Below are 72,089 nucleotides of genomic sequence, written 5' to 3' on the forward strand. Positions count from 1 at the left end.
ATTATTATTATTTTTTTCTCTTTTAAAGTTTCTTTTCAAAAAATCTTACAGTCATACCATTTAGCTTTGACTATATTCACAATATAAAATGGCATTGTACATGTCATCTAAATAAATTTGCAATCCATGTGAATTTGGGGGGAAAACACTATGAATAATTATGAAATGTATTATTGATTATGAAAGTTAAATTTAAAACAAGTTAGGTAAAAAGTAATCTAAAAAAGTACTCAGAATACATAACCTAAAGTGAGTATCCTTGATTACAATTTGTAAGTAATCTACCCAGTACTGCATATGCATATGATTTATATATATATATGCATATTTGTTTCCTTTTAAATAAGATGCTCTTTTGAAATCCAATTCAATCCAGTTAAAGCCTTGCAAATCAGACGTACAAGAAATATTACCTTTTTTTTGGAAAATTTGTCTTTGCAAAAAACACTGCCAATGATGCTAAATGGTTGCTAGGGTCTTCTAGATGGTTGCTAGGGTGTTCTTAAGTGAAAATGATATCATCTGGTCTCTATGTGGCTCAAGTTGGATTTTTGTTGCTCACATTCAACTTCACTATACTTGGCACTGGAGGTTTGATCACATGACTATCAGCACTAGCACTAGTGAGGACTGACTTGGTAAACACCTCTAATAATTGATTCTCAAGGGGGTTTCGTGCACTTGAAGTGAGCAAACTGACGTTTGTATCATTGATTTGTTCCCACAGCTGCTGAATCGATCGTCTTCAGTTACAGGACGAATCAAAAACATGTCCAAAACATCTTGTTTACAGGAAGTGGCTGCTTAAAAGCGCATTCAAAGAATACAGTTACACCACCTCATCAACAGATTTAGTGGTTGGGGATTTGAACAAACTCTTTCAGCATTTAACTCCTTATCTTGGAACTGAAAGTGGATTTTTGACATTTGGGTGAATATGCAACTGCATATCAACTCACTAAAACAACTACTCAAAACATCTGCCTTCATTCGAATTAAATGACCATTTCTGCACAGGTGTTTTTCATAAATGTGCAGTACTGTATCTCTGTATTCGAGTTGCACAAATTTCTCCCAGATATGTTCCGGCCTGTGCTGTAACAGGTCAAAGAGCCACCGCTGAAAATGGAGCAGGATTGTGTAATTCCTGCTTTTGACTTCAGAAGTCAATCAATAAGCCTTCATCACGTACTGTACGGAGAGAGAAAGAAGCACTAAACATGCATGGATCACTAGATGTGACTCTAATAACCAGTTACAGACCAATGACAAATAAGACGGATGAGGGTCACAACGAGGCCAGAAGACTGTGAAAATGTGTTGCTGTGAAGCCTAAAGAGCTGCTAATGGCTGAAAAATGACCCTATTCTGACCAATTAACGGAAGCACCAGTCGTGTTTTGCACAAAAGTCAGCATTGAGCCTATCTTATGTTGATTTGAATATCTGATAAAGGGTTAATGCAGGATTAAACAGTGCGCTCACCTTAACTAAACTGTAATTTTGTTTCCTTTTTAATCTAGTCAAAGTGATTGATGTGCTGCCCAGATTGCTTTATATAACACAAGAGCATCTTTCTGTTTAACCCCTTGTGCAATTAATTGAACTGAGTGTTTGTAGTTGTAGGTTGTTTATTTACCATTACGGTGATGTATTCTACACTTATGGTACATCATTTGTTATAAAAATGATCTAGTGATGCTAAAAGTTTCCAGAGCATGTATGTACATTACTAAACAATGCATTTACATGGATATTTGCACATACCTGAGCATTGACACAGGTTCCTCTAACATAAGAATCCTGATTAAATTGGTTAACAGGTTTAGTTGAAATTCATGCAAGCTTTTAGAGTTGTTATTTTAAAAGCTTGTCCCCATCCCAGCCCAAAAAACAAAAACAAAAAAACGAATGGCTGTTCGAATCAAGGCATTGAGCGCAATGGACAGTCGCTTCGGATGAGTGTTTCCTATACACATGTTTTACGCTCCCCATATATCAACTGCAAGGAGATGCCGAGTATTAAGGCGAAACAAAACAGGTTATATATGAAGGGTTAAACACTATCAGAGCCTCTGCTATATAGGCTATGCGTCGGCCTCGTCCCGGCCTGTGAACGTTTCCAACGAGCAGCAACGTTTCCAAGTCTCAAACTTAGGTCTTAGGTCTTTCTGTGCCTGTTATTTGAGTGAGTTTGTGTCAAGTCGTCCTCAAGCGACGCTGCGCGCTCGTTCCAGCGCGTCTCCGGTTGCGCGTCTCCAGTCTGCTCCTTCTTGGAGGACTGTGTTTTCTCTGCAGTCTGGCTGTCTGAGATGTCGCTGGGCATGTATGTGTAGAGATCCGCGAGTTCGGAGTGCGCACTTTTGGAGAGGGACCTGGCTGTCCGATCCAGAGACGCGTTGGTGCCGGTGGCGTTGATGTGGATCGGAGGCGCCAGCGTGCTGTTGTTCTCCGTTCCGTTGCCGCTGTCGGTGGTGGGGATGGCGGTGGGGATGGCGGTGGAGGTGTTGTTGGACTTGTTTGGTGACCAAAAGAAGCTGTAGTAGATGGCCAGGATGATCGCGGCCAGAGACACGGATAAAACATAGGCGAACACGGTGGCCAGTCTTACCCACTTCTTATTGGTCTTTGCAGCCATCTTTGCCTTCTTGTCGCCTGTGTAGGTGGCTGGTTTGCCCCTTTCCATGTTGGGCATGAAGTCTCGGTCCCGATTGGCCCGGGTTTTCCCTCGATGCTCAACGACTCCGTCCGTTTTGAAAGATGTTGCGGCTCTTTTACGCGCAGGTTAAATCGAGTCGCGTTCATCCATGGCGCTTGAGCCGACTCAGAAATCCGTCAGGATCATGCTGCGGCTCGGTGTGGTGCTGCTGATGCTTCTGGTGTTTTCCAGCTTCCAGCATCCGGCGCAGCTTTTTTTTTCCCCGAGGGCTGAGATGTTTCTGATCCAAATATCATGGGATGGATTAGAGAGGGTTGAGAATGATGAGGCGGATCATCATACTGTACACACATCTGTGTGTGTGTGTGTGTGTGTGTTATTCAACTGAAGAAGAGGCTTCATCAGCTAAAAATACAGGAGAGGAGGAGGAGGCTCTTAAAGGACCAGCGGAGACTGAAGAGAGAAAACACACCAACATCATGATCCTCGTCACTTCACTCGTGGTCTGGAAACACTTTATAATAACTTTAATCAAAATGCATTTGGAAAATATTATAAAATGCTGTTCTGTATGATGTGCATTCAGATATAAGAACGTATTTTATTAATCAAATATATATAATTAATAAAAAATAAAACTGAAACAACTATTCAAAAACATCTTAGCGTCTGCATTGCACATTCGAATTACATTTTTGCACAGGTGTTTTCCTAACAAAAACTGAAATAGTAAATACTTTATTTAAAAAGCAAAAACTACTAAAAATGACAAAATCACACAACAAAATTATTAAAACTTAAACTAAAATTTTAATAAATACGGAAAATAATAAAACTGATTCAAAATATTAATAAAAACTATAATGGTCTCTCAGTGATAACACTGGTAACATCTCAGATAACTGTTTAAAAATATAAACTTGAATGCAATAATTTTAATAACAGTCAAGAATATAGTCATAAAAATTATATATATAATGTTTTTTTAATGGAATGAAATAGACCTACCTTTATATTCATAAATAATAAGAATATTATTAAATAAATGAATTATAAATAAAAAATATTCTCAATTTGGATAAACCATCTTATAAACCATTAACTGTAAATATGTAAATCAAAGTGTCAGAAATGATATTCCTATTTGAATGTACATATATTAATGATCTGTTATGACTCATAATGTGTGTTAAATACCTTTATTATAGATGACCAGATTTTGCTTCGGATGAATCCATCAGAACTCAACACCTGATGGACAAATGTGATCTGTCAATCAAACAATATCCCACTGCCCAAATACCTTAAAAATCATATCATTTTATTCAAAATAACATGCGGAATAATATTATTTTAAATAAAGGTTAATAACATAGGTCTAATATATATTATGTTTTAATTCATTCTAATAAGAAAGCACTGTGTGTTTATAACATATATGATATCCACATCATACTGTCTTATAGAAATCCTTCCACTAGCGCTTTTGATAAATAATAAATCATTTCTAAATGTGCAATGAATATTTGATATGAAATGAGGAAGGCGTCTGACGCTATTTTTAGTTACATAATTTATAGATCCTTTAAAATAAATGATCTACTACATTATGCATGTAGTGTATGTTTGGTTCTATGATAAATCATTTGTTTCCCTCATTTTGGATAAAAGAAAAATTATTTAACATTTGCAGTGAATGTAAATGTTTGTTTAATTGAACATGAAGTTGCATAAAGATGCATTTCCCTTAAGCATCCTCACTGATGGGCTAAACATGCATAATCATTTGTTATTGATAATAGCCAGCCATATTGACTTCTTTAACACCGAGACCCCTCCCATCAGTAATTAAGTGGTTAATTGTGACATTCGAACAGATGATTCTCCTGCAGAGGCTGCTGGATGTTCGCCTGACTGTCCTCTGATGCCACAGGACCTGATTGAGACCACATCACCTGGAAGTGCTGCTGCTGCAGGAGCCAATCAGATTTAGAGTTTGGAATCCTGCACCATGATGTCCTGCTCTGATTGGCCGGCCGGTAGGAGCCAATCACTGCTGTCCAGCACTGATGGTCTGGTTCACCTCACTGAGCCGCTGTGAGACACTCTCAACCTCGTTCTAAAGGTGTATGATTATACCAAACCAAACATATGTTGCTTTATTACAGTATTTATGATTATCAGTTATTAGTTAACATTTTGCCAGTGAGCTTTATTTTATAAATCTGTGTTTGTATTTATGTAGCTAAAGCTTACTACTAAAGCCACAAAATAGAAATTATTATTTTATTGATTTTATTATTATTATGTTATTTTAGTAAACTTTCTTGTTGAAGATTTAGGTTTTGTGTGTGTGTGTGTGTTTGTGTGTGTGTGTGTGTGTGTGTGTGTGTGTGTGTGTGTGTGTGTGTGTGTGTGAGAGAGTGTGAGTGTGTGTGTGTGTGTGTGTGTGAGAGTGTGAGTGTGTGTGTGTGTGTGTGTGTGAGAGTGTGAGTGTGTGTGTGTGTGTGTGTGTGTGCGTGTGTGTATGCGTGCGTGTGTGTGTGTGTGTGTGTGTGTGTGTGTGTATAATATAACGTGTATTTATATTTTTATTTGTGCTGTCAAATGATTAATCACGATTTTGATATATACAAATTTTGTTTACATAATATATGTGTGTGTATATTTATTATGTATATTTAAACACACACATGCATGTATTTAAAAGAAATGTTACATTTGTATATTCAATATATTTACATATAAATGATATAAATATATACATGTAAACACATGTAAATATTTTCATAATATACTGTATGTGTGTGTATTTCTATATACATAATAAATATACACAGTACACACACATATATTGTGCAAACAATTTTTTATTTTGGATGCGATTAATCGCGATGGATCGTTTGACAGCACTAATTTATATATATATAAATGACATAAATAAATACTAAAATACATATAATAAAAAAGAATAACGTTATGTAAATAACTAAATATAATAAAAATGTTAAAAGTTTCTTTGTAGGGGTATAAAATTTAGTAAACCAAGTATTTTTTTTATCTTTTAGGATTGGATTATACACACACACACACATAGTGAAATATTATATACATAAAAATAATAATAAAAACACAAAATTAATAATAATTTTAAAAAATAATTTTTTTTATTACATTTTATTTAAAACAAAGCTTTATTTTAACAGTTCAGCTCTGTCACATCCATATTTGGCTAGATAAATGTGTTTCTGTGGGACACTATCAGTTCATAAACTGTCTCTAACATCGGCCACATAAAAGTACAATATTAATGAACACAACATCCTATTTAATAAAATGTGTACTTGACTCTTCTGATGTATTCTTGTTAAGTGAATGTGTGTAGTTTAGAGAACAGCCTCATGTTAATGTGCTCCGTGATGATTTCCATGTGTCAGCTCATATTTGACTATTAGCCAAACGACATGAACATTGTTCTGAACCACAGTCCTATCCAGATTCATCTCTAAACACTGATTTTACTCAAACTGAGCAGCTGAATGAACTCAAAGTATGAATTAATGAATCTATTTAACGTCAATCTGTGTGTCAAACCCATCAACGAGAGCCATGCTAATATTTACATATTCTAATCTTACATCATTAATATTGTCAAACCTTGTTCACTCTATGTTTGTCAATTAAAAATCAATTATAAACATTTTCAGAACATTCTGGCAAAGTTATGAACAAACATTCCAGTAAATATTCGCTCAGACACAATGTTACAGCAGAAATATTACTTACACGTTCTTTAAATGTAACTAATTGTTTCAGAACGTTCCGAGAACATTAAATAGTAACATTCCTATAATGCTTAGAAAGTTATAAAATGGAATGTTCCTTTAATATTCACATAATCACAACAAACATTTTAAACTAGTTAGCGAAATAATGCTTTCATAACCTGATTGTAACATTACCAAAATGTTAGAACAGCTCACTTATATTTATGCCTTGATTTAATATTTATGTATTTGAATTATATGCATATTTTGTAAGTCATATGAAACAGGTCAGATTTCTGTAATAGTAGATTTATATATTTATCATCAATTTGTTTCAATCTAACTACCTGAAAATAGCTTATTCCATATTTTAATTAAGTTCATACTTTTTAATTGAGCACATTAATTTAATTTTACAATGAACTGATTTATGTTGATTATTTAAATAAAATCAAATACATGTAAATAGTTAATAAATTATAATGTGAAATCTGACCTGTTTCATTTATATATGACTGACAAATATGCATCACAAATGTATTAGTTTGTTTAGTTAAAAGTGTGTAATCCAAATGCATGGAAATTGATGTTAAATTCATATACACAAATCTTAAATTCAGGCCTGAATCTATACATACACTAGTATGCTATGCTTGACATGCTAGCACAGATAAATGGTGTAAACGTGAGCAGGGTGGGTCCGGGCCGCTCTCGGCGCTCATTTGCAATGCATATTGAAGGCTGGACGTCCTGCCAGCTCATTTTAGCCGAGTGTCCCCAAACTCCTTCATTCTCACCGGGGACAATGAGTTCAGGACTGAAGCTTTAGACCACATTAGTGTGGTGATCCGTCCAAAATGAACCGAAACCGCTACTCTCTTCAGGAGCCTGATGTCAAAGAGTATCTGGTGAAGGGAGACAGGTTCACAAAATGGAAAGAAGTAAGTGGACGGGATCAGAATTAGGATTCATATAAACATATGAGATTCTAGTCAATATTGGGTAATGGATTCATATTTGACTGCGCAACAGGCTCAAAATGATCCAGTGTTTTGGATAAAAACACATCATTATTATGGGACACAACTGTTTTTATATGTATTTGTGTTTAATGAAAATGGGCCTCTTGAACAGTCAGATTTGTGTTTATGGTCCATTTCTGTGGTGTATGTTTTTCATTTGTATTATGTTCAGATATATTTTATAGTTTTATAATAAAAACTCTTGACAGGACTCCAAGAAAACCATACCGGTCACCATGAAGATGGATCCGAAAGGATTTTACCTGTACTGGATCAATCAGAGCAAGGTAAAATAGGAATTCAACTTCGTTTTTCTGCTGCTTCTACGAAACAAATGATAATAATATAATCTTTATTCAATATATTCTGTAAGACATTTATTTGTCAGCTGAACCTTTATAAAAACTGATGTGTTTGATTTAATAGTTTGTTAAGAATGTCATCTGTTCACTTCTTACATTTAGGCATTTTTGTTTTATATTTATTAGTTTATGAGGTACAGTGCTGGTAATACCACAGTATTTTGACATTTACTATGATACAGCATGATTACCATATTCATGCACCACAGTATTTACATGGTACTTCAAAGAGCACATCATACTGCCGTGGTACATGTCCAGAAACCACAGTATTACCATAGTAGAGTGTCCAACATGGCATGATAGGATTGTCTAATGTTTTGCCCTTTAAATACAAATGATACATTTATTTAATTTGACATTTTTACTTAAAAATAATATTTAATTTAATTTATTTTATATTTAAAATATAGCTTCCTTTTTTTATTTTGGTGTTTTTGGGATTTATATTAGATTTTTTAAAAACATAATTTTTTATTTCAGTTTTATTTTAGTTTTTATTTATTAGTTAATTAAAAAAAATATATTATTTATTTTCTTTTAGTTTTCTTTAAGTTTTAGTTTGTTATTTTAGTATTTTAAGTTAAACTAAATGATCATTTTGGCAACTATAGCTGAAATAAAATAAATGTTTTGTTTTATTTTATTTTATTTAACCTTTATTTTATTTCAAGTATCAAGATTCTATGTTTTATGGTTGTAGTTTTAGTGAATTATAATACACTGGCATTCACAATCACAAAAGCACAACCAATATCTGCTGTTCCTTTATGAATTCCAGTCGGAAGTGACTTGCTCTAATAGCTGAAAATATCACAATTTGATAATGTAATGATTATGTATGTATTTTACATTTTAAATATTAGATTCATTTTGCAATGCCCTGCCTGTTGTGAGAGTCACATCATCCAAACATAATATTCGTAAGAGCTGCAGGCCTCTTGTGTGTGTGTGTGTGTGTGTGTGCGTGTGTGTGTGTGTGTGTGTGCGTGCGTGCGTGCGTGTGTGTGTGTGTGTGTGTGTGTGCGTGTGTGTGTGTGCGCGCGTGTGTGTGTGTGTGCGCGCGTGTGTGTGTGTGTGCGCGCGTGTGTGTGTGTGTGTGTGTGTGTGTGTGTGTGTGTGTGAGAATATTGATTTGTGCTGATGAAGGTTTGCAGTGTGTCAGATCTTCTTCTGTGGGCAGAGAAACATTCTGGGCTGCTGGATATAATCATGCACAGATCTGACAGCATATGTACATTCAAATGCATCGAGCTCATAATCATCAACTTTATGTTTTTATCAATGTTATGTGGATATAAAGATTCAGTTCACTTGGGTTTATATGATCCCTTCTTTACCTGAAACAAAAAGCATATTTGGGGGTCAATACACATCCAGGCCCAAAATCAGATTTTATTGTATGTATTACTAAAATACTACCAGAATACTAAAATTAAGTAAAACTGAAATAAAAATAAATTAAAGCTAAATAAATATTCAAAAATACACAACAAAATTATAATAATATATATATATATATATATATATATGTGTGTGTGTGTGTGTGTTATTTTAGTATTATATAAATGTGTGTGTGTATACTACATATATATATTTAAATTTTAATTTGAAGTATTTACAAGTGTGTTTGTTATGTGCTTTTGTCATATTTATTTATTAATTAAATATTTATATTTTGGTTTTTTATTTTGGTTTTAGTTTTAGTAATTTTAATTTTATTTCAACCTAAACCTAGGCAACATTTCTAAGTTCCAATTTTTACTTTTTAAGGTGTATTTATTATTATTTTTTAATGTAATATTTTAGCTTCATTTCAATTAACAAAATCGATTTGTAATAGTTTTAGTTTTACATTTTAGTTTTAGTTAACTTTAAGACAACTTTACACAACATAATGTGATTTGTAAGGTCTTGTTTGCAATTAGTGAAATAATATCAGATTTTTTTGAGAATATTTGCCCTAATCTTTATTAATTTTCTGTCTCCTCATCCCTTACATTTATGCTTTAAGCAGATGCTTTTCTTAAAACATGAAATTATATATTTGATCAGTTCACGTGTTCTCTAGAAATCGAACCCATGACCTGGCGTTGCTAACATCACGCTCTACTGTTAGAACAACAGAAATTCTGTATCCTGTTCTGTGCATTATCTGTGATGTCACATCCTGTGTCTCTCCGTCCCGCAGGAAACTGAGTTTTTGGATATCGCCACCATCAGGGACACAAGAGCAGGAAAATATGCCAAACTCCCTAAAGTATGTGCCCTATCCATGTTATGTAATGTGTTTGTTGTTGCATGACTCAGAACTTTCTTTACGACTAAACAGACCTGCCGGCCTTCAGACGGAGTCTCAGTGTTTGACTTCTCTGTTGCATTGAGCATTTGTGTGAATTTGCCTTGCAAACAGCAGCGTTCAGCAGAAACATCCACTTACACAGCAACCACAGCAGACTCATGTTCACATCGAAGAACTACAGCAACTACTGACATACAGCATTAACATTCAAAAATCATTTCATCTCACAAAGTTGTTGGCTTTTACATTTAGATGTATGCATTAGCAGACGCATTATCCAAAGCATCTTGCATCAGAGGAGCATTTTTGGCATGCACATTTTAAAATACTATTAGATAGGATGTTATTGAGATGTTATATTTGATATATGAATTTTTCTATATAAATGAAATGGTGTTTTTTGTCTCTCCACACACACACAGCTGTTGACCTCGCATTTCTCCCTTCACACATTTGCATGAAGCCGGATTTGTTTGCCAGTCTGGGTTGTTCTTGTTGATAGGTCATGTATGGAAAGCAGACGTCATGGAAGAAATGTTTAGAGTTTCTAGAGCTTTCCCTTCTAAACGTCACTTGCTTTAATATTTTGATGTTTGATGGAGTGACTTTCAGAAATCTGAAGTGCTGTTTTAGTGTTCAGGTACTTTTTAGACAACGTTTCATATTCTCAAGCAATGTCGTATGATTGTCTTCCTCTTTCAGCATCCAAAGGTTCGTAACGTCTTCAACATGGACTTCCCTGACAGCCATCATCTGGCCAAAGCGCTGACCATCGTGACGGGACCAGACACAGTCAACCTCACCTATCACAACTTCTTCGCTGCTAAAGAAGTGTCTCAGGTAGCATACTTCATAAATGTGTTTCATATTAACCATAATCACATACTTCAATACGATAGATAGATAGATAGATAGATAGATAGATAGATAGATAGATAGATAGATAGATAGATAGATAGATAGATAGATAGATAGATAGATAGATAGATAGATAGATAGATAGATAGATAGATAGATAGATAGATAGATGAATGACTGCAGCCACATGTTTATCAGGACTAATGTTCCAATCAAAGCAGCCGCTGGTCTTTGTGGTTTGGAAATGGGGCTTATGAGTTTATGATTTTCATATCCTGCCACTAATAAGCTGCAGAGCAGATCAATTGTGTAATTTCTGTGTGCCTCGAAGCACTGAGGTTTATCATACGCCCTCTGGTGGGTGAATGCATTATAAACACATCTGACTGAACTGAACGCAGGCTGGGTTTGTTATTAGTGCTGTTTGTTCAGTCAAGCAGCACTATTGTTATTGATTTGAACAAACAAAGTATTAAAGGAATAGTTCACTCAAAAATGAAAATTTGCTGAGATTTTACTCACTCTATAAGGCCTTCCAAGAGTTTGTTTCTTCATCAGATTTGGATGAATGTAGCATTGCATCAGTGTCTCAGCAATGGATGCTCTGCAGTGAATGGGTGCCGTCAGAATGAGAGTCCAAACAGCTGATAAAAACATCACAATAATCCACAAGTAATCCAAACAACTCCAGTCCATCAGATAACATCTGGAGAAGAAAAAAGAAACAAATCCATCATTAAAACTTTTTTAACTAAAATCTGAGTCCATAATCCATAATAATGCTTCCTCCAGTGAAAAAGTGTTCTGGTCTGAATCAGGAGAGAAATCTGCAGATCAAGCAGCGTTTACAAGACAAAGCAGCTCTAAACAAATATGTGGCTGGATTTTGACATGAGAGACAACAGGAGATGCACTTTTTCACTGGAGGAAGCATTATTATATATTATGGACTCATATTTTAGACGGAAGCGATGGTTTAAAGTTAAAACATCTTGATGGATTTGTTTCTTACTGGAGTGGTGTGGTTTATTGTGATGTTTTATCAGCTGTTTGCACTGTCATTCTGACGGCACCCATTCACTGCAGAGGACCATTTTCAGATGATCATGTTTTTCTAATTTAAGTTTCTTTGTGGCACAGACATGGGCAGATGACATCCTGGCTATAGCATATAACACAATGAGAGCAAACGCCTGCAGACAGGTCTTCCTGGAGAAAGTGTGAGGATCAATTTCAGACTAATCATGACATGACGAATATTCCCGATAGGCTTCTGATAATTATTACATTGACGTTTTTCTTGTTTCTGTCTTCTTTATAGGTATGTCCGCCTTTCATTGCAGACCAACAAAGATGGAAAAATCCCTGTTAAAAAGTACGAGAAACATTGATAATAATCAGAAATCTTGAGGAAAATGTGCTAATGGGTTTATTGTCGCACATTAAAATGATACTTGTCATATCAGGTTAATATTTTATGAGAGATCTTCTCATAATGATCTTAATCTTTCATCTCAGCATCTTAAAGATGTTTCCAGCAGACAAGAAAAGAGTGGAAGCTGCTCTGGCTGCAGCAAATCTCCCAAAAGGAAAGGTGTGTGTGTGTGTGTGTGTGTGTGTGTGTGTGTTATGTTTGTATATGAGTGTGTTTATACAGTGTTTAACCATCAGTCGTCTTGTGTTGTTAGTTTGACACCATTAAGGCTGATGTGTTCACTGAAGCGGCGTTCAAGACCTTCATACTGAATCTCTGTCCCAGACCTGAAATCAATGAAATCTTCACATCCTTGTGAGTGAATGCACTCCATATGTTCATTTGACATAGGCACGATTTCATCAATTCTCATGAATCAGTGTTTGATTGTGACCTCCGTAGCACCAAAGGAAAGGGTTTCATGACGAAGGAGATGATGACCAAGTTTCTGAACGAGAAACAGCGAGATTCCCGTCTCAATGAGGAGCTGTTTCCACTCGTCAGAATCGAGCAGGTGAAGAATCTCATAGACAAATATGAACCGAGCTCGTCCAACGCCAGCCGCGGTGAGTTCAGTTTAATTATTCATTTTTTACAATAAAAAAAAATATCTAAACATGCAAGATGCAGTGTTATTTTAGTATTGTTGATTTAATTAATCATCCATTTTCAATTAACTAATTTAAGATTTGGAGTTTTTTTATTTTTATTTTATGTGCTTTTGTCAGTTTTTTTAATATAGCTTTAATTTTAATTGTGTAATTTTTAACTTTAAACTTCAACATATTTTTATGTTTTTAATGTGTCTTTCATTAACATTATTATTCTTACATTTATAGTATTCTTACATTTATGGATTTATGATCCACTGGCAAAAGTTGTATTCATAAAATAAAATTAAATACAATTAAATAAAAATTGAATAAAATTAAATAAAATTAAATAAAATTAAATAAAATTAAATAAAATAAAATAAAATTAAATAAAATTAAATTAAATAAAATTAAATTAAAATCTTATTCCAAAATAAAAAATGTAAAATCTAAATATACTGTAAGAACTCAAAATATTAATAAAAATGCTAATATAGTATAATATAATAATAATAATATAAAATGAATAAAAACTATATATACATTTAAAGAACATAACTAATAAAAATATAATTTAATTTGATTGTATGCAAAAATACACAATAAAATTAATAAAGCTTTAATCTAAAATTAAAATAAAAGCTATAATAATATAATATAATATAATATAATATAATATAATATTTAAAAAAACTGTATAATAGATCCGTGAATGATCAGCCTGTAAGCCAGTCAGCTCAGATCAGCTCAGTGAATAACAAAACAGTGTTTCTGAGCCTGGTTGAACAAGAGGCTGTGTGACTGTATATTTGTAAAGATTCATTCACGTTGTTGCTGCTGCTGCAGGTCAGATTTCTCCAGAGGGTTTGATGTTTTACCTGATGGGATCTGAGACATCAGTGGTGAAACTGGACAAACTGGCCCAGAGTCATGATATGACCCAACCAATCCCACATTACTTCGTCAAATCCTCCCACAACACCTATCTCACAGGTGAGGAAAAAACGAAACACTGAGGATTTTACAGACATTGACTTGAAAGTGATTGCTTTTAACTTGAGATGTATTAATTTCACAATACTCGGGTATGTCCATTTATGATAACAGCAATAACTAATACCCAACTAATATAAAGTTCAAACATTAAAGACAAGTACACAGTTAATAATGAGAACAAATAAACTTATTACAAGCACTAATGCCAATCCTGCTGTAATTATAAATAAATAAAGAAATGTACAAATGCAAAATAAATATATAAATAAATATACAAAGAAAAGTAAAAAATCAAAAATAAATCATTATTTATAATTTTATTTTTTCCACATTTTTCCTTTTTTCTTTATACATTTATTTATTTCCACTTTATTTTCATATTTATGTATTTATTAACGTATTTATCTCACATTTCTTTGTGAGATATATGGTAATGAGGAGGGCGTGTTTTACCTCAGGAATAGCAATGGAGTCAGAGTAGGCCACAGTGACACCGTGTGGTGCCCAAACGAAGTACAAGAAGTGTAGCCTACATGACGCACCTGTTGATAGTGTGGGATGAATGGCAATATGGCCAAAATATCATGGGTTATTATTTCAGTTTCACGTGGGGGGTTGCGTGCAATCAGTGATCGTGTGTATTTGCTGATGCTAATGCTATTTTTTAAATAGCACATTAGGCCCACATATAATTATCACAGAAACAAATCCACAGCTGAACCGCGGCAACAAGTAGCCTAGTGGTGTTTTAGTAATCAGCGTAACATATTTGAAGGAATCAGTTGAATGGATTGAACTCACTCGTTAAGACAGTGACTTGACGCCACCTAGTGTCTGTTTTAGTTTCTTATTAAAGGTATCATTTAATTGACATATTTCTGCCTTCAAAATTTAAAACATTAATTTAATAACATTTTATGCATTTATAGGCTAATTGCAGTGTAAATGCATTCAGTAATGATGGCTTTTGTTGACACTAGTAACAGGCCTTTATTATTTTAACTGAATTTATTGATTGGAATTAAGAACGTGGCATATTCCATATTCATGATGCATGCATTTAATACGGTTTAAAACAATGCCCCGGACATCAGTTTACGTGTTTGTTTCTGATGCTGTCAATGTTGTTTTTGGTTAAATTAAAAAAATGCAGTTAGCTCAAAGAGTTGAGGGCACACGACAGGCGCTGTTTGGATGAGCATGATGTATGATCAATGCATGGCGTGTGTGTTTCATTTGTTTGGCCTAATGGATGTTTCCAGTCTAAATAAATAAAAGTGGAAATAAATAAATGTATCAATAAAAAAATAAATAAATGTGGGAAAAAAAGAAAAAATACATAAATAATTATTTATTTTTGCTTTTTTACATTTCTTTGTACATTTATTTATTTATTTATAATTATGGCAGGTTTGGCATTCCATACTGACACAAATAAATACAATAAACAAAGTACACAGTAAATAAACAATGCTTGTGAAAACTGTATTACTGTATGATGAACATATACACAGATACCTATTAAAGCTACATAAGACCAGAGAGAGATTCTTCCTTTTCTTTTATTGTTTGATTAACTTTATTAACACAGAAAACAGAAGGAGGCTATTGTCTGAATGCACGGACCTATTATATTGACACATTTTCTGAACTGTTTACGTTCACTTAAGGCATTACCGACTGTGTTTACATGGGTACTCGTCGAGAAGTGCATTTTCACTCAATTTTGTCTTTGCACAAAAAGACGTAAAAGAGACCTCGTCTCATTACGTGAGCGCACAGAAATAGTTGAGCCCTCTTCTGTGCCATCTTGCACTTGAATGGTTTAAAATCACTATAAAAATCACCTTTATATTTAAATTGAAGACTTAAAAACACCATTGGGGGGTGACGCATTACAAGTAACGTGATTTACGTAATCAGATTACTTTTTTTAAAGTAACTAGTAAAGTAATGCATTTTAATTTAGAAGGAAATATCTGAGTTACTTTTTCAAATAAGTAACAGCAGTTCCTTTGTTTCTCATGTATTGACGGACAGCTCTTGTGTTGCCATGTTGAGAGAAATCAGGAGTAAGTGCAGAGTGTTGTGTGTGAACATGATCTTACTGTAGTTCTAGACTAAATATATCAACATGATCTTACTGTAGTTCTAGACTAAATATCTACATGATCTTACTGTAGTTCTAGACTAAATATCAACATGATCTTACTGTAGTTCAACACTAAATATCAACATGATCTTACTGTAGTTCAACACTAAATATATCAACATGATCTTACTGTAGTTCTAGACTAAATATCAACATGATCTTACTGTAGTTCTAGACTAAATATCTACATGATCTTACTGTAGTTCTAGACTAAATATATCAACATGATCTTACTGTAGTTCTAGACTAAATATATCAACATGATCTTACTGTAGTTCTAGACTAAATATCTACATGATCTTACTGTAGTTCTAGACTAAATATATCAACATGATCTTACTGTAGTTCTAGACTAAATATCTACATGATCTTACTGTAGTTCTAGACTAAATATCTACATGATCTTACTGTAGTTCTAGACTAAATATCAACATGATCTTACTGTAGTTCTAGACTAAATATCAACATGATCTTACTGTAGTTCTAGACTAAATATCTACATGATCTTACTGTAGTTCTAGACTAAATATCAACATGATCTTACTGTAGTTCTAGACTAAATATCAACATGATCTTACTGTAGTTCTACACTAAATATCAACATGATCTTACTGTAGTTCTAGACTAAATATCAACATGATCTTACTGTAGTTCTAGACTAAATATCAACATGATCTTACTGTAGTTCTAGACTAAATATCAACATGATCTTACTGTAGTTCTAGACTAAATATCAACATGATCTTACTGTAGTTCTAGACTAAATATCAACATGATCTTACTGTAGTTCTAGACTAAATATCAACATGATCTTACTGTAGTTCTACACTAAATATCAACATGATCTTACTGTAGTTCTAGACTAAATATCAACATGATCTTACTGTAGTTCTACACTAAATATCAACATGATCTTACTGTAGTTCTAGACTAAATATCAACATGATCTTACTGTAGTTCTACACTAAATATCAACATGATCTTACTGTAGTTCTAGACTAAATATCAACATGATCTTACTGTAGTTCTTCACTAAATATCAACATGATCTTACTGTAGTTCTAGACTAAATATCAACATGATCTTACTGTAGTTCTACACTAAATATCAACATGATCTTACTGTAGTTCTACACTAAATATCAACATGATCTTACTGTAGTTCTAGACTAAATATCAACATGATCTTACTGTAGTTCTAGACTAAATATCAACATGATCTTACTGTAGTTCTAGACTAAATATCAACATGATCTTACTGTAGTTCTACACTAAATATCAACATGATCTTACTGTAGTTCTACACTAAATATCAACATGATCTTACTGTAGTTCTAGACTAAATATCAACATGATCTTACTGTAGTTCTAGACTAAATATATCAACATGATCTTACTGTAGTTCAACACTAAATATATCAACATGATCTTACTGTAGTTCAACACTAAATATATCAACATGATCTTACTGTAGTTCTAGACTAAACATGTATTTACTCATCTCACCTGCACTAAAACAAAAAGAAAAAATGTACTGACCACAAACTTTTGAATTGAAGTTTATATTGTAAAAAAAATCTATTTTGAATAAATACCTTTTTGTTTTTTACTTTTTATTTATCAAAGAATCCTAAAAGAAGTATCACAGGTCCCAAAAAGATATTAAGCAGCACAAATGTTTCCAACATTGATGATAAATCAGTATATTATTAGGATTTCTGAAGGATCGTGTGACACTGAAGACTGGAGTAATGATGCTGAAAATACAGCTGCAGATCACAGAAATAAATAATATTTTAAGTATAATAAAATAGAAAACCTTTATTTTAAATTGCAATAATTTTTCACAAAATTACAGTTTTTTGATCAAATAGATGCAGCCTTGATGAGCATAAAAAGCTTCTTTAAAACACATTAAAAATCTCACTGATCCTAAACTTGTGAACAGCAGTGTACCTCTGGCCCTGGCTTTAACACTTCTTCAGCAGGTACTGTTAGTTGAGTTTTCTTGGTAAATAAATAGATCAAACCCAGTAAAGTGTGTGTTGTGTGCAGCGGGGCAGCTGACGGGCGTCTCGTCTCCGGAGATGTACCGCCAGTGTCTCCTCGCCGGGTGCCGCTGTCTGGAGCTCGACTGCTGGAAGGGCAAACCGCCGGATGAAGAGCCAATCATCACCCACGGCTTCACCATGACAACCGAAATCCTCTTCAAGGTCGGTTCCTCCAATCAGAGCTCTCGTGCTCAGTCTCGCTGTGATTATGGGATGTGCAGTGGAGGCTCATTATAATCAGTACAAGCTACATTTGACAGAAATCAAGATTATTAATCAGATTACAGCAGATTATTAATCGCTTTGATTTACTGAATCAAAACCTAAATATGTATAAATAACCTCAGGAAGAAGTTAGCATACTTTTAAAAAGAGTACTTATTATAGAAATAATATCATTTAAAGGAATATACTTCAGTGCAAAATTAGTGTTTTCGGGTGTTTAATTTACATGTTAGTCGTAATTAAAATTAGTGTAAATTTAATGCAATAAATGAACTAAAGTTTTCTGCCCAATGTATTGACAAGCATTTATGGTAACTATAATATACTTTAATGTAATTTCTATTGCAACTTTTCTGTATTTAAATATATATTTGTATAATGATGTTGCAATTCTACGGAAGCGTATTGCATTCACTTGAGGAAAAAAAATCTACTCTGTTTTTCTGAATTAATGAGTTAATTATTTCAGAATTACGAGATAATTTTTAATGAAAAAAAAATTTTTGCTCTGTTTTTCTGAATTAATGACTTAATTATCTCGTAATTCTGAGATAATTAAGTCATTAATTCAGAAAAACAGAGCAAAAACTTTTTTCTCTCTTTAAAAATTATCTCGTAATTCTGAGATAATTAAGTCGTTAATTCAGAAAAACAGAGAAAAATTTTTTTCTCTCTTTAAAAATTATCTCGTAATTCTGAGATAATTAAGTCGTTAATTCAGAAAAACAGAGAAAAATTTTTTCTCTCTTTAAAAATTATCTCGTAATTCTGAGATAATTAAGTCGTTAATTCAGAAAAACAGAGAAAATTTTTTTCTCTCTTTAAAAATTATCTCGTAATTCTGAGATAATTAAGTCGTTAATTCAGAAAAACAGAGCAAAAAGGTTTTTTTCATGAAAAATTATCTCGTAATTCTGAGATAATTAACTCGTTAATTCAGAAAAACAGAGTAGATTTCTTTTTCCTCAAGTGAATGCAATACGCTTCCGTACAATTCAGTGCGTTTAACTTAAATGTAATATTGAATAACACACTACAGTTAAATTATGATCAAGTATGTTAGTCAACACTTCAAGTCGACTTCTTGCCTGACAAATATATTCCAACATAATGATTTAAAATGTACTTAAAAAAAGCACATTTGACATATTACAAAGTGTGGTTTTATTACAATATTCCATATACAGAATCATGAAAGTCATAGTCACTCAACTGGCCTTTTATTTCATCAATATTATATTATCTACAGTTTTCTTGTTTAATATACTTTAAGATTTGATACACTCCAAGTGCACATTCAATATGACTAAGCACACTTTTTTTCACAATGATGAGGAAGGAAAGTTAATTCAAATGCTCTTATTTTATGACTTTAGGATGTGATTGAAGCGATCGCTGAGAGTGCCTTCAAAACATCCAAGTATCCTGTTGTCCTTTCGTTTGAGAACCACGTTGATTCGTAAGACACGTTTTCCTCCTCGTACTGCAGGTTTGATGCTGTGATATTTCTGATATGATATAAATGAGATCACGTGTTTGTTTCAGAGTGAAGCAGCAGGAGAAGATGGCCAGCTACTGCAGGACGATCTTTGGAGACGCTCTGCTCGTTGATATACTGGACAAATATCCTGTGAGTTCAGATGTGGAGACCGTTTTGTTAGATTCAGACTATAAAAGTTTTTATTTACATAGTAAATGTGTGTGTACTGTATTTATTATGTACACATGCATGTATATATTTAAGAAAAATGTTACGTTTATATATTAAATATATTTATATATAATATAAATTATATGAATAGAAATATATACATGTAAATATTTTCAAAATATATACTGTATGGGTGTGTATTTATATATACATAATAACTATACACAGTAAACACAGATATATTATGTAAACAGAAACTGCGATTAATCGTTGTAATCGACGTATTGACAAGAGTTGCCAAAAAATGTGATTAAAAATTATAAATAAAATTAACAGTTTACATTAAGATTCTGTTTGGTTAACTATAATAGTTAATATGAACTAATAATAAAACATTTATAAAGCATTTAAAATGGACTAGTGGGAAAGAAAATGTGAATAAAAATGATAAATTAAATAAAATACAATAATAAAATAAAATATAAAATGCAATAAAAGGTGATCAGTTAGATCAAATAAAGCAAAATAAACCAGTAACACTTATTATATATTAGTTAACATGAACTGTCAATGGATGATGCTTATAAAGCATTCATTAATCTTCCTTGTTGTCAAATTAAACATTCACTAAAACATCCTTTTCAACAGAATGAATGGTTGTGCTTTTATTAATTAATGTCACAATAATGAACATTAACTAATGGGACCTTATTGTAAAGTGTTACCAATAATCTTATATTACATGCTGTTAGTAGTAATTCTGCTTAATATCTCGTTTAATCTTCTGTGGTTTGTTGTTCAGCTGAAGGCCGGTCATCCGGTGCCGAGTCCATCTGAGCTGATGGGTAAAATACTGATCAAGAACAAGAAAAGCAGCGCACCGCCCAGCAAACCAGAACAGGCCAAGAAAGTGTCCGGTCCAGAACAAGCACACGGGCCTGCGGACGATTCTGAGTCCAACCAACCCGCCGATCCAAACCAACCCGCTCCAGCTAACCCAGAGGCCAGCGACACACATCATGCAACCGGTCAGTTCATCCATTAACCAGTCCTCTGACTAGTTTCAGTGTCAGTGAACTGCTTCTATGAAGCGTCCAAATACTTTTGGTGCTTGCTGTGTTTGTGAAGATGATTCAGTGTCACCAAAAATAAAAAGGGCAGAAAATAAGAGTATTTTGTGTCTAACCGATCTAACAGATGACCATCATGAAGAGCATGATGACCACGATGATCATGACGAAGAGAAGATGAAGAACTCCGATGAGGTGAAGTAGATAACTTCAGGCCTCTTTTGAGGAACTTTTGAGGCTGATCATTGAAAGACTGAAGGTTCAAATGCCAGAAATTCAGAAATGCACATTTTAAAACCTAATGAAGTCTCGTCTGCTCACCAAGGATGCATTTATTTGACCAAAATAAAAACTGTGAAAATTTGTGAAATATTATTACAATTTAAAATAACCTTTTCCATGTGAATACGTGTTAAACTGTAATTTATTTCTGTGATCAAAGCTGTATTTTCAGCATGCTTCAGTGTCACATGATCCTTCAGAAATCATTCTAATATACAGAATACTGCACAATATTTTTGTGAAACCTGTGATGCATTTTATTTTTCAAGATTTTTTGATGAATAGAAAGTTCAAAAGAACAGCAATTATTTTTTCTTTTATTATGCAACTTATTATGTATTTACTGGCACTCTGATGATTTTAATGCATCCTTGCGGAATAAAATTATTAATTTATTTTTAAAAAAGAGTAGTGTATGCTGCAGTGAAACTGTCCATGTAGTAAAGACACTCCAGTTTGCTTTTAATAAGTAATTGTTTGCTAAAAGTACAATGACTTCTCTTTTTTTAATCAACATCTATTGAGTCTGCATTATTTGTCATTTCCTCTCAGGGAACCGCTGGACAGGAAGTGACCGCGTACGAGGAGATGTCCGCTCTGGTCAACTACGTACAGCCCAACAAATTCATCTCTTTTGAGAACGCAGCCAGTGAGTTCACGCTCATATGTGTGTGATGAATACATAATAAATGCACCTGAAACCTTCTCTTAGGCCATATTACACAATAAATATAATAAGCTTTTTTGGCAAATTATTCCCCTTTGAGCTATAAATATGCAAAATCAAATGTATAAACCATTAAAATGTAGTGAAATGATAACATTTATGATAACAAGTAACATTTTCCAATAGTTTTGTTTGTTAACATTTGTGATTACATTACATGAGCAATATAATTAAAATATGATTCTTCATTGTTCATGTCAGCTGACAGTGCATTAATTGATGTTAACATGATTTTTATTTATATTTTTATCTGACTTTATTGATTTTTGTATTTATATTGTATACATTTATCAGTTCAAGCATTCAAGAATTATTCAGGTTTTAAGGGCTGCAGATTTCCATCAAAATACAAGTTTGATGGTTCATTGTTTGAAAATGAAGAAATTAAATCAAACGTAATTTTACAAGTAATGTCAAATTATTATTATTATATAATTTTTCTTAAATGCTCATTTTTATAATCCAGTGAAATATTACAGTTGTTTGTATTTATTTTTTACATTGTTATTTAATAATAATACTTCACCCAGAAAAAATTAAATTAAAACGTTTGATGGTTTAATGTTTAAAATAAATACATTAAGACAGCCATATCTATTAATACTGCAATTTTAAAGTGAAATACAATTACTATTATTATTATTAGCTTTAGTATTACATTTATAATTTTATAATGAAATATTCCAATAATAATATTGATTATTATTAATATTTATTTTTGTAAATTTATGTACTATTAAAAGTACATTTTTACTAATTTAGTAAAAAAAAAATGTTTTTACTTTTATTATAAGACATGAAAATGTGCTGCATAGTAGGACTGGATCTGTACAATGCTGACAAATCTCTAAAGTTGTAAAAAAGTGTTTCATATTGACGTGTTTTCACCATCTGATTCTGTCCCGATTTAGAAAAAAACAAGAGTTTTGTCATCTCTTCCTTCGTGGAAACCAAAGGGGAGAGTCTGATCGCTAAGAACGCTGTGGACTGGGTGGAGTATCCTTTTCTCTCAGTTCGACTCAGATTCAGTGTTTTCTGGTGTTTGGATGTCAGTGCTTTCCTATACTGATGACTGTAGATATAATAAGAGGCAGATGAGCCGTATCTACCCTAAAGGAACCCGTGTGGACTCTTCAAACTACAGTCCTCAGCCCTTCTGGACCGCCGGCTGCCAGTTTGTGGCGCTCAACTACCAGACCATGGGTGAGACGAGCCAAATCACCGCTTGTGTCCATAAATAATGTCCTTACATTAGCACGGGGTTTCCCAAAACGGGAGTTCTTGAGTTGATGAAAAGCAATATTTACTAATATTTAACTTTAATATAACTAATATTTAGTTAAATCATAAAAATGTAGAACAATACATTATTTAAAATAACTACCACAATTGTAAAAAAATAAATAAAACCCTTCCTAAAAAAGAAACATATATATTTAAAATGTATTTTTTATTTGTTCACCTGAAAGTCATGTTGACATCAGAGAACTGTGAACATACATATGTGTTATTAAATTATTGAAATATTAAATTTCAGGGATATTTCAAGTAAATGTTTTATTGATAGAGCTGACAGAAAAGTTTGAAAATCCCTGCAAATCTTTTCTCTTTGTTAACCTTCACTTATCTTTATCTTTTATATTTTAATATGATGAGTAAAATGTATAATATGTAATTTTGTGCATTTAAAGCTGTCCACCAAGCACATAAGACTGATGTGTCTGTGGGTTTAATGGTGTGATCTGAATCTGTGCTATAGATTTCCCCATGCAGCTCAACATGGCTCTGTTTGAGTTTAACGGCAGGACGGGTTACATCCTCAAACATGACGTGATCCGTCGCAACGACAAGAAGTTCGATCCCTTCTGTGACAGGATTGACACCATTATCGCCAGCACTCTCACCATTAAGGTAATGCAGGAGAATGCATTGGGACTTATATAGAAGAACGGTTCTATAACAATGCATTATATGCATATATATATATATATATTAAGAACTAAAAATTTCCAATTTAATATGTGCAGTCTTTTCGCTATCAGTGAATATCTTCACGTCTAATTTGATCTCATCTTTCTTGACTTGTTCATGTAAATGTGATTGTGAACTGTAACCTGTGTTCAGATTTACTCCGGTCAGTTCCTGTCGGATAAGAACGTGAAAACCGGAGTGGAGGTCGAGCTCATCGGTTTGCCCAAAGACCCCAAACGCAAATACCGCACCAAATGGAGCACGACGCCCAACGCCATCAACCCCGAGTGGAACGAGGAGCCTTTCGTCTTCGAGAAGGTCAGATCCCACAGCTCTCATATCGTTCATGACTCAGGTGTGTTTGAGCTGCCCAGAGACTGAAGTCTGTGTGATGTTGAGCAGGTCTTGCTGCCAGAGATGGCCTACCTCAGATTCGTGGTTCAGGAGGAGGGCGGCAAGTTCTTGGGTCACCGAATCATCCCTCTGGACGCTCTGCAGACAGGTGAGACCAGCAGTCATCAGTAGCACAGGTATATTTGTAGCAATAGACAACAATATGGGTCAAAATTATCAATTTTTCTTTTATGCCAAAAATCATAAGGATATTAAGTAAAGATCATGTTCCATGAAGATATTTTGTAAATTTATTACCATAAATATATCAAAACTTAATTTTTGATTAGTAATATGCATTGCCAGGAACTTCATTTGAACAACTTTAAAGGCGATTTTCTCAATATTTAATTTTTTTTGCACCCTCAGATTCCAGATTTTCAAATAGTTGTATCTCAGCCACATATTGTTATTTATTCAGCTTTCAGATGATGTATACATCTCAATTTAAAAAAACAAATTACCCTTATGACAGGTTTTGTGGTCCAGAGTCGCATATGAGGATTTTTTGGTGGAACAAAACAAGTTTGTCAAATGCTGTGATGGTTTGCAGGTTTCCAGCACATCTGTCTGCGCAGCGAGAGCAACATGCCGCTCACGCTGCCGTCTCTGTTCGTTCACATCGAGGTGAAGGACTACATCCCCGCTGCGTTCGCCGGTACTGACCTACAGACCTACAGTAGCATGCTTTTATTGAACGCGACATCAAATAACCTCTCAATGATTGTGTTTCTGCTAGATTTCTCGGATGCACTTTTCAATCCCGTGAAGACTTCAAAGCCACCGAAGACTGAGGTAGAATTAAATGCACAGATAGTAATAGATGCATGTTCAAGTGCTCTCCAAAGGCATTAGTGCACTATTGAGTCAAGCAGTTTCTTTGGGTTGACCTATAAAAACCTGAATATAAATTAACTGCTGCATTTTATGTGTGGATGTAACAACCAGGATTATTATAGTTAACTAAAACTAAAACCATAAGAAAAAAAAGTAAAAGTCAACTGAAAATACATTTATTTTTATTTTAGCTTGATGCCAAGGTAACATTTCTATTTCATGTAGTTTAACTTGATGTACTAAATCACAAAAAACACAAAAAAATGACCAAAAATTTTAATAAATTTAAAGTGAAAAAAGAAAATTATAAAATAAAAACGAATTCAAAATAATAGTATAAGATCTCAACGATACCGAAATAACATGGCTAACTACCACGGTTATTATAGTTAACTAAAATTAAAACAAACAAAAAACCTTTTTAATAAACATTAGCTGAAATAAAATTAAATAAAAGTATTTTATGTCAGCTAGTTGCCAAGGCAACATTTCTCATTTTTATTTATTTTAAGTTTAAAATAACTAAAACTAAAATGGAAATGAAATGTATAAAAAATATGTAGACATATAAAAATAATTAATACAAATTATAAAAACATACAAAAAAATACTAAACTAATTTAAAGTAATAAGAACTATAATAAGATCTTATGATACCAAAAATAACACAGATTACAACCAGGGTTATTATAGTTTAAAAAAATATAAGACTATAACTTATTTTATTTTAACTAGTTGCAGCATTTCTTTTAGTTTAACTTTATAAAATATTAAAATAACTAAAACTAAAAATGAATAAATTATGTAAAAATAAAAATTTATAAAAAATGTTTAGACATTTAAAGAAAAAGTAATAAAAAATGATAAAACGCAATATTAATACACTATAATTGTACCTCAGCGATATTAAAATAATATTGATAACAACCTTTAAACTAACTATTAAATAATTCAAATCTAATATTTCATGAACATGGATGAACTTATTTAAGAAGCCATATAAAAAGTGTGATGGTGTACAATCATTCAGTCATTACTGAAAAACACACTCATCCTGTGCTTATTGTCAGGCTCCAGATCACTCTGTCTATCTCTGCACTGTCTCTGGCTTAACCATGTAATCTTCAGCTGTTGTAAATGCTAAAAGATGGAAAAGCACGTCTCACACAGATCTCACTGTACTCTCGTCTTCAGAGTTTAACATACGTGTGTGAATATGAGCTACCTGTCGCTGACGGAGCTCAGACGCCGGCCGCTCCTGCAGCTGCCGCAGGTGATTAACACACACGTGATGACATCATCTCTTACACAAACACTGACAGGCTGTGGTTTCTAACAAATCCATCATAGTACTCTATGAAATACCTGACTCTACTAATAAATATAAACTTATTAACATTTGACTGGACTCGTGTGAGTGGGGGAGAACATAACTTTTAATTCATATATATATATATATATATTATAAATGTAAATATTTTATCAATATAAATATTTCTGTATTTTTCATTTTTATGTTTTCTGTTTTGATTTTAATTTTAATTTATTTTTAAATGTTAGTCATTTTAATTTTTGTGTTGTGTTTTGTCAGTTTTAGTATTTTTTAATATGTCTAAGTACTTTTAATTACATTTTTTATTTTATATTTTGAATTAGCTTTAATTTTATATTTGCAGTTTTCAGTTTTAATTTGTAATAATTTGATCTGATTTTTTATTTTTAGAATTGTTTATGTGCTTTTGTCATTTGTATTATTATTATTATTATTATTTATTTTTATTGAGCTAAATAACAACACTATTGTTTTCTGTAGAACTACACCTAAAACTAAAGACATTCGAATTCGCTGAATTTGTTTCATAATTTATGCATTTTACTCCATTAACAATTTGACTGCTTTGAAAAAATCTGAGTTATATAAAGCGCTGTATCATGGTAATTGTATCTGATACCATCACTGTACTGATTTCTCATATTTATTGAAGTGAAATGGATGATCATTTATACTTGTCTATCTGTCTATGACTCTATCATATAATAAGAACCGAAGGCCGCAGAAGCAGCTCCAGCATCATCAGAGGAATCTGAATCTGCAGAGACTCCAGCAGAGGGCGACGCTGCACCTCCGGCTGAACCAAAACCAGAGGAAAACCCAGAACCTGAACCCAAACCAGAGGAAAAACCAGAACCTGAACCCAAACCAGAGGAAAACCCAGAACCTGAGCCCAAACCAGAGGAAAAACCAGAACCTGAACCCAAACCAGAGGAAAACCCAGAACCTGAGCCCGAAGCCAAACCAGAGGAAAAAACAGAACCTGAGCCCGAAGCCAAACCAGAGGAAAAACCAGAACCTGAGCCCGAAGCCAAACCAGAGGAAAAACCAGAACCTGAGCCCGAAGCCAAACCAGAGGAAAAACCAGAACCTGAGCCCGAAGCCAAACCAGAGGAAAACCCAGAACCTGAACCCGAAGCCAAACCAGAGGAAAAACCAGAACCAGACCCTGAACCAAAATCAGAAGAAAACACAGAAGCTGCTGCAGATGCTGTCGTCACGGAGACCAAAGAATCCAGTGAGGAAACCTCATCTGATCTATCAGGTGATCTGCATCTGTCACATGACTCATTACATGATACATTATAACATCATCACACTGACTCGCCAAGTTAGTTGTTACCTTAGTTTGAATAGGTACCACCAAAACTCATCCACAACTATCATCAAAACATTACAAAATATTAATTTCAATATAAATTGTAGCCTAATGTCCAGCGCTCTCTCCACCCTCAATACCACGACTGAGGTGCCCTTGAGCAAGGCACCGAACCCCCAATTGCTCCCCGGGCGCCGCAGCATAAATGCTGCCCACTGCTCCGGGTGTGTGTTCACTGCTGTATGTGTGTGTGTGTGTGTGTGTATTCACTGCTGTGTGTGTGTGTGTTCCCTGCTGTGTGTGTGTGTGTGTGTGTGTGTGTTCCCTGCTGTGTGTGTGCACGTTGGATGGGTTAAATGCAGAGCACGAATTCCAAGTATGGGTCACCATACTTGGCTGAATGTCACTTCACTTCACTTCACTTCACTAATTTTATAGTAGTAAAAAATTACTTTATAATTTGTAATATTTCTATTCCTTTAAGACAATTGCTTTATTATGTTAATACTCTTAAAAAGGTTTAAAAAATAATTAATAAATAAAATAAAAATAAATATACTTTTAACAATTTATTTCTCAAATACACATATTTACACACACACACACACACACACATATGTACAGTTTGCATTTTAGAAACATTAAACTAATAAGTATTGTTTTTTTGTTTGTTATGAAAATAGAAACTCCCGTGGTGTTAACAAACAAACAAGCTCTGCAGTAAAGAGAATTCAGTCTGATTGATGGGGTTGTTTTTCAGATATCACCTCTGTGACCTGTGAAGAACTGCAGCAGCACAAGAACTTCCTGAAAGTCACCAAGAAACAGGAGAAAGACCTGAAAGACACGGAGAAGAAGTTTCAGAAGAAACGAGAAGAACTGATTCGGAAATACAGCGACCAGTTCAAAGCCTTGAAGAAGAAGAACGCGGGCAAGAAGTAAATACAGAATGAACTTGCTTGCTTATAGGCGGCGTTATTTTATACGATTGGAGTATTTTGAATTAGCTTTTATTTGTATACATTCCAACTTTCATATATTTTTCAAATTTAGTTACATTTTTAGGAATTATGTTATTTGCTTTTGTCATTTTTATTTTTAAAGTACTATTTAGTTTTTACTTTAGAATAGGGAACACTTATTCACTATTAACTACGACTTTTCCCTCAATTCCTAATTTGCTGCGTATTAATAGTTAGTTGTTAAGTTTAGGTATTGGTAGGATTAGGGATGTAGAATAAGGTCATGTAGAAGAAGGCATTAATATGTCCTTTATTAGAACTAATAAATGGCTAATATTCTAGTAATATGCATGCTAATAAGAAATTAGTTAAGAGACCCTAAAATAAAGTGTTACCACTTTTTCAGATCATATATCTTGCATTAACATCATTTCTCTATTTTAGTTCAAGTTTTAGTAATTTTGTTATGTATGTTTGTCATTTTATTTGTTTAGTTATTTTTTTTCTCATAAAATTAAATTTATTTTATTTAATTTAGTTGCCACGGCAGCATTTCTCATTTTCTTTTAAGTTTACGTTTTTCATCTAATATTTACTTTCCATTTCAGCTTTATTTCAATTAAAGAAAAGTATTTAGGTTTAGTTAACAGTATGCATCCTGATGATCGGCTGGTTCTGTCCTAGATCAGTTGACCTGGGATGTCTTATTGGTTAAACTAGCAAAGAAGTCCAGTGTGCCTCTACTTTTGAGCTCTTTTGAGCCGGGAAACATGTCTGTTGAACTTTACTGTTTCATGTTTATGTCCCTGAGATGTGTGTTGTGTGTTGATCTCTGGTTAAGTGTTTGTTTCCATGTGATTGTCCAGGTCTGGAGATGATCCAGGTGACCAGATTAATGAACTCAAGCAGAAGGTGAAGTCAGAGCTCAGGGCTCTGCTGGTGGAGCAGCACGATCAAATCAAGAAGAAGAAAGAACAACACAACACTGAGGTACAGACACAGATATTATGACTGTACAGTGTAGCTAATGATTGACAATCTTGATGAGGTGTTTTAAGAGTCACACTGTGGCCTAAATTACAGTGTCAGAACTTCATCACAAAGACCATTCATCAGCCATCAGAGAGTGTGCTTCTGTTGTATATTCAAGTAAATCTGCAGATTTTGTTTCAGAAATCATTATAAAATCATCCACATAGTACACAGCGTGTAAATCTGCTAGTAAACATTTTGAAAAAGCACATGCATCTCTCTAATCAAAACATGATTGGCATGAAGGGTTGTGCTGGCTTATGCCAAACAAATAAAATAATCACACAGTGATCAAAGTTTTTGTTTTACATAATATAATACAAACAACAATAATAATAGTAATCATTATTATTATTGTTTTATGAATTCTTATTTGATTTCAGCCATACTGAGCATTTTAATTAGCCAATTATTATTATTAATTTCGTTTCAAATTATTATTATTATTATTATGATTTTTACTGCAGCCATACTGAGTGTTTGAATTAGCCAAATACTATTATTCTTTTATTTTAATTTAATGAATATTTGTACTAACAGTTTAAATTTATTATTATTATTATCATTATTATATGAATTATATGAATTGAGCATTTAAATTGTTCAATTACTATTATTATCATTTTTTTATTATTATTGATTTCAGCAGTAATGAGCATTTTATTTTATTCTTTAAATTATTTATTTTTTTTTTTAACAAATTTTAGTTTGATTTTGGCCATACTGAGCATTTCAATGAGCCAAATAGTCCTCTAATGAGCTGACAGTCCTACACTGTTCCTGCTGGTCGTGAGCCAGGACTCTCTCAGGTATTGATTAATTAGCCATCAGCACTCTGCTGCTCTGTGTAGTCAGTTGATCTGCATAGATCAGGGGGTCAATCATGTCCCGTACTGGGAGAGAAAACCTGACCGGACCCACGACACCCTCTTACACTCATATCGACCACAGTCATCTCTGAACGGATCTGTGCTCCGCTCCGAGGAAAAACAAAAGCCTACTGCTTATATTTAAAGTCATGATCTGGTACTAGTGCTCCTGTGATATGATGAAACACTAAGTATAAAAGTTCAGTGTGTGCATCACCCAGCAGCGTTTGTACTCCAGACATAAGATTTCTCAAATCATGTGTCCTTTTAGGGAGACACCCTAGCAACCACATATCAACACTCTAAAACACATCAGAACAACCTAAAAACCACATAGTAACACTCTAAAATACTAATAACAACCTAGCAACCACATAGCAACACTCAAAAAATAGCAACAGCACAGTAATGTTCTAAAACACTCAAAGTAACCTAGCAACTGCATAGCAACACTCTAAAACACTCAGAACGGCACAAAAACTGCATAGCAACTATTTAAAACGCTCAAAATATCCTAGCAACCGCATAAAAACACTCTAAAACACTCAATACAACACGGAAACTGACTAGCAACACATCAAAACTACCAGAATAACCTAGCAACCGCATAGCAACACTCGGAACAACATAGCAACCGCATTGCAACACTCTAAAACACTTGGAACAACACAAAAACTAAATGGCAACTCTAGAACACTCTAAAATACTAATAACAACCTAGCAACCCCATAGCAACACTCAAAAAAACACTCAGAAAATAGCAACAGCACAGTAATGTTCTAAAACACTCAAAGGAGCCTAGCAACTGCGTAGCAACACTCTAAAACACTCAGAGCAACACAGCAACTGACTAGCAACACTGTAAAACACTCAAAGTAACCTAGCAACCGCATAGCAACACTCTAAAACATGCAATACAACACAGAAACTGACTATCAACACATCAAAACACCCAGAATAACCTAGCAACCGCATAGCAACACTCAGAACAACATAGAAATCACATAGCAACACTCAGAGCAACAAAGAAACCACATCACAGCACTCAGAATATCCTAGCTACCGCATAGCCACACTTTAAAACCACTCAACCCCATAGCAACACTCAAAACAACAAAAATCAAAAAAATCAAAACAACATACCAACAGTATAGTAAAACTCGAAAACCCTCTGAACAACCTAACAACCGTATGGCAACACTCATAACTTTCTACTGCTTAGCAACACTCAGAACAACAAAGAGACCGCATCACAGCACTCGAAAGTAGTCAGAATATCCTAGCAACCACATAGGAACACTTTAAAACACTCAGAACAACACAGAAACAGCATAGCAACACTTTAAAACACTCTGAATAACCTTACAACTGCATAGCAACACTAATACACTCAGAACAATACAGAAAATGCATAGCAACACTGGGAAAAATCTGGCAACTGCATAGCAATATTCTAAAACTCTCAGACCAACGTAGGAACCACATACTAACACTCTACGAGACTCAGAACAAGTTATTAAGATTCTGAAATGTTTAGAACATCATAGAACAATGTTGAAACTGCAAAGCAGCACTTTAAACCACTCAGAATGACCTAGCAACCACATAGCAACAGTCTAAAAACATGAGTGATATTTTCCTAAGTGATCAGATGCACCATTTTCACCTGCTGGAGCAGAAAGCAGGTGCTAGAGAAGTATTTCTTGGAAGTGACAGGAAGTGCTTGTATTCATTTCCTCTTTGTGGCAGCGTAGCAGATCTCAGAGCGGCTCAGAGCGAGGGCCAGCTGGTGCGTTCTGTTCTGATATGTGTAAGTGACACTTCCTGTGTTCTCTCCTGTATTTCCTGTGTGACAGCGTTTGACCAAACTCCTGGAAATGGCCACAGAGAAGCACTGCAGTGAGACCAAGGCACTCAACAGGTGTGTGTGTGTGTGTGTGTGTGTGTGTCTGTGCTCTTGACCTTTGAAATGAGAGAAATACAAAACAAAATGCAAGAAGGAGCGAGCGTAAGATGAATCATTGAGCGCTGCGAGCTTAGAGTGTTTTAATTCAGCTAATGCATCAGAGATCTGCAGTGCGTGAGTGTGTTTGCCTTGGGATTCATAACGAGTTTCACGTCTAACCAAACCAGAGGCCGGTGACCTTTTCTACATGGAGCGCAGTTTGTTTGTTAGCAGCACAGATCACATCTGTTTACCTACACAAACCACCGACAGAAACAAACCAAACAAATCTGCGGCTCAGTATCTGGATCTTTAGTAGCTTCGTCGCACTTTTAGCTTCTCAAAATGAAATAAAACAGCTCATATGAGGAATGACTGTTGTATGAGATCATTTGACTTGATGTGATGTAAATATTGCTAATATAAACAACTAAATTAAATAAAATGCATGTAATATTCATGATATCGCTCATCCTTACGATCTGTTTTTTCTTTTTCAGTGAGCCCAAGAAGAAAGACAAGTAAGTTATTTTTTTATGTTTTTGGATTTTACATAAAATGTACAATTAAAATAAATAAATAAATTATATTATTAAATTACATTACATACAGTCATGGCCAAAAATATCGGCACCCTTGGTAAATATGATCAAAGAAGGCTGTGAAAATTAATCTGTTAATCCTTTTGATCTTTTATTTAAAAGATTCACAAAAATCGAATCTTTCATTGGATAATAAGAATTTAAAACGGGGGGAAATATCATTATGAAATAAATGTTTTTCTCTAATACACATTAGCCACAATTAACGGCACTCTTTTATTCAATACTTTCTGAAACCTCCATTTGCCAGTTTAACAGCTCTAAATGTTCTCCTATAATGCCTGATGAGGGTACTGACACATGGGGTACTTTTTATCCCTGTGTTCACCAAACCCATCTTGAGTGTTTGCTGCTTAAAAGTTCATATTTTAGTTTCATCTGACCATAGAAGTCAGTCCCATTTGAAGTGCCAGTCCTGTCTGATAACTGAATATGCTGGAGTTTGTTTTTGGATGAGCTTGGAGAATTTTTCTTGAAACCCTCCCAAACAACATGTGGTGATGTAGGGGCTGTTTGACAATTTTTTTAAAAAGGTTTTCTGACCCCGAGACTCAACTATTTTCTGCAATTCCCAAGCTGTGATCCTTGAAGAGTCTTTAGCCACTCAAACTCTCCTTCTCGCCGTGCATTAGGACGATATAGACACACGTCCTCTTCCAGGCAGATTCATAACATTTTCTGTTGATTGGAAATTCTTAATTATTGCCCTGATGGTGGAAATGGGGATTTTCACTGCTCTAGCTCTTTTCTTAAAGCCACTTCACTAATTTGTGAAGCTCAATTATCTTTTGCTGCTCATCAGAAATATATTCTTTGGTTTTTCTCATTGTGATGGATGATTAAGGGAATTTGGGCTTTGTTTTCCCTCCTATTTATATTTCTGTGAAACAGGAAGCTGTATATATATATACAGTATATATATATGTGTGTTTTAATGTTTTTGAAAGAAGTATCTTATGTTCACCAGGGCTGCATTTATTTGTTTATAAAAAGGTTAAATTAATGTAAAATAAAAATAAAAATGTAAATTTAAAATAATAGATTTTTAATCCAAATAAAACACTTATTAGTAATGATTTAAATCATAAAAATGTAAAAAGTAACAAAAAATAATATATTTTTAATGGTTTTGAACGACATCCCTTTTGCTCACCAACAATCCATTTATTTAATCATAAAAAATTGAAAATGAATGTAAAATTAAAATAAGTAAAACACTTACTAATAATTATTACATCAATTTTTGAAAGATGTATCTTTAGCTCACAAAGGCTACATTTGTCAAATGAATGGAAAATGGAAAATACAAATATAAAAATGACCCTTATTAATAATTCATTAAATAATGAAAATGGAAACTTAAAACAAATATTTATTTATTTGTTTTAAGTTTCCATTTTCATTATTTAATGAATTTATAAAAGTCTCACCAAGAAGTCTCACAGAGACTGCATTAATTTGATTGAAACTACAATAAAAACAGGAATATTGTGAAATATTATTACAATTTAAAATAATTGTTTACTATGTGGATATAGTGTACAATGTAATTTATTGCAGTGATCAAAGCTGAATTTTCAGCATCCAGTCTTCAGTGTCTCATGATCCTTCAGAAATATGCTGTAAAAGTATTCATTAAAACTGACCCTATACTTCTGGAATAATGTATAGAATGTATAACTTTTAAGAGTACAATAGCATTTTAGCTTTACTAGACCTAGTTTGTGTTACATTAAACATGATTATTATTGTTTAATGCACAAATCTTCATGTTTCTCTATTTCAGAATGAAGAAATGCAAAAGTACGGAGCAGCTTGACAATGATAGCGCTCAGGTAAAACACCACATGAACACAGATCGAGTGATCGAGCATGTCGAACACACAAGGAAAAATAGACGAGCAGCAACTAAATGAGAAGCGCAACTGAGAGGAGAGCCGTAACCATGGCGACGGTCGGACACAAAGCCGTGGTTTAGGTTGAGTTTTAACAAACGCAGACTAACATGTGCTCTCTCTCTCTCTCATGATGTTTACAGCAGGTGAACGATGGAAATGTGCTCCTCCAAATTCATTCACTCTTCTTTTTATTTCTTTCACCGCTCCATTAATTGCACATCTCCACTGCCAGAACAGAATGTCATTAGAGTTTGAGATGTAAAGATCACAGAAAATATGTTTAAAGATGTATTTATAAAGCCAGTGAGTATATGTGAGCGCAAACTCGGCTTCATGCGTCATTGCGTTCCTAAATGTGGAGAATTGTTGAATACAATTAAAAACTCTTATACTCAATAGTTTATGCTTTTTAGAGTATTGTGTCATCAGTTGACCAATATACTAATATCAACCTCTACAACATGCATTAATTAAAAAATTAAAAATTTAAATAATTTTAAAACAAAAAGACTTTTAAATCATAAAAATGTAAAACTAAAATAAATATATAACTTTAAAATAAAAACAAAACCTGTCCAAATGGAGCGGTTAATTAAATCATAAAAAAAATTAAAGTTAATATAAATTATTTTAAAATAAATAATCAATTTAAAACACCTACTAATAATTAATTAATTCTTAAAAATAAAAAAATAAACACATTTTTAAAAATTATCAAAATAAAACACTTACTGATAACTAATTCAATCATTTTAAAATAAAAACAATCTATATAAAATGCTTATTAAAAAGATGAAATAAGTTTGATGAAACGTTTTATTTTTAACCTGCATGTTGTGAACATTAACCAAAATCAGAGAACCATAAACTTGCAAATTTATTAAGTTATTGAAATACGAACTATATTGAAATGAATTAACATTAAATCTCAGGGGGTCTTCAAATTTATATTTTAGCTCAAAGAGGTTTGTCTGATAAAGTTTTGTTCCTGATCTGTAAGAACCAATTGTGAGTTGAGTCTCATGAGTCTTTATGGTTTTGCAGCAGATTGATAGTCTAGGAATGAACTTTAAACTCAATTTAAAGTGAAAGGTCACAGAAGTTGATCTTTTCCACTATAATTGAGCTTCAGAACTGAATCATAAAGTCTCCTCAGATGTTCAGCAGCTGTATGGAGAGTGTCAGCTCAACGTGATGTGCAAATAATAGATGCACATGGACTCTGTTTTCTCTTCTGTCTCACTGACACACACACACGTTCATGCACATGCAACACGCCTGTCGAACACTGGATATTAACATGCATATGTGCTGCACAAATATGTAAGCGCACATGACGTCAAGGTGTGCTCAGTTGTGTGAGCATGTGATGCTGGTTTGAACACGTGTGTGTGCTGATAAGGCATGTAATGTCACACTCTTTCAGTCGGCAGATAACAGCAGCGCTGATGGTTCACCGCAGGAACAGGGTCTGAAGAAGAAACAGGCCGCCACGCTGGCCAGCATCAGAGAACTGATTAGTCAGGTAAATACTGACCCTGTTTTCTGTCCTGCATCATGGTCCTGACTGAATCTGAATGTGCACATTACACACAGCCGTTTAAAAGTTTGGGGTCAAAGATTTTTTTCATAAAAAATCAGTCATTTTATTCAGCAAAGGTGCATTAAATTGATCAAAAGTGACCAAAAACAAAATTTCTAATGTTACAAAATATTTTTATTTAAATTTCATTGACTTGAAGAGAAGGTAGCAATGAATTAAATCATAAAAATGTCAAATTAAAATAAATTAATAATTTTAAATAAATCATAATAAACCAATTACTGATAATTAATTATATCCTAAAAATGTCAAATTAAAATAATCGGTTTAAAAAATATACGTATTAATTGTATTCAGAAAGGATGCATTAAATTGATCAAAAGTGAAAAAGATTGTTACAAAAATGTTACTATTTCCATTTCAGTGACTTGAAAAGGTAATAATTAATTTTTTTAATTTTAATTTTATTATTTATTTCGAACAAAACACAATATATATAATAAAAAAAGATATATATACATTGTATATACACACACATACATGCACATATATCCATATAACAACAAATTATTACCAAATTAAGAAAAAAACACGTCCCAAAGACGTTATACATGAAATGAATGAAATTATAAAAATGCAAAATCAATGAATAATAAAAAAAACAAAATAAAACAATCAAAATAAAACACATAATTGATTCTAAATGAAATGTCAAATTAAAGAAATATTTTTAATTATGTTTTTTTTATTTTATGCAGCGATGATGCATGAAATTGCTCAAAAGTGTCAGTAAAGACATTTATAATATTGGAAAGGATTTATATTTCAAATAAATGCTGTTCTTTAGAACTTTCCATTTATCTGTGAAAAATAAAATGCATCACGGTTTCCACAAAAATATATATTTTTTTTCAGCATTGATGATAATCAGAAATGTTTCTTGAGCAGCAGATCAGCATAGTAGAATGATTTCTGAAGACTGGAGTAATTCTGAAAATTCAGTTTTGATCACAGCAATAAATTACATTTTAACAGATATTCACACAGAAAACAGCTGTTTTAAATTGTAATAATATTTCACAATATTACTGTTTTTCTATCAAATAGATTCAGCCTTGATGAGCAGAAGAGTCTTCATTAAAAACCAAACTTTTGGGGACTTTTATTATAATTACATAAAGGGGATTTTATTTTAACCAGACTTTATTAAAATAACTTTCTCTGCCTATTCCCACTGAATATTGGTTTTCTCTCAGAAATGCATCAGATTATGAAACTTAAATGCATTAACCATGCCGTTTCATTAAGTCAGATTTGGCCTATTCTTTTTTCAGGAAAGAGATTTCTGAATTTAATAATGCTGTAATAACTGGAAGAGAAGCCAATGACTAATTGAGCACCTGAATCACTTTTACTGACGTCTTTATCAGTGAATCTTCCTGTTGATGTTGTTACAGGAACAGATGTGCTGGAAGTGGTAGTAACACCTGGATTGTGAATGGAGTTTTTCTCATGCAGATGTGTTTTAGTTTGGCATGTTTTGGTCTCAGACTCTTGCTGACGTGAGGCAACAGACGAGGGTTTTTAAATCTCTCAGGATTTATAGATCTGGAGCTGCTTGTGACACTTCAGATGAACCATCTGTCTTCAGAGCGCTTTAAGCCCGCTGTCCTCAGCCCTCCACAGTTTTTTTTGTGATCATTTCAAAATTTTAACAAGAAGTATTTACGACTTTAAGGATGGCCCTAGCAACCACATAGCAACACCCTAGCAACTCCATAGCAGTACACTAAAACCACTTAGGACCACTTTGCAACTGTAGATATTAATAATATTATTTAGCAAAGATGCATTAATTTGATCAAAATATAAAAATGTATAATGTTGCAAAAGATTTCCATTTCATTTAGTTGATAAAAAAGCTAATAAATAAATAATAAAAATTTAAAATAAAAATAAATGAATATTTAAAAAATAAAAACAATATAAAAAAAAGTTCAAACATGAAATAAATTAAGTAAATAAATTACTAATTATTAATCAAATCATAAAAAATGTCAAATTAAACATTTTAAAGCAAAGGCTATTAAAATAAAAAAGTTTGTAATAATGAATTCAATCATAAAAACATAGTTAAAAGAAATAAATAATAAACAATCCAAAATAAAACACTAAAATAAATAATTAAATGTTTCTAAATATTTTTATTTCATTGAGTTCAAAGTCAAAAGTTAGTTTATTTATAAAGAAAAAAGCAAGTGTTTATCAAAGTACAGTACTCACATAAAATAATTAAAAATATTGATGACGCAAACAGTCACCAACACAAGGGAAGACAATAAAACAGTAAAAAAGAAAGCAGCTATATATATATATATATAAATGTTACAAAAGATTTCTGATTTCAAATAAATGTTTTTCTTGTAAACATTTTTATACAAATTTAGGTATTAAGGAATATTTTGTTGCTTTACTAAGTGATCAGACTTTGGGACAGTTTACCCAAAACTGAAAATTCTCTCATCATTTACTCACCCTCAAGTTACCCGAGTGAGTTTCCTTTTTATGTTGAACACAAAAGAAGATATGAAACAAACAGTTGCATGTAGCCATTGACTTACATAGTAAAGAAAAAATACTATGGAAGTCAATGGGTACCGTCAACTGTTTAGTTACCAACATTCTTCAAAACATCTTCTGATGTGTTCAACAGAAGAAAGAAACTCATACGGGTTTGGAACAACTTTGAAGTAGAGTAAATGGTGAACTATCTCTTTATTCCTCCTGTGAGGTTCGTCTTTAGATCACGTTGATGTTCACTGCTGTGACCGACTGCTGGTCTCATTTCTTGACCTCTGTGTGCAGCTGAATAAAGACACCGTGGCCGAACACGCGAAGAAGATGTGGTCTCTGCCCGGTGACCTGTCCGAGGCCGTCAACTCCTGCGTCCAGCCGCATTTCCCAGAGCATGTGGAGAAGGTCAGCGAGAGCCGCTCGGAAAACACCGGACAGTGCAACCCTGTGTTCGTAGGATGAGCTCCATCATAACAGGAGTTCAAATGAACTCAACATTATTATTTATCATTTTAATTTATTTGACACTTGTTTATATTTTAGTATATATTTTGTTCTTTTCATTAGTTACGACAAAGCTAAGGACATGTTTGCTTTAATGCAAATTAGCATTAACCTCGCAGAAAAATCAGGAGAAAATTAATTTATTAAATGAAACGTCTCATGAGATCACATCAGGGCCATATTTCACTTCAAAATAAAGAGGAAAAAATAGGAAATTTTGCATTAAGAAAATTACGGGAGTTTTAGGATCATAACAATTTTCTTGCATTGTGGCTGATTTAAGATTTTTTTTCCACCAAAATCTCATTAATATAATAGAAAAATAAATGTATTTAATGCATCATCTATGTGATATGTTTTATATATATTCTTTTTCTTACTTTATTTTATTAGATGAAATTATGCCTGTTTTAGGACCATTGATATTTCTTGCATTGTGATTCATGTTTTAGTTAAATTAAATTAACCCTGTTTTAAGATTGCTTTTAGATTTTAAGTAAAGTTTAATAATAAATAAATAAGTTAATTATTTATTTATTTATTTTAACTATGAGGTGAAATATGATTTTAAAATCATTTAAGCTTTTGCTTTTTTTCTTTTTTCTTTTTTTTTTAAAGGACAATCACGATTTTTTTTGCATTTTGACATTTCCTCATTTTGCCCACAAATTGTACTGTAATGCATATACACACACACACACACACACACTTATATTTTATACTCATATGTAATATACATGAGCTTAAGTCTAAGAGATTGGTATAATGAAATTTAAGGCTGTATGTCATTGAGATTTATTTAAGCAATCAAATTCACATAAACAAATATACTTTTCTGACAGATGCACTTTGGTTTGTAGGAGTTTTGTCCTGGTGGAGGTGATAGATAACTGTAAAAACACATGGGCATTGACAGCAAGCACATTCACTCTGGTGTGGTACAGTAGGATCTGCTTTTAGTGGCAAGACTTCAAGTAAAATGAATGATGTTCAGGTAGTTTGATTGAACCATCCACTGTGTGTTTTCACTCAGAAAATGATAAGGAGAGGACAGAGAATGACAGTGAGTCAGTCCGTCCATCAGTGATCGGCCCACTCGCTATTATTCAGATGATTTGGTTGAGTCTGTGTCCTAAATAACACTTACAGTTCACAGTCGGACAGTCAATATCACTAAATAAACCCAGACCACCGCTGACTGTATCTTGCTTTTACACACATACTGACCCAATAAATAAATATGAAATACCGATGTGAGTGAAAATGGTTTTATTATGCAAGTATAGAGCATGTGGAGTGATGCTTTCCGCCTCTAATTTTACAGCTGTGAAGATTTCAATGAGGGTCTTAAAATAGCTGAATGGATTCTGGATGGTGGGTGTTTATTTTTGGCAGAGACAGGGTTATTATAGTTAACTCAAACTAAAACTAAAACCATAAAAACTATTTTGAAAAACTTTTCTTAAACTGAAATAAAAAAAATTAATTCAGCTAGTTGCCGAGGCAACATTTCTTTTTCATTTTGTCATTTTGTTTAACCTGATGTCCCAACATAAGTAAAACTATATAATGATTTTTTCCTCTTCTTGAAATAAAATAACTGATTTTTTTTTTTTTTACTTATTTTATCTCAGCCAAGGCAACATTTCTCATTTTCATTTAGTTTAACTGTGTACTAAGATGAATACTAATAAAAAATAAATAAATATTAAAACAAAAAGATGCCATAAATAAAACTGAAATATAAATTAATAAAAACTATATAGACATAGAAAATGAAAAAAGTAGATAAAAAAGATAAAAACAAAAAATATATATTAAAAAAGTATAATAGTATCTCTATGATACTTTAATAGTTTTATTTTATCTCATGAAGACTGTCAAGATCACATCCATGTGTGCTTTGTGACATATTTCAATGATAATAAAATGCCCCTGGTCTGAACTAACCTATCAGATATAAGAGCAATAGCTAGTTCTCCTTTGTGATGAAGTGTTTGTGAACTCTGACACACGGATGTGTGATTGAATGTCCTCACACACTCACACTCACACTGAGATCTTCACTGACTCATGATGGGTTCTCCTGCCCGCTGTTAGATAAAATACTCATCTAGTCTGGTGCATGTGTGAGCGAGAACGAGATAGTACAGAGGAGAACGGCTTTAACCACATGAACTCTGCTTATAACTGGATCATATTTGATACATGAATTTCTAAGGCCTCTAAACGATCAAACTTTGCTGTTAAATGTTTCACACACAATCTCCTCCATGCCTTCAGTCGTCAGTTTTATCCAATAAAAGCTCTTTTAGTGCAAACGTCCAGCTTCAGCTGCTGCTTCATGTATTTTTATCAAATAAACGTCAGGGTAACACTAGAATACTGTTTCTTACTTACTGCATAACTAATAAGGAATTATTGAAGAACTAACAGGTAATTATTCATTAACACTTAATTTACTACTGTTAAGGAAAAGTGTTAACTAATCAGTATATAATACAATTTTATGATTGTGTTAAGTAACAGTTAGCTAATCAATAACTAATGTATTCTGTCATACCTCCTGAAGAACTACTATTAATTATCCACTAGTTAAGGTTCAAGAAAAATAACTACTAATGAACAGTTATACGCAAATAATGACTATAATAATCAGGTTGTGGCCCACAAATCAAGTGCTTGAGTAAAAGGACAAGTACAAAGTACTATAATGGTAATGAAATATGCATTTTGTTTGCTGCACACCCAAAAGGACTCATTACTATAATTGTACATAACGAGGGGTGAGAACCAGAAGGATGTAAGTGACATTTTGGGTGAAATGGATATGTAAAATTTTAAGTTGGCTCAACTTTTTTTTTTTTTTACAGTGTACTGTTATAAAGAGCTCATTGATTTACATTACAAGCATCTGAGTTTCATCATATACATATCAGCATCTGTAGCAAATTGCATATTTTTGCTTTGAGTAACGCATATAATAATAAACACACAAATACTGTGTGTGTGTGTGTGTGTTGAAGTCAGTGATAGTCTGTTTTGTGCTGGAATGTGTGTGTTATCAGTCGGTCCGTTGGCTCTGGGCTTCACATGTTAATATTCACATGCACAGAGGGGTGAAATGTGTAATGAACTAATTAGCATGTCCGTCTGATCGCTCTGCCCACACACACACAGAGATCTCCCATCTGCCCTTGACTCATGTCTCCTCTCACAGGACGTTCTTCATGTTCTCAATGAGCAATCACTTCATTATGTGCCACAATTTCTCATTCTGAATGCACATTTGCGAGATTTGCTAAAAACACTGCGACTGAACTAGAAGTAGCACATTTTTAAGTCTCACTATCATTTGAAGCGCTAATCGTCCACAGGACTGGAGTTGATTTTCATGTTCAGTTTTTTTTATGCATAGAAATTAATATTCTGTTTTAAATGTGTCCAGTTGTATCCGTATGTTCAGTTTTATATTTAAGAGTTCACTTATTTTTGAAAAACTAATAGGCTGTTATTGCATTACTGAAAATAATGAAAATATCTGATATAATTGAAAATACTACTGTTGTAACCTTTTAAACAAAATAGCCTAATAATGTTGTATTACTTTTTTTAATATTCTGTTATTTAATGTTTCCATTTAATACATAGTTTCACATCATTATCGGGTGCTTTAATTATATAATTGGGTATGTGACACCATTGCATGTTTGCATAAATGAGCTAGTGAACTGAATCGGTTCACAGAAACGAACGGTTTTAAAGAATCAGTTCACTGAAAAGAATCAGATTCCCCGTTTGTCTGAGGCTCTGGATTACAGGTAATAATGCTGTAAATAATGTTCAGTTTCTTGCACAGACCAATCATTTAATTTCATAAGACATCAATATATCATCAGGAGTCACGGGTATTAATGCTTTTTTATTCTCAATAACAGGCAGCCACTGACTTATATTTTATGAATCACCTAGGAGCACAGTTTCAGCTAAACATCTTCTACTGATGAATAAAGTCATCTACATCTTGGATGACCTGAGGGTGAGTAAATTAACAGCAGATTTCAACTTTTAGGTGAACTGTCCCTTTAAATGATCAGAAACGGCCAGGTTTGAAATAACATGTTCCCTTTAAGAGTTAAGCATATCCATTAACATTTGTATTTTATGCTACCATCAGCCCTCTCTAATATATCCATTAACATGTGTAATGCCTGATGAGAATCTGATATGATGTCTATCCGAGAACTGACCTAAAAATTCTTCCTCTTTTTGTTTATAGGCCTGAAATAATGGGAATCTGTGCAAATAACTGCATGTACCGCGGTGCCATCCAAGCCATTAGAGTAAATCTGAGTATTTTCTGGGAAATAAGCATGTAATTTGCGAAGCGAGGCGGCACTGAGTCACCGGCCTCAGTTTCCCTGTAAACATGTACGATCTGCTCCCTGATGCTCCTCCAGACCTCCAGCCACCTGCTCTGATCCTCCCGCCTCCTCCAGTGGAGCCTCTTCTTGCTCCGCTTCCCCGCGTTGTCTCCCGGGACTCTAATGCAGGGTTTCTGCCAGATTGGCGCATGTCGAAAGGGTTTGCCTCTTCTATTAGAGCGGCCGCCCCAGCACCATCTGCTCCCGCTGATGCCTCCCAAATTATTTCACATTTCACTCCATCTCTGAGGCAGGGACACATTAAACACTAAAATTGCATCAGTTTAATTTTCAGAGAGATGCTGCATGATTTCCAACAAGAGGTCATGTTAGATATTAAGTGAGGTGATTCCTGTTTTACATGCTTATGCGATATTAATATGTTTGTCAGGTTGCAGTAAGTCAAGCATCTTTTAGAGTTAAAGTAGGCCTATAAAACTTTAGTATGCAACTAGTTAAAATCAAATTGTATGAAGAAGTTTTAAAAACACCGTAGCAACCACAGAGCAACATCCTGGCAACCACCCACAACAACCTAAGAACTGTATCATTGCATTAAGGACCACTAAAGTTACCTTAATAAATGCACATCAGTGCTGTGAGGTCGGTATAAGATTATTTATTTATTTATTTTGAATCACTTTTTTATGCATTAAAAGCCGGTTTCCACCACAGAATTTTTAAAAGTAAATTTTTACCTCTCAATTCTGATTTCTTTCTCGCAATTCTGAAATAATGTCAGAAAAAAAATAAAAAATTAAATAGGTAATTGCAACCTTTTTATCTCACTTTTCTGACTCATTTTCTCATAATTGGATATTTATATCTCACAATTCAAACTCAGAACTGTGAAGCAAAACTCGCAATTTCCTTTTTTTTTAATCCCTCTGCTCAGCAAGGGTGCGTTTATTTATTCAAATATACATAGAAAATGTGAAATATTATTAAATTTTTAAAGAACTGTTTTCTATGCAAATATGCTGTAAAATATAATTTACTTCTGTGATCAAAACTGTATTTTCAGCATCATTGCTCAGTCTTCGGTGTCGCATGATCCTTCAGAAATCATTCTAATATACTGATTTGCTGCTTAAGAAACATTTCTGATTATCATCAATGTTGAAAACAGTTGAAAGGGTTATTTTTGTTTTATATCTCATCATTTTGACTTTTTTATCTCGTAATTGTGGCAGAGTATATAACATTTTTTGGCTTATTATACCATCATTTCAACTTTTTATTTCATAATTATGACTTAGTATATCAGAGATTTCATATCAGAATTATTTACTGTTTGTCTCATAATTATGATTTAGTATCTCATAATTTCGACTTTATCTTATAATTATGACTTAGAAATCTTTAGCAACATTATAAATGACTTTACAGTCACATGAATAACATGGTTTGTAATAAATTGTTAAGAATAGTGAATTTTACGGCACTGAAGTCCCATCCCAGTGTCCGTCTGTGAGTCAGCGCTTTTGATCACAAAGCCAGAACATTCTTAGAAGCAGAGAATGAACCCTACAATCCTTCAGAAAGTAACTTCAGTCATCTGTGACCTGAATTGTTCAATAATTGTGTCCTTCAGAGAAGCTGAAGCTGAAGATGTGTGAAATAACAGGGTCTGCAGAAATAAAAGCTATTTTGCTCGGACGAGCTTTTAATTCTTTGTTCAAGGTTCTGTCAGACTGTGAAAGTGAGCACTTCTGCTATAAAAAGCAACTTGCTTTTGTGTCCGAACTGCTTGAGTGGCTCTCTGGCGAAATAACCACAGCATCTGTTCTCAGCGAGGGTCCTGACGAGCCAAAAATACATCCACCGAGAAAAACATCATATTCACCATGACAACATACCAAGTATTCTGCTGGACTGATCTGAAAATGGGAATTCATGTTTTTCTTCTGTCGATCAAGGTTTCAACACCAGCCTTTAAAAGAAGAAGCTCACCGACTTCACAGCCACATGCAGCACAGTAAAAAACAACAAAGTAACAGTTAAGACATACTAAGTCACAATTGGGAGATAAAAAATTAAAAACATGACATACCAAGTCATAATCATGACATAAATTGAAATTATGACACAAAGTTGAAATCCTGTCATATTCTGAAATCATAATTATGACACAAATTGAAATTGTGATATAAAAAGCTAGAATTGTGACATGCTACGTCAATTATGAGTTTTTATGAGAAAGACGAAATTGACATTAGATAAAAATTTGCTATCATGGCATTAAGTCATAATTATGAGATAAAGTTGACAGTCATAATTGTGACATAAATCAAAGTTCTGACATAGAAAGTCATAATTATGAGATAGAATGTCGAAATTATGATACAATTTTATATTTATGACATACTACGTCATATTTGAGATAAAAAGTCAAATAAAAAGTAGAAATTTTGACATACCAGGTTATAATGAGATAGAAAAAAAGTGTAAATGGCTATATAAAAAAATTAAGTAATAATTATGAGATAAAAATTCAAAATCAAGACATACTATGTCTTTATTCTGACATAATGAAATGAAATGCCTTTAACTGAAAACTGAGTGTTTAATCTTGTCATTATTGACACACTATTTTCCTATTCTGATATTGGAAAGTTGCTTTGATACAATCTGTATTGTTAAAAGCGCTATATAAATAAAGGTGACTTGACTTGACATAAAAAGTTATAATAATGACATTAGGTCATAATTATGAGATAAAAATCTAAATTGTGAGATAAAATGCTATAATTATGACATAAGTCATGATTATGAAATATAATGTCAAAATTCTGACACTGAGATAAAGTTGAAATTATGATAAAACGTTACAGTTGTTACATTGTGGTAATTATGAGATAAAAAGCTGAAATTATAACATACAAAGTGATAATTAAAATATAAAAAAAAATGAAATTATGATATATAATGTTATAATTATGGCATAAAAAGTTATAATTATGAAATACTAAATATAATAATTATTATTATAACAAAGTTAATATTATGATATGGTGAATCCTAATTATGAGATAAAAAGGCACAATTACATACTAAGCCATAATTATGAGATTAAATTAGAACTTTTTTGTTATAATATTTGCTTTTTATCTCATAATTATGACTTAATGTGCCACAATTCTTTAATGTCATAATTATGATTCACCAAAGCATGTTTTTTTTTTTTTTAATGTGGCGGCAATAGGCCACCATAACCTTGTAATATATTGAATAACACTCAGAATCCAGATGCCCAACTTCAAAACTAATGTGGACGGACCTATAATATCAGAAGAAATGTATGCTACATCCCTGCCCTTGTTTGCTTTACCCAGAATTCCACCTGTTTTTAATAGCTAAATAAGATGGCTCTATTACTTTGTTCTTTTGGACGCACCTGTTGATCTTTGGCTCTGCGCGGGAGTCCTCATCCCTTAAGTGTTCATTTCCAGTTGCATCACCCGGCTTTTTCCTTAAAAACAATTTAGTGTCCCCAATGGCTTCACAGAACAAAACAAAGCACTGAGCCGTAACAGCGCTCTGTTGCTTTATGGCCAATTATAGTTAATTTTTGCATCTATAAACAGTGAGTGTTACATGAGTTCAAATGCAGAGAAACGTGAGGCCTGGAAGTGTGTTGCAGGGAAATGTCAGTCATGTGACTCGTTCACCGTGCAATAGGGGTTCACACATCTCGCATTTTGTTCAAGTTTTAAACAGAATTATTTTGCCTTCTTAAAAAAATTTAATTTATTTTTGTAAGTCATGATTATGAGATAAAAGTTAAAATGATTACATATTAAGCCATAATTATGAGATAAAATGTTGAAATCATGACAAACTAAGTCATAATGAGATTAAAAAATAGTTATGAATGAGTTCTAGTTCGAATGGAGAAAGCTGCTTTCGTCTAAGCTCCACTAATCCTCTGAATAATTTCGTAATAAATGAATCTGAAAGTTAAGGTTTAACCTTTAAAGTTGTTCGGAAGGAAGTCAAGAAGTTAATAAAACCACAACAATGCCAAAACATTTGAAAAAAGACGGCAAATTACACGAAGAGGCTGACGATCAGGGCAAAGCCTCAAGCAACGCTACAGGAGAGCCGAGGCAAATCGGCACTAACGCCAGTGTTGCCAATTTAGCTATTTTGTAGCTAGATTTAGCGACTTCCCCACCCCTTTTGAGACTTTTTTCAAACGTTTAGGGACAAATATAGCAACTTCTTGGACAAACCTAATCTAAGTTCTTATCTTGCCCACTGATCTCTATTCATCTTTATATAGGTCAGTGAATTTGGCATTATGATGTCATCTAGTGACATATAGCTACCAGTTTTAGCTACCTTCAATTGAAAGCAGTTTGCAACACTGGCTAACTCTAGCACAACTTCTCCTAGCACTCAAGACATCATGGACGCCATAACAGCCCTTAATGCTTAATTTAGCCAAAAATTCGACACGTTCACGCAAACATTGACTGACCTACGATCAACGCTGACAACCATGGCAGAAAAAGTCAAGACGATCGAAGAGGCTACAACGAACCGTCTGACATGCATAGAAAACAGTGTACAGATCTACTGGATGAGTGTAAGAGACTCAGAGATAAATGTAACGACCTCGAGTCCCGCTCCAGACGCAATAACATTCGGCTGATAAGAGTTGCAGAGAAGGAAGAAAACGGCAGGCCTACCGAGTTTATAGCGGAATTACTTCCAAAACTGCTGGGTTCCGAAAACTTCATCAAACCTATCCAGATTGATCGTGCGCACAGGGCCCAGCGAAGGCCGAGAGATGATCGTCCTGACTAGAGAGAAATCTCTAGAATACAAAGGAAAAAGGGTGCACATTTTTCCAGATTTGACCTCGGATGTGTTGAAGCAGAGATCGGCGTCAAGCACAGAATTCGATTCCCATCTACGCTTATCGTGAGCGCAAAAGAAGGTGAGACTAAAACTTTTGACACACCAGAGGAGGCTGGAATCTACTTGTCACGAGTCGTGAACAACTGGCCTGTGGACTAAATGGAAGTAACAGATTAGATTGAACTGAATACATTTTTTTTATTATTATTTTTGTTTATTGGAATAACAGTGAACATTATGGATATTGTGTTATTTGTGTTTATTCTATTTTAACAGAGGAAGATTGTGTTTTTTTTTTTCTTTCTTTCTTTCTTTTCGGGGAACACGGAAGATTACGTTGCATCAGTGGTGAGTGATCCGGTAGTAACGTGGAGTTAAGTCATCTGTCTGATAGGAAAGGGTGGGAATACGGGGCGTTCTGTTTGTATACGCTTGCTCTGATTTGTTCTTGGGAAGGGGGTATAGTTACGGTTCGGTTGGAAGGCCTGGTAAAATTAAACTAGCATCGGATATTAGAAAAAATATTGACTTTTATATAAATATTTAGAATAGATCAAACACACTGTAACGGATCGGCCAGGCTCCACCACCACCCAATCACACACACAGAAGGCACAGTAAGGCTTCTGAGTTGAAATGTGAGAGATATGAACCATCCAGTGAAAAGACGTAAGTTATATACTCATAAATAAATTACATGCTGAAATTATATTTCTACAAGAGACTCAAATAAAACAAACAGCAAAGGCTCTTCTTAATCCTGGATGGGCTGCTCAAGTATATCAGTCAAACTTTTCTACTAAATTAAGGGGAGTCACGGTCATTGTAAAAAAGCAAGTACCATTTATACATAAAAAGACAATATCTGATAAAAAAAATTGTTTGTGGTGAAATAAATTCAGTTCTTATTACATTGGTTAACTTGTATAGTCCTAATTATGATGACCCAATTTTCTTTTAAAGGGTTTTAGACAAAATACCTGACTTTGCTTTATGTAACTTGATTATTGGGGGAGATTTTAATTGTGTTATTGACCCAGTTAAAGATGCACGGCCACTTTACATAACTATTTGAGAAATTTCAACATGATAGACATTTGGCGGTGTTTAAACCCATCAGCTCGAGAACATTCTTTGTACTCATCAGTACATAAATCCTATTCCAGAATTGATCTTTTTATTATAGATTCAAGTTTGTTAAAAATAGTAAAGTCCACTCAATATCATAACAGATTAATATCAGATCATGCCCCATTATCACTGGATCTATAATTGAAGTCGGAAAAAGGAACGTATAATTGGAGATTTGACAACTTTCTTGTGAATGACATTAAATTCTGTGATTACATAAAATAAAAAATTAGATACTTTTTGTCTGAAAATGATATTGGCAATGTGACAGATTCTCTACTATGGGATTCAATGAAAGCTGTTATTAGGGGAGATATAATTTCACTTCAGATCAGAAAAAACAAAGAAGCTAAAAAGAGATTAAATGAAATAGATAAACAAATTACTGAATTAGAGGAAAGTTATAAAACCAATTAGTGAAGTGAAGTGAAGTGACATACGGCTAAGTATGGTGACCCATACTCAGAATTCGTGCTCTGCATTTATCCCATCCAAAGTGCACACACACAGCAGTGAACACACACACACACACACACACACACACACACACCGTGAACACACACCCGGAGCAGTGGGCAGCCATTTATGCTGCGGCGCCCGGGGAGCAGTTGGGGGTTCAGTGCCTTGCTCAAGGGCACCTCAGTCGTGGTATTGGTATTGCTCAACTATTTTAAAGAAAATAGTAACTTTGAGAAGTGAATATAATTCTATTCTTGCCAAATAAATTGCTAAACAACTTAATCAAATTAAACAATGCCATTTTGAATTAGGTGAGAAGCCTCACAAACTTCTAGCTCGACAGCTTAAACCAGGGCTGTCCAAACTGGGTCCTGGAGGGCCGGTGTCCTGCAGAGTTTAGCTCCAACCCTAATTAAACACACCTGAAGCAGCTTATCAAGCTCTTACTACGCATACTAAAAGCTTCCATGCAGGTGTGTTGAGGCAAGTTGGAGCTAAACTCTGCAGGACACCGGCCCTCCAGGACCCAGTTTGGACAGCCCTGGCTTAAACAGTCCCAAGCATCTAGAGCCATTCATAAGATTCAGACAGAGAGTGGGGAAATAATAACAGATCCAAACCGGATAAATAAATGTTTTGCAGACTTTTATAAAGAAGTATACACATCCAAAGGAAATATAGATATAAATGAAATATATATTGATCTTCCCCAAATAAGTGAAGAAGCTGCTGAAATGTCGGAAAAGGAAATTACTCTAAATGAGGTAAACGAAGTTGTTAATAACCTCCCTAATAATAAATGTGCAGGCCTAGATGGGTTCAGTGCAGAATATTATAAACAATTCTGGGAGATTTTCTCCCCAATGTTTCTTCGTATGATCAATCAATCAATCTCTCAATTGAAACTCCCCCCAACACTTTATAATGCTAACATATAATATTAATACCTAAGCCCAGACGGGATGAAATAAAGTCGTCATCATATCGTCCAGTCTCTCTTATTCCAATAGAGGCAAAAATCATTAGCAAAGTATTAGCGAATAGACTGCAGCAGTATGTATGTTCAATCATAAATCAAGATCAGACAGGATTTATGCCAAATCGGCACATACAATCAAACTTGAGACATCTTTATAATAGAATATATATGAAACATACAACAAAAGCATGTTTGATATCCTTAGATGCACAACGTGCCTTTGATCAAATTGAATGGCCTTATATGTTCGCAACTCTGAAAAGATTTGGGAGCAAATTCATTCAGTGGATTAAAATTGTGCATGCTAATCCAAAAGCTTCGGTCCTTACAAACTTACAATTTTCAGCCTCATTCCCACTATATAGAGGAACAAGGCTGTCCTCTCTCCCCTTACCTGTTTGCGCTAGCGATGGATCCCTTGGCAGAGAATATCAGGCAGAATGTTGAAGTTTTTACCCAATATAGATGATATACAGAATTAAAATGATGGCATTAAATGTTATAATTATGAAATAAAATGTCAGAATTATGACATACTAAGTCATAATGAGAGAAAAAGTCAAGATTATGAGATAAAAACAATTTGACAAGTAATAATGAAATACAAATGTGACATTATGACAGAAAACATTTAAATTTTGACAATAAAAGTCATAATTACCTAATTAAAACTCTAAATTATAACATGCAGAGTGAACTACAGTAATAACAGTAATATTGTGAAATATTATTACAATTTAAAATAACTATTTTCTATATAAATATAAAGTATAATTTATTTCTGTGATGCGCAGTATTTTCAGCATCATTACTCCAGGATTCAGTGTCACATGATCTTCAGAAATCATTCTAATATACTGATTTGCTGCTCAAGAAACATTTATCATTATTATCAATGTTGAAAACAGTTGTGCTGCTCAATATTTTTGTGTAAACCGTGATTCATTTGACTTCTGCTGTAATCTGCATCTCGTCTCTGTTAACTCAAGGTTTCTGTTCTCTTCAGGCCTGAGGCGTCTGCTGTTACTGCGCTAATAAAAGACAAAGATCCAGCAAGGCCATTAGCTGGAAAAACAGGCCAGAGCGACGAGGACATGAAAGACATACATCTGCCATCCAAACGTCCGATTTATTGAGCTGTCAGAGGCGGCCTGGATCTGGTGCTCAGCAGATTGAAAGAAGGTTTTCGCTCGTCTGATCGCAGAATTTGAATGAGACTGTGTTCGGATCTGAGGATCGAGGCCACAGGTGCTGCTTCAGACACTCCTTTGATTTAGAGTTTACCAGACGGTTATCAATAGAGATCAAATGCACTTATAATATTTACATTCAATTTTCTAATAAGGATTACACTTTAGCATTCTTTTACAGCCATATTTTAAAAGAATATGTATTTGTAAAATATATAATATTTCTATATTATATAAATATTATATTTATTATAGCTACCTAAAAAAAAAAAAACTTTCAGTACTTGAAATAAAATAAAATAAATCAATAAATGGTTTTATTTCAGCTAGTTGCCAATGCAACATTTCTCATTTTCATTTATTTTAATGTAATGTATTAAAACTAAAATATATAGACATTTTTTAAATTACCTAATAAAATAAAACTAATAAAAATGACAAATGCACACAACAATATTGCTAAAGATTTAACTAAAATTAAAATGAAATAGAAAATATAAAAACAAAAACAAATTAAAATATTATAAATAAATAAACAACAAATTGCATATTATTTGCAATTAAATGAAAATGCATTATTTAAATTGATATTAAATGCAATTTGTTGAACATAAACCATTTTGCTTTTTTGAAGTAGGTTTTAAATACATTTTTGTATTTAATTTCATTATTTCTTCTATTGTCTTTGAAATATGGTTACAGTTTATTGCAGAATGTACTGACAAGCAAATATACATTGAACTGTTTGGAAACTGGAGCTTGTATGTCATGCATTTAAATATATTATTTGTAATAATGAAGTTGCAGTTTTTTAAATTTTAAAATTTTATTTAAAAAATTTCTGCAAGTATACTTTTTAAAATATATATATATACTTATTTTTAAGACTTTTAAGAAGTATACCACAAACATTTAGCACAATTAAATGCACTTCTTATTCCCAAGACAACAAATGGGAACAAATTGGGACACTTTGCAACTGTTTTGTAATGTGGGTCTTTCCTCAGTCTTTCCAGGAGCTGTATTTGCATGACGTAGGAGGTTTTAATAAGGACTTTGTCCGCTGAGACACACTGCAGCTGTGAGCGGGAAATCTCCAACCATTACATAATGAGACAAACAGAGGAGCTCCACCGGACAGTGAACCTCAGACGAAGGCAAGCAGATATTAGCGATGACAGTCGTCCCGGTCGTGGGAGTTGGTAATTGATGGTTCAGAGGAGAAAAGGGGTCTTTGGTCTCTTCTGTCTCCAGCATTGGCACTTCTTCGAAGTTGGCAGCATCTCATTGAACGGCTGCTTACTGATTGGTTTGAGTGCTTTTATATGATGCATATTTGCCTTTTCAATGCACAGAGTGAACATGAATACATTCTTCATTTATAAGCATGCTTTATTTAGTTTCTTTGTCTATTTTCAGATACTCACACTCCAGAAACTCTATATGCTACTAAATAAAAACCAATTTGCATCTGCAATGATAAATATTGCAAAAAATGTAAAAGTAAAAAAAACACCTTTTTCAATTAAAAAAATTACGTTCAGTTGCTTCCTTAAATTTTTAAGTATAATCAAATGAAATCAATAAATTAAATGATATTACTGAAATATATTAAATTATATCTAGTATACTTAATACTACAGTTAATGTAGACCTAATAAACTACCTAAAGTTTGTTGAGTTAAAATAACGGAAAAACATGTTGACATGACTTTAAACTAGTTCAAAGTATTAATTAAAACAATATTATTTCCTCAATGACATTAAAATAACATTTTCTTTTATATCAATGCAATTATTTGAACTTTAGAGTGTTTTTTTCATCCACTTCAGTTCATCTTTATATGTAATTTCATTATAAATTGTATTGTCTTTGTAATAGGTTTAAAGTTTACTGCAGCATTGATGGTAAAATAAAATATACCTCAATGTCACAATATACTATGTATACTACTTACTAAAAAATCTACTGCAACATAAGTAGTCAAAAAAAAATTCATTTTTATTAAACTGGCTTAAAAATTTAGTTCAATCTTTTATACCTTAAATAACTAAATTGAAATTGGTTACATTATTTTGATGAGTTAAATGAATGGAAAAATATGTGTTGCCATGACTTATCATCTTGTGCTATATATACAGCATGTTTAATTTGTCCTGTTGTGTGTCATCTAGTGCCTAATTAATATATTGGACATGAAAATCATTGAGAAGTATTTTTTTATGTTTGTTTAAACACTTCATATTGCAGAATTAGTATGTTAGTATGAATTTTGAACTCTTTTCTGTGTTTTCTGTGCTGTAGTGAGCAGTGGGCGTGTCCTGTGGGTAATGAGGGAATCAATCACTGAGCCTCGCTGACCAATCACAGAGAGGTTCTCATTATTATTCTCAATCACTGGCGTGTGTATAAAGACTCTTGAACAGGTTCAGGTGTGGAAATGCTGAATGAACGCTGGTGCGTCACACCTGCATTTCCCTCATCTTTTATTTTCCATTGAATGTTTATTTTCAAATCTATTGTATTTTTTTTTTGTTTTTTTTTTGCTTTGTGATTATTTATTGTTTGTATGCTTCTTTTTGAGAAGCGTTATATACATAAACATGAAAATAGCAGAAGCAAACCTCTTCAAATATGAGAAATTCTGCTGTAAAGCAGCTCTAAAAAAGACAATAGTGTTATTCATCTGAAGTTCTTACAGTGTTGATTCAGTCCAATAACTGTAGAGCTAATCAGTCATGAAATGAGTTCAGTTCAGCATTAAGCAGTTCTACAGAAGACAACAGTCCAGCTCAATTCGGTTCAGTGTTGATTCAGTTCAAATGAGTTCATGTCAAGTCACCTTTATTTATATAGCGCTTTTAACAATGTAAATTGTGTCAAAGCAACTGCACAATATCAAAAAAGGAAAATAGTGTGTCAATAATGTAAAATTAAAAGATTAAAAAAAGATTTTCAGTTAAAGGCATTTCCTTATTGAATTCAGTGATGTCATCGTCCAGCTCAGTTCAGTTTAAATAGTGTCTTTGCAATCAGGTCGACGATCTGGTCCCGGTTCCGGTTTATCTAATTAATGCAGCCTAACAATCCTTTAACGGATTTGAATTATAGAAGTGTATTAGTGTGTTATGTGTAAGCCATTAATCTAGATTTAAACTGACAGAGTGTGTCTGCCTCCAGAACAGTGTTAGGTAGATTGTTCCAGAGTTTGGGTGCTAAATAGGAAAAGGATCTGCCGCCCGCAGTTGATTTTGATATTCTAGGTATTATCAAATGGCCAGAGTTTTGAGATCGCAGCAGACGTGGAGGACTATAATGCTATAAGAGCTCGCTCAAATACTGAGGTGCCAAACCATTCAGGGCTTTATAGGTAATTAACAAGATTTTAATATCTATATGATGTTTGATGGGGAGCCAGTGCAGTGTTGACAGAACCGGGCTAATATGGTCGTACTTCCTAGTTCTATTAAGAACTCTAGCTGCTGCATTTTGGACCAACTGTAGTTTGTTGATCAAGCGTGCAGAGCAACCACCCAATAAAGCATTACAATAGTCTAACATTGATGTCTTAAACACATGAATTAGCATTTCTGCATTTGACGTTGAGAGCATAGGTCACAATTTAGATATGTTTTTGGAATGGGAAAAACGCAGTTTTACAGATGCTAGAAACATGGCTTTCAAATGAAAGATTGCTATCAAACAGCACACCTAGGTTCCTAACGGATGAAGAAGAATTGACAGAGCAGCCGTCAAGTGTTAGATAGTGTTCTAGGTTATTACATGTGGGGTTTTTAGGTCTAATAATTAACACCTCTGTTTTTTCAGAATTTAGCAGTAAGAAGTTACTCGTCATCCAGTTTTTTATATCGACTATGCATTCCATTAGTTTCTCAATTTGGTGTGTTTCACCAGGCCGTGAAGAAATATAGAGCTGAGTATCATCAGCATAACAGTGAAAGCTAACACCATGTCTCCTGATAATATCTCCCAAGGGTAACATGTAAAGCGTGAAAAATAATGGCCCTAGTACTGAGCCTTGAGGTACTCCGTACTGCACTTGTGATCGATATGATACCTCTTCATTCACTGCTACGAACTGATGGCGTTCAGATAAGTACGATTTGAACCATGCTAAGGCACTTCAACTAATGGCAACAAAGTGTTCTAGTCTATTTAAAAGAATGTTGTAGTCGATAGTGTCAAACGCAGCGCTAAGATCCAGTAGAACTAATAAAGAGATACAACCACGATCAGATGATAGAAGCAGGTCATTTGTAACTCTAATGAGAGCAGTCTCAGTACTATGATACGGTCTAAATCCTGACTGGAATTCCTCACAAATACTATTTTTCTCTAAGAAGGAATATAATTGCGAGGATACTACCTCTTCTAGTACATTTGACAGAAAAGGGAGATTTGAGATCGGTCTGTAATTAACTAGATCTTTGGGATCAAGTTGTGTTTTTTTTTTTATGAGAGGCTTAATAACAGCCAATTTGAAGGTTTTGGGGACATATCCTAATGACAATTACAAATTAATAATAGCCAAAAGAGGATCTATGACTTCTGGAAGCAGCTCTTTTAGTAGTTTAGATGGAATAGGGTCTAACATACATGTTGTTGGTTTAGATGATTTAACAAATTTATATTTCTATAAATATATCTCTCCTATAGTAGAGAATGAGTGGAATTGTTCCTCAGGGGATCTATAGTGCAATATCTGATATATCTGATGCAATATTGTAGCTGACGGCTGCATGGTTACAATTTTATCTCTGATAGAATTGATCTTGGACGTAAAGTAGTTCATAAAGTCATTACTGCTGTGCTGTTGGGAAATGCCAACACCTGTTGATGCTTTATTTTTCGTTAATTTAGTGACTGTATTGAATAAATACCGGGGGTTATGTTTGTTTTCTTCTAGAAGAGACGAAAAGTAATCAGATCTAGCAGTTTTTAATGCTTTTCTGTAGGACAGGGTATTTTCCCGCCAGGCTAAACGAAATACCTCTAGTTTTGTTTTCCTCCATCTGCGCTCCATTTTCCAGGCTGCTCTCTTTAAGGTGCGAGTGTGCTCATTATACCACGGAGTCGGACTGTTTTCTTTGATCTTCCTTAAGCGTAAAGGAGCAACTGTATCTAAACTGCTAGAAAAGAGAGAGTGCGTAGTTTCTGTTACATCATTCTTTTACATCACACAAACAAGTTTTTCTGCGCTGTTGGATATGCTGAGGAATTGAGATAAATCAGGAAGATTGCTTACAAAGCAGTCTTTTGTGGTAGAGGTGATGGTTCTATCATACTTGTAACAAGGAGTGGAATTTACAGTTTTAGGTATATGGAGTTTACACAAGACTAGATAATGATCTGAGATATCATCGCTTTGCTGCAGAATTTCAACACCACTAACATCAATTCCATGTGACCGTATTAAATCTAGAGTATGATTCCGACAATGAGTAGGTCCGGAAACGTGTTGTCTAACCAGTTCAGAATGTCTATGAATGCTGATCCTAATGCATCTTTTTCATTATCGACATGGATATTAAAATCGCCAACAATTAAGACTTTATCTGCAGCCAGTACTAACTCAGATAGAAAATCAGCAAATTCTTTAATAAAGACTGTATGGTGCCCTGGTGGCCTGTATACAGTAGCCAGTACAAACATCGCAGGGGTTTTATCATTAACACTTGTTTCTCTAGATAATGTTATACGCAGCACCATAACTTCAAACGAGTTATACTTAAAGCCTGCCCTCTGAGAAATACTGAGAATATTGCTATAAATTGTAGCAATATTCTCAAATTGTTGTTGGATGCGTTTTAAAATTTTAAAATTTTAATTTTTTTATGCATATGTTTTTTCAGCATGTTTTTGGATGCATATGTGTTTTTTTACAACACATTTTTGGACATTTGTTTTTGGATGCATATGCTTTTTTCATTATATATGTTTTGTACATAAACTATATACTATCAGATATTAAATTATTTTGCTATTTAGTGGTAAATTCAGTTCACATTTATGTGTATTGCACTTTTCTGAATATTTATTGTTTCAAAGCAACTTCACAGAAAAATAAACGTTTTACTGAAAATTGAACTGAAATAACTGATAGCACAATTATAGAAAACTCAAATCAATGCACAATACTGAACAGTTGCGGAGGGGAGAAAAAGTGTTTCTGTGTTTTTCAAAGATTTTTGCCTAGATGCCAGTGAGGAAAAAAAACGGGGGGGGGGGGGGGGGGGGGGGGGTGCAGCAATTAGTTCTTCTTGGAAAGTGTTTCCATCAAACCAGGTGGAAGCTAGTGAAGTGAACGGCTCATATTGAGTAAATGTGGTTGTCTGACCTGCCCTCTCACAACTTTCCTGGTTCCTGCGAGGACACACGGAGCGAATGACTGACATTGACCCAGCTGCCCGCTCTCATTCCACATGACAAAGTGTGAAGCGTCCACCCGAGTAAAGCTGTTGTGTGTCCTTGAATCAAACCAAAGGACACTAAAGAGTGTGAATGTGATTGAGTCTGTCAGCTGCTTAAACACGCACACATTCAAAGCTGTTACGAAAGCTCTGCCTGATAATAGAAAAGAAATCTGTATGAATTATATAAACCGTCCTGATTTACTGTGTTTTCAGTTGTTCTGAACGTGCACAAAGCTTCTCGCTGTCCCTGTATTTTCTGTCTCTTCAGAAAGACTAAATGACAGATGCAACATGAGGAAATTGCTGTAATGCAGCGGCAGCAGAATGACTCTCGTCAAAAGCCTGTATTTTATGGCAATTGTGTTGCCTTCAGTCATTGTATGAGATGAGTGCATGTGAATGTTGTAATTATCAGTGGGGGAACTCAAGATTTTCTTTGAGTTCAGAGTTGAGGGCGTCAGTTAATGAATCACGGCGGAAGCTGTTAGCTGGAATGGTGAATTGTTGACTGTACAGATTAATTTGTTCATATTTTGAGTGCTATTGTTGAAGAAAGAAGGTGACTGATGAGTGACAACTACATTTCCCATCCATCCCTGTGGCAGAATGCAAAAATACACAGATATCACCAATTACACACCCAATCTGTGATCTTTGCTCTCAGTTTTGGTAAGAACTAGTCTACATACTGCTATCATGTAGCTAAATTAGTTTTCTTTTTCATTTTCCACACCCCCATGCATGCTTTTTTTTTAAATGCATATGTTTTTGACACATTTTTGAATGCATGCTTTTTCAAAACATTTTTGAATGCATATGTCTTTCAACATGAGTTTTTGGATGTATATGGTTTTTTAACATTCATGTTTTTTGGGCACATGCTTTTTTTCAAAATGTTTTTTCAACGTTTTTGAATGCATATGCTTTTTTCAAATACATTTATAGATGCATATTTTTTTTACATGTTTTGGATGCATATGCCTTTTTCAACACATTTTTAGTTACATATTTTTTCATGTTTTTGAATACATATGCTTTTTCAAAATATTTAGATGCATGTTTTTTCAACATGTTTTTTTACACATTTTTAGATGCATATGTTATTTCGACCTTTATTGAATTAATTTTTTTTCAACATACATTTTTAGATGCATGTTTTTTTTTTTATGGACGCATGGAAATGCATATGCTTTTTCCTAAATATTCTTGGATGCATTTTTTTTTTTTTATCAGGTTTTTGGAGGCATATGTTTTTTCCACATTTTTGGATGCATATTCTTTTTTCAGAATGTTTTTGGATACGCTAATCCTGATACTTCAGGATGCATTGTGTGCAAATTGGATTTGAGTTTTGCAGCTACTTTCTGTCTTTTGAACTTATGTTGAGCTGAATGTTTTACATACAAAATCCATGTTCACATTAACATACCCAAGTCATCTCTCTGTGAAAATGAAAAGTCCAGGTTATTCCTGCAAGGTGTTTTGAACTCACTTCCATCATGTCACTTCGGTTCACATTTGCGTTTCTATAAATGTCTCCTCTTAGAATCAGTCACCGGTCTTGCTGAGCAGAAACCTCCATTTGTGGTGATCACAGTCAATCCTGACTGATGATCAGGCATTAACTCAGAATCAACCTTAATTTCTAATTGGCTATTCCGTGCATTGAGCTTCAGGTCCGATCCGCGTGGGGAATGAGACACGGGGTATTTATGTGGTCATATCTCATTTCTGCATCCATCTGCCCAATTATGCCAAAACAGCAGCACCCCATCAGCCCACCCCCTCGCTTAAGTACTGAGACTGCTCTCATTAGAGTTACAAACGACCTGCTTCTATCATCTGATCGTGGATTTGTATCTTTCTATTAGTGCTACTGGATCTTAGCGCCGCGTTTGACACTATCGACCACAACATTCTTTTAAATAGACTAGAAAATTATGTTGGCATTAGAGGAAGTGCACTGGCATGGTTCAAATCATACTTATCTGACCGCCATCAGTTTGTGGCAGTAAATGAAGAGGTATCATACCAATCACAAGTGCAGTATGGAGTACCTCAAGGCTCAGTACTTGGCCCCTTACTTTTCATGCTTTACATGTTACCCTTGGGAGATATCATTAGGAAACATGGTGTTAGATTTCACTGTTATGCTAATGATACCAAGCTCTATATTTCTTCGCGACCTGATGAAACTTACCAATTTGCAAAACTAACGGAATGCATAGTTGATATCAAAAACTGGATGACTACCAATTTCTCACTGCTAAATTCTGAAAAAACAGAGTAGTTAATTATTGGACCAAAAACTTTTGCATGTAATAACCTAGATCACTATCTAATACTTGACGGCTTGACTTGACGTCATCAGCTAGGAACCTAGGCGTACTTTTTGATAGCAATCTTTCCTTCAAAAAACATGTTTCTAGCATTTGTAAAACTGCATTTTTCCATCTAAATTACAATCTATGCTCTCAATGTCAAATGTAGAAACATTAATTCATGCATTCATGACCTCGAGGCTAGATTATTGTAATGCTTTATTGGGTGGTTGCTCTGCACGTTTAACAATTAAACTCCAGCTGGTTCAAAATGCAGCAGCTACAGTTCTTACTAGAACCAGGAAGTATGACCACATTAGCCCGGTTCTGTCAACACTGCACTGGCTCCCTATTAAACATCATATACATTTGAAGATCTTGCTAATTACCTATAAAGCCCTGAATGGTTTGGCACCTCAGTATTTGAGTGAGCTCTTATCACATTATAGTCCTTCACGTCCGCTGTGATCTCAAAACTCTGGCCATTTGATAATACCTAGAATATCAAAATCAACTGCAGGCGGGAGATCCTTTTCTTATTTAGCGCCCAAACTCTGGAACAATCTACCTAACACTGTTCGGGAGGCAGACACACTCTGTCAGATTAAATCTAGATTAAAGACCCATCTCTTTAACCTGGCTTACACATAATACACTATTGCACTAAGGATTGTTAGGCTGCATTAATTAGGTCAACCGGAACCGGGAACACTTCCCAAAATACCTGATGTACTTGTTACATTGTTAGAGGAATGACATCTACGCTAATATTAGTCTGTTTCTTTCTTATTCCGAGGTCACCGTAGCCACTCAGATCCAGACTGTATCCAGATCAGATGGTGGATCAGCACCTAGAGATGACCTCTACAGCCAGGACACCTAGATGAGCCCCAGAGACTGATCCCCAGTGAAGACCCTGTCTCCAAGACGGCCATCGGGACAAGACCACAGGAATCAGATGAGTTCTTTGCACAAACTGACTCTGCTTTAGCCTAGATTTAAACTGCTGATTTTGTCTGGCCAGAGGAGAATGACACTATTTCCCCGTCTAAATACTGTAAAGCTGATATAAAGCCACCCAACTTTATATCAAGCCGATGTAAAGCTGCTTTGACACTATTTGCATTGTTAAAAGCTCTATACAAATAATAGTGACTTGACTTAAGATGTTTGCATAATAAGACATACATATACATGGTCTCCCTTCACCAGGAATTAAAAAACAAACTCAAGAATTCTTCAATTGAGGTTTGACTGAGTCAATTATACAGTATATGGAGGTTTACTTGTCAGTATCGCCCTTCATTTAGGACAAATCTAAAATCTATAATTTCCCATTCTAGTGTTTTTTCTTTATTTATTTCGAAATTTATTTATACATTTATTTAGAGATTTTGTGTATTCATAAATTTATTTATACATTTAAAAATCATTTTAGAAATTTATTTAGAGATTTGTTTAGAAATTAGTTTAGACATTTTAGGCCAAATCTCAAACAATGTTCCAGTTCTGTTTGTATGTTTTTTTTTTTTTAAATGAATTTATTTTGAAATGTATTTATTTAGAATTTTATTTAGATATTTTGTTTCTTCGGAAATGCATTTTTACATTTAGAAATTCATTTTAGAAATTTATTTAGACATTTTAGGCCAAATCTCAAACAATGTTCTAATTCTGTTTGTTTGTTTAGCAATTAATTTATTTATAAATTGATTTATTTAGAATTTTATTTAGTTTATTCAGAACTAGACAATTTATCAAGATATTTTAATATATGTTTGACCTCCATGTAACATTAAATTAGCTTAATTTACACTCAACAGCTATTCGATTCTCATTCACGCTGCTTCTGTATATTCAAACACATCACAGTTGGTTACAAGAAACATAAAACCAATGCTTTTACGTTTACCAGACACTTTTATCCAAAGAGACTTTCATTGCATTCAAGATACACATGCATTCTCTCGGAATTGAACCCATGGCTTTGGCATTGCACCAAGTCTACAAAAAAAGTCTATTTAAAAATACTGTATCCTGCATCAAAATACTACAACAGATGAACAAAACATAGTCTTAAATCATGTATGAATTGCTGTTCACAGTTTGAATGCACGGATCATATTCATAAGATCATCAAGAGCTACTGCGATCTGAACACTCGCTGATTTTTAATTACACTCTTATCTTTTAATATGAAACACTGTGAGAATGAAGCAGGTCCAAGCTGTGCTTTAGCCGTAAGTGAGAAAATCCCAGCAGGATCCACACATGCTTCCGTCCGTCCATACGGTTCAAATGTGCTCTGAGCGCCGCTGAAGGAGAAATCAATGACCGCTGAGTCACAGACGTTTACATCTGCTCTCAAACAAGACAACAAGAGAGAGAGAGAGTTTATCACTAATGATTTGTCATGGTTTGATTGATGCATCATCATGCAACAATAAAAGTTTTCAGAAAAGAATCTGCCAATGAATGCTGATCATGATCAATGCTAAAATACAGCCATGAAAGAGTTAAAAGAGTTAGTCAGTTCTCTTGATCTAGTGTTTTAAATATGTCATTCACCAGAGGGACTGAGTGAGTTTAATTAATCTTGTGCCCCAGGACAGATTTTTGTTCCATCGTCACATCCGGCTCAATGATTTAGATGAGCTCTAAGATGGTTAATTTAGTGGATCATTACAGTGATTGAATCAAAATCGGTCTGAAACTGTAAAAAAAAAAAAAAGAGGGAGGTCAAAGGAGATCTATAATACAAATATTAGGGATAAATATTAAAATAATAATAATATTAAATAATTTTTTGAATTAATTTCTAGATACAATAAATGTCTAAATAAATAAATATCTAAAGAGATTTCTGAATAAACAAAACATAAATAAATACTTAAAATAATAAATAATAAATAGGTCAAAAAAACAAATGTATAAATAAATTACATTTATTTATTCATTTATTAATAAATTACATCAGCCACTTTTATAAGTTCTGCATTTACAGACAAAATAGCGGCATAACTCAGTCTAAAACACTTTCTGAATAAACAAAACATCTGAATAAATTTCTAAAATAAAATTTCAATAGATAAATTAATTAATTAATTAATTTATTTCAATTAGTTCCATACATACAGCTACAGAGAAAATAGCTGCAAAACTCTAAAAGTTTAAAAAACTTTAACAAACAAAGCACCTGAATAAATTTCCGAAAGAAAATTTAAATAGATGCATTTATAAAGAATCAGTTTCTATTTTATTTATTTATATCAATTCCATATGTTCTACATCTGCAAACTCAGGCCCAGTTTGCACACCATGCATCTTAAATAATATCAGGATTAATGCATCTAAAAACGTACATTGCTTCTGAGATGAATTGAGGTTAATTTAGTGCAATAATTGCTCCTGTAATTACGAAGCTGCATGGTTTAAAAATATGCCAAACTGATTTTGTGATGCATTGGACAACACTGTAGACAAATACAGTACATGTCAAACATGAGCTGAAGAGAATGTGAAAGCAGTGAAGGTGTGATTAAAGGACTGTACTGGGTGAAGTGCTCACAGCTCTCCTCGCTCTCTATTTCAGCCTTTTACTCGTCCAAAAAAAGCTCTTTGAATCTTCGCAGGCAGCCGCTCGGCTTCAAGTGAGTTATTGTGTTGGTTCAGTCGGTTTGGACGACAGGAGATAATCTATGACCGACTGCGCCTGACTCAAGGAGAGACTGTTACTATTTAAGGATCTGTGGCTCTGACGGGCATTATAAACATCTATCTGTGAAATTCTGGATTCTGATAATGACAATAAAGTGTAGTACATTGAATTGACCTAAATTGACCTCACTCCAATGGTAGCACATGGCACTTTCCAAGAAAATGGGCTGAAACTTAAATAATAATAATAAACATACATTTCTTTCAAAGTAAAAAAATAGTTAAATAGGTTTTTAAAATATTTTTAAGTGATACAATTCTAAATAAATGTTTAATTAAATAAATGTCTTAAACAAAAGGTCTACATTTCTAAAAAATAAAAATTCGAAACATGGTTTTAGATTTAGCTTAAAATGTGTAATTAAATTTCTAAAATTTCAATATATAAATTACAGAATTGGAATTTATTTGGAAACTAAAATTAAAATACATAAATTTATAAATAATTTCCAAATAAATAAATATGGAAATATGGTTTTAAATTTGATGTAAAATGTCTACATTTCGAAACAAAATTCTAAATAAATAAATGTCTAAAATATATAAAAAACAGAATTGGAAACGCAGTTTGAGATTTGGCCTCAAATGTATAAATAAATGTATGCATGTATGTATGTGCATTGAAACAATATGTATTGTGAAAAGTGCAATACAAATAAAATTGAGAAAAGTTTTTTCTTCATGTGCATCATATTTGATGTACGAGATATGATGCATGAGAAATTAGATATATGTCAAGTCTTCCGAAGTCATATTTGTTTATGTGAGTAATAGACTGAAATTAAAGTAATTTTCACTGAAAATTGAATTTTTTACTCAACCATTAGAGTTTTTCTGCTTCCAACAATGTACTGGGAATATAAACATCAGGACTGGATTTGCTTTATTTCGTCTCTCTCTCTTAATGTCAAATCACTGAACCGTTGTCAGAAACCAACTGATCCACATCTTCTTGAATCTTTCATATATTTATAGCCGTCATCTTCATCTCAGAGAGCAACACATGTCGAGAGCTCGCAGGTTTCTTTTCACGAGAGATTTTCAAGTGGAGATTATTTTGATCAGAAATTGAATTACCCAGCAGTATCTCACTGAAGCAGCTCCCATCTGCTCCACGTGTGTCATTATGCTGATAAAATCACTAACATCCAAACAACAGGTCATCCAGGTAATAACCCGCAGTGAGAGACTTGTGTCTGGTTTGGAGTGATCAAAGTGACCTGAGACGCAGGTAATGCGTTAGTGACTTTTGCTAAGGTGGATTTTCAGGCCATCCTTGTTGATTGGATCACATTTATGGTTATTTGGCAGCTGCTTTTATCCAGAGCAACTGTTTTAAGATCAGTCAGTGCAAGTTTCTTTCAGTTGAAACAGCTCAGACTTACATTTTAGTCTAGGACTAGGCCTTGCTTGTGAAACCGGGGGATAATGTATGAAAATACATATGTGATTTATGAGATGTAGTATGATGTATGAGAAATTATGTATGAGATGATATAATAAATATGAGATGATTTATGATGTGAGAGATGATGTTTGAGATATAATGTATGAGAAATTAGATATGTCATGAGATAAAATGTATGAAAAGTGAGATATGATGCATGATATGAGAAATGAGATGAGATATGATTTATGAGATATAATGTATGAGAAATTAGATTTCTGATGTATAAGATATGATGTGAGATACTAGAAATGAGATGTGATGTATGAGAAATTATATATTTGATGTATGAGAAATGATGTATGAGATATAATATATGAGAAATTATATATATTATGTATAAGATATGATGTTTGAGATACATGAAATGAAAAGTGGTATATGAGATATGAGAGATTTAATGTATGAGATATGATGAGATATTATATGATGTATGAGATGACAATAAATATGAGATGATTTACAATGTGAGATATATTGTATGAGAAATTAGATATTTAATGAATTAGATGATTTATGATACGAGATATGAGAAATGACATGATGTATACGATATATTGTATGAGAAAGATATTTTATGTATATGATGTAATAAGATACAAAAAATGACGAGATATGATGTATAAATAGATATAGATAATAGAAAATAAATATTTGATGTATAAAAATTGATGTACGAAATATCATAAATGAGGTGATGTATGAGAAATTTTATATATACAGTCAGGTCCATAAATATTGGGACATCGACACAATTCTAACATTTTTGGCCCTATACACCACCACAATGGATTTCAAATGAAACGAACAAGATGTGCTTTAACTGCAGACTGTCAGCTTTAATTTGAGGGTATTTACATCCAAATCAGGTGAACGGTGTAGGAATTACAACAGTTTGCATATGTGCCTCCCACTTGTTAAGGGACCAAAAGTAATGGGACAATTGGCTTCTCAGCTGTTCCATGGCCAGGTGTGTGTTATTCCCTCATTATCCCAATTACAATGAGCAGATAAAAGGTCCAGAGTTAATTTCAAGTGTGCTATTTGCATTTGGAATCTGTTGCTGTCAACTGTCAAGATGAGATCCAAAGAGCTGTCACTATCAGTGAAGCAAGCCATCATTAGGCTGAAAAAACAAAACAGCTCAGCAACACCAAAAGACCCGGAAGACCACGGAAAACAACTGTGGTGGATGACCGAAGAATTCTTTCCCTGGTGAAGAAAACACCCTTCACAACAGTTGGCCAGGTCAAGAACACTCTCCAGGAGGTAGGTGTATGTGTGTCAAAGTCAACAATCAAGAGAAGACTTCAGCAGAGTGAATACAGAGGGATCACCACAAGATGTAGGAAGGCCAGATTAGAGTTTGCCAAACGACATCTAAAAAAGCCTTCACAGTTCTGGAACAACATCCTATGGACAGATGAGACCAAGATCAACTTGTACCAGAGTGATGGGAAGAGAAGAGTATGGAGAAGGAAAGGAACTGCTCATGATCATAAGCATACCACCTCATCAGTGAAGCATGGTGGTGGTAGTGTCATGGCGTGGGCATGTATGGCTGCCAGTGGAACTGGTTCTCTTGTATTTATTGATGATGTGACTGCTGACAAAAGCAGCAGGATGAATTCTGAAGTGTTTCGGGCAATATTATCTGCTCATATTCAGCCAAATGCTTCAGAACTCACTGGACGGCGCTTCACAGTGCAGATGGACAATGACCCAAAGCATACTGCAAAAGCAACCAAAGAGTTTTTGAAGGGAAAGAAGTGGACTGTTATGCAATGGCTAAGTCAATCACCTGACCTGAATCCGATTGAGCATGCATTTCACTTGCTGAAGACAAAACTGAAGGGAAAATGCCCCAAGAACAAGCAGGAACTGAAGACGGTTGCAGTAGAGGCCTGGAAGAGCATCACCAGGGATGAAACCCAGCGTCTGGTGATGTCTATGCGTTCCAGACTTCAGGCTGTAATTGACTGCAAAGGATTTGCAACCAAGTATTAAAAAGTGAAAGTTTGATTTATGATTATTATTCTGTCCCATTACTTTTGGTCCCTTAACAAGTGGGAGGCACATATGCAAACTGATCTGACTGTATATATATATATATATAATGTATGAGATAGAATTTGTGAGAAATTATATATGATGTAAAGATCTATGAAATATGAGATATATGATGTTTATGATGCATGATATGAGATACAATATATGATGCATAATGTATGAGAAATAATAGATGTATGAGATATGATGAATAATGATGTATTATATGCAATGCATGGTATTATGAAATATGAGGAATGATGTATAATGTTATATCTGATATGAGAGCTACTGTAAGAAATCATCACTAAACCAATATGAGCAGTAGGTACAGTGATGTCTAAAAAAAATAACACTTCTACTGAGTAATAATTAAAGTTAATTAAAAGTGCTGTGAAAATAAATATTGTGTCTCTTTGTAAATGAGTTTTGGAGCAGATGTTGATGTGCACAGTGCCGGACTGAGTCAGAATGTGTGTTAATCTGCATACTAACGACCCGTCACTGCAGATTCATCAAGCATGACTCAGGGATTTAAACATCTATAATACACCCACTTGACCTTTATAAACCTTACAAAGCCCTCTGTGATTCTGTAAATATATATATATATATATATATATTATACACCCAAAGAGAAGGCCATTAACGCTGTTGCTGGGGGCAACGGATCCTTTTATATCCGACCTGACAGGAGAATAAAACAAACCCATGTTTTTACCACTGAGTAATTCTTGTCATCGAATTAGTGCATCTCTCTCCCCTCCTGGCTGAGAAAAGAGGAGGTGATTGTGAATGGACCCATAGCAGCATCGCCGCTCTCGGATGGCTGTTTCTGTAGCAACAGGGGAAGGGCGTGCAGAGCGCTGAGGTATAAAAACACAGACAGTTTCTCAGAGCAGACTCAGAAACTCTGAGCTGCCTGCCAATAACCACCACCAACTAACTCCAGATCATGATGCTGAGGCCGAAGGACTTGTGTCAGGGGTCTGGCACCAAAACTTTCCTTGAAGCCATGCAGAGCGGGAAAGTCCACTTGGCTCGGTTTGTCCTGGACGCGTTGGACGGGCGCATCATCAACGGGAAAGTCGAAAACGGGCGTTCGCTCCTGATGCACGCCGTGTGCCTTCAAGAGCACGCAACCAGATGCAAATTCACCCAATTGCTTCTGGAAAAAGGCGCAGACGTGAACGCCCGTGATGACCACGGACGCACGGCCTTGAGTCTGGCATGTGAACATGGACATTTGGATTCGGTGAAGCTCCTGGTGCAATTCAACGCTGATCCAGAGTTCACAGACACATGGGGAAACAGTGCCCTCATGTACGCCGCATGCGGAGGACACAGTCAAATCTTGGAATTCCTAGTCCGGGCGTTCAAGAAGCTGGGTTTGCGACTGGACCACGCGAATCACGCTGGCCACTCGGCCATCCAAGTTGCTGACTTCTTTGGGCACATCCAGTGTGTTCAAACCCTCAATGGATGCGGAAAGAAGACGGTGAGTCCGACGAACAGCACCGGAGAACCGACCGAAGACCTGCGGTGGCCCAATCGCCTCCCGAAGCAGGTTCTGGAGAGGTTCTCCAAACAAATCCAAAGCAAGCACGAAGAGATCCTTCCAGCCTTGTTTCAGAGACAGCTGCGCGTCGGCGACAGCAACGGACTGCAGATACGCTTCAGACGTCCAGACGCCAACCAAAGCCTCAGCAGATCCCAAGATGGAGCGGATCTGCTGTTCGCTTCCAAACAGATTCAAAACTCGGTGCTGAAAGAGGTCGGAAGCGCAGAGCACGAGACAGATGGCGATGCGCCGCTTTGGGGGAAAGCAAGGTCGTTTAATCTTGACCTCAGAACCGGAAGGAAACAATCCTATCAGGGCGAAGTGCAAGAAACCAACATATCTGCGAGTAAATTCAAAAGAGCGTCGCTGCAAGACGAAAAACCGCTTGTGGCGAAGTTCTACAGCACAAAAATGACTGACAACTTCGAAATCAGAAAAGAGGTGCAAAAGCGCAGCAGCGTTCCCAAAACGACCAGACAGAGCAAACTTCTGTTCAGTCGTGAAGAACTCGAACCTGAAAGGATCAAACCTCGCTCTTCTGGGCTCTCCGGATTCGGGAACAGACTCCTGCGCAGATTCACAGCTCCTGAATTCATGCGACACATCAGAGACTGTCCCAGCGACGCCAGACACGGTAGAGGGAAGATGTCTCGGTCCGAGACCTTCCCGCTCTCGCACACACACATGAGAGTGAACAGCCAGCCGAGTGTGGACAGCATCAGCGCGGTGAGATGCGAGTTTGAGAGCAATTCTGCTCTTAAATGAGCTTTTAAATGCACCATGTTTAGAGTAAAACACTCATGTGGGCATTTCGAAAGATGCCCAGAGACATTATAAATAGCCGTGTACTTTATGAATGTAAAAACTCGAGCTCTTGAGACTTTTAACTGCTGCTGCTCTCACTGCCTCTGTAGATTCATTAACGTACTTCGGCTAATTGACATTATTATGCACTGCTAAAGAGTGTTTGTGCATTAAGTACTTGCATGCTTTTATCATTCATGCATGTTATAGCCTATTTTTATAAGCAAAGTGATTTGTGATTTGTATGCATTAAAATACAGTTTTGTATATCTATGCATAGCCTATCTATGATGTAAATAGTTTATATTCTGCATTCTTTGATAGACAAATATAATAAAGCAACTGTATAAACTGTATGAAAGAGACAAATATATGAATAAAGCATTTGTGTACGCTTCAAGCATCTGTGTATAAGAAATAAAACCTGATATCAGTGTTTTTTTATATGCATGATTTATTCTTTAAAAAATTTAAACGTATAGTTCTCTTCATCAACAACCAACATACAAACAAGCACACGACACATGTTGTGGAAAGAAGGTTGATTATGAGTCATGTGTCCTCGGCTGCGTCATGTACACGAACAAACACAGAAGTGTGCAAACTAACGAGGGGCCGTTCACACCAGATGCATTCCTGCGCTCAAACACAGATGGAGTGCGACTTATAGAAACAAACGCAGGAGTTCGGAAATACTTTTCACTTGACATGACACAGATTTGTGAGGAACAGCCTG

At 34.1% G+C, this 72,089-nt stretch overlaps 3 protein-coding genes across 3 annotated transcripts; 2 read left to right on the plus strand and 1 right to left on the minus strand.

Annotated features, from left to right (window-relative positions):
• Positions 1 to 1,621: 1,621 nt before the first annotated feature.
• LOC306886143 (uncharacterized protein) lies at positions 1,622 to 3,017 on the minus strand. Its single transcript, XM_079443043.1, has one exon. The coding sequence runs from the start codon at positions 2,692 to 2,694 to the stop codon at positions 2,161 to 2,163; it is 534 nt and encodes a 177-aa protein (XP_079299169.1). The 5' UTR covers positions 2,695 to 3,017; the 3' UTR covers positions 1,622 to 2,160.
• Positions 3,018 to 7,214: 4,197 nt separating this feature from the next.
• plcb2 (phospholipase C, beta 2) lies at positions 7,215 to 39,928 on the plus strand (the record flags this gene model as incomplete). The annotated part of the gene is made up of 32 exons (XM_079444105.1): positions 7,215 to 7,366; positions 7,657 to 7,734; positions 10,001 to 10,069; positions 10,814 to 10,951; positions 12,110 to 12,189; positions 12,291 to 12,344; positions 12,488 to 12,563; positions 12,658 to 12,758; positions 12,846 to 13,009; positions 13,883 to 14,029; positions 18,239 to 18,396; positions 19,836 to 19,918; positions 20,005 to 20,089; positions 20,913 to 21,138; positions 21,308 to 21,375; positions 22,015 to 22,111; positions 23,101 to 23,185; positions 23,268 to 23,392; positions 23,949 to 24,100; positions 24,314 to 24,478; positions 24,563 to 24,662; positions 25,107 to 25,211; positions 25,293 to 25,348; positions 26,585 to 26,663; positions 27,433 to 27,987; positions 28,802 to 28,979; positions 29,870 to 29,993; positions 32,761 to 32,825; positions 33,350 to 33,370; positions 35,238 to 35,286; positions 36,776 to 36,874; positions 39,758 to 39,928. Exons 1-32 carry the CDS (start codon positions 7,283 to 7,285, stop codon positions 39,926 to 39,928), a joined length of 3,837 nt encoding a protein of 1,278 aa, XP_079300231.1. The 5' UTR covers positions 7,215 to 7,282.
• Positions 39,929 to 69,946: 30,018 nt separating this feature from the next.
• LOC306886801 (uncharacterized protein) lies at positions 69,947 to 71,314 on the plus strand (the record flags this gene model as incomplete). The annotated part of the gene is made up of 1 exon (XM_079444106.1): positions 69,947 to 71,314. One exon carries the CDS (start codon positions 69,947 to 69,949, stop codon positions 71,312 to 71,314), a length of 1,368 nt encoding a protein of 455 aa, XP_079300232.1.
• Between the last annotated feature and the right edge of the window lie 775 nt (positions 71,315 to 72,089).

The sequence above is a fragment of the Barbus barbus genome (assembly GCF_936440315.1).
Source record: "Barbus barbus genome assembly, chromosome: 20".
Lineage (NCBI taxonomy): Eukaryota > Metazoa > Chordata > Actinopteri > Cypriniformes > Cyprinidae > Barbus > Barbus barbus.

Coding starts and splice junctions, on each gene's coding strand:
- LOC306886143 (XM_079443043.1), bottom strand. CDS start 2,694: ATGCCCAACATGGAAAGGGGCAAACCAGCCACCTACACAGGCGACAAG.